A 72,089-nucleotide genomic window follows, 5' to 3' on the forward strand; every position below is an offset into this window, starting at 1 on the left:
CACTTACATTAGAAATACATTTGAGTTTCAGGTTTCTGATGAAGAACAAGAGTGATCAGACTTGCCACTCCAATGCAGCCTGATTAGTATTCATGGATAATGTTTACAGATACGTTTTTGTACATTTAGATATATCCTGAAACACGGACATACTGACTACATCTAAACCATAAATATAGTTAAGCACGTCTTAAAACATGTGATGAAAATCTACAATTATATCGATTAAATACAATAAAATCAACCTATTAACTCCATGAACGGGATATTCTATGAACCTACAAGGATTCTTAAGCATGTCTGTCCCTAAAGTTGCTTACATAAGATGTTTGCATGATTGAAGTGGTAAGTAAACAACATATTTGTGTTAGAACCACAATTCATGTGCAAATACCCACAATTTGCTTACAAATGTTTTTGCTTCAATCACACACAGACACTTACCATAGAAACATGCTAAAATATAATGGCACATTGAAGAAAGGTGCCCTGCACATAGCCTGACGTGCCTAAGGTAAATGTAGCAAATCTATTAAATTACATTCCAAATTATTTGTGGGATATTCCTAACATCTAGCTTCCTACCAGCCCGTGTTTTGTTGTCCGGTGCTTATAAAATGACATATGACGAAAGAAAATGGCAATGCAGCCATTTGTTTTGCAGGTGTACAACAGTCAACATAGATAGTGTAGATGAATGGAATAAGGGTATGATAGTTTAGTTTTGTCAGCTTTTTTCAGGCAATATAAACATTTCTCCAGTGGACAACAGTGAAAAAGTCCCAAGTTGATGTGTTGATGGTTTCACTGGGCATCGGTAATCAGTAGGGATTGAGCACATCACTGTATCCTCTCTCTAGCAATGAAGCTTAAAAAAAGTCACTACAGAAACCCTGTGAGCAAGCCCTCCCGCAGCCCCGGACATACCAGACATCACCCCTGCTGTTTTAGACCAAAAACAAAGTATACAGCCTAGCAGCAAGAGCAAACCACACAGACTCAGTTGCTAATGAGAGTCGAGTGTGCTAGAGCTACATGCTAAGTTTTCCCAAGGCATTTGGGAGTTCCTACTGCAATACTTCAGCATCCCCCTCCATCAAAAAAAAAATAATAAAAAATTACAGCATCGCCACCACCAAGCGACAAACCCACAAAACTAAATTTAATCATTGGCACAGTGCTTGTTTCCCAGCGTGAGCCCCGCGTCCAATTATGAATTCATTTATTTGCGATTTATTTTATGACAAACATGCGCAGTGCTCCGAATGTAATGGTGCACGAGTCTGTCGTGTGGCGAACGCCTTACTGAGTGACTGAAAAGAAGCAAAGCGTGATGGGATTGCTCCAACCTCTAATGGGAGTTTGGGGATGCTGGGTGAGTTAATGCTGCAGGCAAATCCTGGAAAAATCGCTAAAAAAAAGTCAAAAGAAACAAAAATGGCTTTACTGCAATGAGATTTCAAGGCTGAAAATAGACTGAATAACCATGACTAATAAGGGCCTGGTTAATGCTTCGTATAATCTCACCAAATTAATACGTTAGACACAATTGGCACGTAATTAATTCCTATGAGTACACCCAACAAGAAGATTTATTTTCAAATGTCAATCATGCTGTAAAACCCACCCCACCAGAGGGATTAGACTACAAGACAGCATAATTGTAATTATATGGTTATGTGGAATTACATGGTTATATTGACCATATACACTGTGTATGTATAAACAGCCATTTCCTGGGCAGTAAAGATCACAGCTGACAAGGGCCGATCATCAAAAGGAAGGTCATTCTAATAGATGAACAGTCTGCCCGTAGCGTTTGTTTTTATGACTTCATAAAGAACGTGTCTCAACGGGACACTTAAAGCATCCCGACTATCTCGAAGTAGTATCTTTCGCCCTCTTTCTCCAAAGTGCCAGGTCGTGTGTCAGTGGTGGCCCAGCGTCTGGCTTGGAGTCAAGAGTCAAGGTTGGAGAGAGGAGAGGGGCGAGGGGGGGGGGGCGACTGACCAGCTCTGAGGGGGGAGGGCTTTGATCAGGGAGCAGATTTAAGCTGGAGTGACAGTCCACCAGTGCACAGCTTTGTCCTGGCCCCAGCTCAAACGCCATCCGACTGCAAGCACAGGGCGCCAACACAGGGCATGTGTGTGCGTGTGTCTGTGTGTCAGTGTACCCAGATGACATGCTCCCACACGCTAACACTGACACACACACACACACACACACACACACACACACACACACACACACACACACACACACACAAACATCTGTTGGTAAACAAGCACAAACACATACACAGGCAAACAGAAACAGACGGAAAAATCTATGCATATAAATATGCAATATTTCTGCATACACCAGTGTTTGAGTGCCTACTTAGAAACTAAACCACAAGTCGGTTGTAGCTAGGCAAGATACAATGTAGTTAAGTACGGCCAAACTATTCTTTTGAAAAAGTAGTTAAATGCTACTAAAAAGGAGCTACATGGAACTCTTTAAAGTGATAGTTCAACCGAAAATACTGTTATCACCTCTATTACTTTCTTCTATTGCAGAACACAAAAGAAGCTATTTTGAAGCTTGTTTTCATGCTTTTGCCCATATAATCAAAGTCTGTGTTGTCCAATGTTGTTTTGGACCCCATTCATTTTCCTTATCAGATAAGATATGTTTATATTTATAGTCATAATATATCTGGCACAAAATCATAGGTTAAGACAAGGCTTAAACATATATAAATACAACTAACAAAATGAATAAAAGTGAATTTAGGTTGTAAAAATGACCTTGTTTAATAAACTCGATCTATAAAGTAAACAGAAGAATCTATCTAAATATTACTTTTAAAAACGGAAGGACCTTTTAGGAAAAGTGCACATTTTTCCATGTGTGCAATATTAAGTCACATAACAAACAGTAAATCTACCATTTTGCTTTCACTACAACAATAATTCACAACAAAAATAATGTAGCTGCTCCATTAACAAGTTATTTAAGCTGCTGAGTTACTGTCACCACATCTACCTTCCATATCAACATTAACAAGTTATTTAAGCTGCTGAGTTACTGTCACCACATCTACCTTCCATATCAACAATAGCGCTTTAAACAATAAAGACTGTGTCAAAGCAACTGAACAACATTAATTAGAATAATGGTGTGTGAATGTTGAAGGAAGTTCATCATTGAATTCAGTGATGTCATTCATCTCAGTTCAGTTTAAATAGTATCTGTGCAATCATTTGCAATCAAGTTAACGATATCGCTGTAAATGAAGTGTCCCCAACTAGCAAGCAACAAGCAAGCCAGAGGTGACAGTGGCAAGGAACCAAAACTCCATCGGTGACAGAATGGAGAAAAAACCTTGGAAGAAACCAGGCTCATTCGGGGGGCCAGTTCTCCTCTGGCCAGATGAAACCAGCAGTTCAATTCCAGGCTGCAGCAAAGTCAGATTGTGCAGAAGAATCATCTGTTTCCTGTGGTCTTGTCCTGATGGTCGTCTGAGACAAGGTCTTCACAGGGGATCTGTCTCTGCGGCTCATCTAGTTGTCCAGGCCTCCGCTGTCTTTCAGGGCTGTAGAGGTCCTTTCTATGTGCTGATCCACCATCTGGGCTGGATACGTACTGGATCCGGGTGACTGCAGTGACCCTCTGATCTGGATACAGACTGGATCTGGTGGCTACGGTGACATCGAAATAAGAGAGATACAGACTAATATTAGCATAGATGCCATTCTTCTAATGATGTAGCAAGTATATCGGGTTTTATGGGAAGTGTTCCCGGTTCTTGTTTACCTAATTAATGCAGCCTAAAAATCCTTTAACGGATTTGGATATTAGAAGTGTATTAGTGTGTTATGTGTAAGCCAGGTTAAAGAGATGGGTCTTTAATCTAGATTTAAACTGCAAGAGTGTGTCTGCCTCCCGAACGATGTTGGGTAGGTTATTCCAGAGTTTAAGCGCTAAATAGGAAAAGGATCTGCCACCCACAGTTGATTTTGATATTCTAGGTATTATCAAATTGCCTGAGTTTTGAGAGCGCAGTGGACGTGCAGTACTATAATGTAACAAGAGCTCGTTCAAATACTGAGGTGCTAAACAATTCAGGGCTTAATATGTAATAAGCAAGATTTTAAAATCTATACGATGTTTGATAGGGAGCCAGTGCAGTGTTGACAGAACTGGGCTAATATGGTCATACTTCCTGGTTCTAGTAAGAACTCTAGCTGCTGCAGTTTGGACTAGCTGGAGTTTGTTTATTAAGCGTGCAGAACAACCACCCAATAAAGCATTACAATAATCTAACCTTGAGGTCATAAACTCATGTATTTACATTTGTGCATTTGACATTGAGAGCATAGGCTGTAATTTAGATATATTTTTGAGATGGAAAAATGCAGTTTTACAAACGCTAGAAACGTGGCTTTCTAAGGAAAGATTGCTATCAAATAGCACACCTAGGTTCCTAACTGATGACGAAGAAATGACAGACCAGCCATCAAGTCTTAGACAGCGTTCTAGGTTATTATATGCAGAGTTTTTAAGTCCTATAATTAACACAGTAAGAAAAGTAAGAATTTGGCAGTAAGAAATTACTCGTCATCCAGTTTTTTATATTGACAGTGCATTCTGTTCAAATTGGTATGTTTCGCTGGGCCATGAAGAAATATAGAGCTGAGTATCATCAGCATAACAGTGAAAGCTAACACCGTTTTTCCTGATGATATCTCCCAAGGGTAACATGTAAAGCATGAAGAGTAACAGCCCTAGTACTGAGCCTTGAGGTACTCCATACTGCATTTGTGATCGATATGATACCACTTCATTCACTGCTACGAATTAATGTAATGTATCATTTGTAACTCTAAGGAGAGCAGTCTCAGTACTATGACACGGTCTAAATCCTAACTGGAAATCCTCACAGACACCATTTTTCTCTAAGAAGGAATTTAATTGTGAGGATACTACCTTTTCTAGTATTTTGGACAGAAAATGGAGATTCGAGTTCGGTCTATAATTAACTAGTTCTCTGGGATCAAGTTGTGGGTTTTTGTTGAGAGGCTTAATAACAGCCAGTTTGAAGGTTTTGGGGACATATCCTAATGACAATGAGGAATTAATAATAGTCAGAAGAGGATCTATGACTTCTGGAAGCCCCTCTTTTAGGAGCTTAGATGGAATAGGGTCTAACATACATGTGTTGGTTTAGATGATTTAAGTTTATACAATTCTTTCTCTCCTATAGTAGAGAATGTGTGGCACTGTTCCTCGGGGATCTATAGTGCACTGTCTGATGCGATACTGTAGCTGACGGCTGCATGTTTACAATTTTATCTCTAATAGTATCGATCTTAGAAGTAAAGTAGTCCATAACGTCATTACTACTGTGATTTTGGGAAATCTCAAAACTTGTTGATGCTTTATTTTTCGTTAATTTAGCCACTGTATTAAATAAATAAAGGTGGTTATGTTTGGTTTTCTTCTAAAAAAAAGATGAAAAGTAATCAGATCTAGCAGTTTTTAATGCTTTTCTGTAGGATAGGTTACTTTCACTCCATTTTCCAGGCTGCTCTCTTTAGGGTGCGAGTGTGCTCATTATACCACGGTGTCAGACTGTTTTCCTTAACCTTCCTTAAGCGTAAAGGAGCAACTGTATTTAAAATGCTAGAAAAGAGAGAGATGTACATAGTTTCTGTTACATCATCAAGTTGTTCTGAGGTTTTGGATATGCTAAGGAATTGGGATACATCAGGAAGATTACTTACAAAGCAGTCTACACAGAGGTACCTATTTTATGAGACCAGGTTCGTAACAAGAAGTAGAATTTATAGTTCCCTTTCAAGGGAACTTCGAACTGCGTCCTCTAGGGGTCGCTATGGGGAACACCTCGTCGTGACCCGTGTCTGAAGCATACAAATGAAAAACACCAACGAGTTGGCCGGCGACAGCCTCTGACGTCACTACCGGTGCGATTATAAAACAGGCACCGGGAAACACGTCATTTCATCTTCTTCGTCTTCACTGACTGTTTTGTTTGAAGCGTGCATCTGAAAGAACCGGTAAGAGCGCTCTTTCTCTGTCTATCATGGCGACTACTAGCAAGTGTTTAGACAATGTATGCATCCGTGTCGGCGTTATTTGACACCTGATGACACACACGATCTTTACGTGATTTGTTTGGGTAAAGAGCACGCACGCGATGTCTTTGAGGAGGCAATCTGCGTGCATTGCGAGCATTTTTTCAAGAAAAAAAGCTCCGCTCTCGTTCGTCTCTCTTTCCGAAAAAAAGGCAGCCATCTGCTTCCCGCGGTTCAGGACCCGCCGTTGCTGAGGCACGGAGGAGAATGAGCTCGTGAGAATTTCAGGTGGATCTGTCTGAATGGTTTTAAAGAGGGACTTTCCCTTTCGCGCTCAAAATGACGGCGGACGAGAGAGAGCCTCGGGAGGATGATGTTATATCTTTAACACTTTCTGATACTGAGGTTAGTGCTCTGCTGGGTTTTTTACCCAGGAAAAGCAGGAGATATTTGAGGATGGTGAAGAAGCTGAGGCTGAGCCTTCTCAATTCTCCTGACCCTGGGTATGTAGAGCTGTTGGAGTTTATGGATCGCACCTCGATGAGCGTTATCTTTCCGACCATAGACCTCCAGCTCAGGTGAGCCTTCCATTTCTGCCTGATCTCCATACAGAGATCGAAAGGAAATGAAAGAGGCCGTTTTCTTCTCGCATCCATCGGTTTCGGCATAAGAGTTTTTGCCGACATCGAGGCGATGCGCGAAAACGGCTATGAGAGGATGCCCCCTGCAGAAAGAGCTTTCATTCTGCGGGGGAGACATCCTCTCTTAATCTCCCTCCTTGCTATCTAAGCCCCTTCAAGCAATGAAAGTGATAGTTCAACCGAAAATACTGTTATCACCTCTATACTTTCTTCTATTTAGAACACAAAAGAAGCTATTTGAAGCTTGTTTTCATGCTTTTGCCCATATAATCAAAGTCTGTGTTGTCCAATGTTGTTTTGGACCCCATTCTTTCCTTATCAGATAAGATATGTTTATATTTATAGTCATAAATATCTGGCACAAAATCATAGGTTAAGACAAGGCTTAAACATATATAAATACAACTAACAAAATGAATAAAAGTGAATTTAGGTTGTAAAAATGACCTTGTTTAATAAACTCGATCTATAAAGTAAACAGAAGAATCTATCTAAATATTACTTTTAAAACGGAAGGACCTTTTAGGAAAAGTGCACATTTTCCATGTGTGCAACATTAAGTCACATAACAAACAGTAAATCTACCATTTTGCTTTCACTACAACAATAATTCACAAAAAAAAATAATGTAGCCTGCTCCATTAACAAGTTATTTAAGCTGCTGAGTTACTGTCACCACATCTACCCCCTTCCATTAAATCAAACAATTTAAACGCCCTTTAAAACAATAAGACTGTGTCAAAGCAACTGAACAACATTTAAATTTGAAAAACGTGTGCAAATGCAAAAAAGACAGTTAAAGGCATTCATCATTGAATTCAGTGATGTCATTCATCTCAGTTCGTTTAATAGTATCTGTGCAATCATTTCAATCAAGTTAAAGATATCGCTGAAAATGAAGTGTCCCCAACTAGCAAGCAACAAGAAAGCCAGAGGTGACAGTGGCAAGGAACCAAAACTCCATCGGGGAAAAGAATGGAGAAAAAACCTTGGGAGAAACCAGGCTCATTCGGGGGCCAGTTCTCCTCTGGCCAGATGAAACCAGCAGTTCAATTCCAGGCTGCAGCAAAGTCAGATTGTGCAGAAATCATCTGTTTCCTTTTGGTCTTGTCCTGATGGTCGTCTGAGACAGGTCTTCACAGGGGATTGTCCCCTGCGGCTCATCTAGTTGTCCGGCCTCCGCTGTCTTTCAGGGCTGTAGAAGTCCTTTCTAGGTGCTGATCCACCCATCTGGGCTGGGTACGTACTGGATCCGGGTGACTGCAGTGACCCTCTGATCTGGATACAGACTGGGTCTGGTGGCTAAAGTGACATCGAAATAAAGGGGATACAGACTAATATTAGCATAGATGCCATTCTTCTAATGATGTAGCAAATATATCGGGGTTTTATGGGAAGTGTTTCCCGGTTTTTGTTACCTAATTAATGCAGCCTAAAAATCCTTAACGGATTTGGATATTAGAAGTGTATTAGTGGTTATGTGTAACAGGTTAAGAGATGGGTCTTTAATCTAGATTTAAACTGCAAGAGTGTGTCTGCCTCCCAACGATGTTGGGTAGGTTATTCCAGAGTTTAAGCGCTAAATAGGAAAAGGATCTGCCACCCCAGTTTATTTGATATTCCCAGGTATTATCAAATTGCTGAGTTTTGAGACGCAGTGGACGGCAGTACTATATGTACAAGAGCTCTTCAAATACTGAGGTGCTAAACAATTCAGGGGTTTTAAAAGTAATAAGCAAGATTTTAAAATCTATACGATGTTTGATAGGGAGCCAGTGCAGGTGTTGACAGAACTGGGCTAATATGGTCATACTTCCTGGTTCTAGTAAGAACTCTAGCCCGTTGCATTTTGGACTAGCTGGAGTTTGTTTTATTAAGCGTGCAGAACAACCACCCAATAAAGCATTACATAATCTAACCTTGAGGTCATAAACTCATGTATTTACATTTTGCATTTGACATTGAGAGCATAGGCTGTAATTTAGATATATTTTTGAGATGGAAAAATGCATTTTTCAAACGCTAGAAACGTGGCTTTCTAAGGAAAGATTGCTATCAAAAAGCACACCTAGGTTCCTAACTGATGACGAAGAAATGACAGACAGCCATCAAGTCTTTGACAGCGTTCTGGTTTTTTATATGCAGAGTTTTAAGTCCTATAATTACACAGTAAAAAAAGTAAGAATTTGGCAGTAAGAAAATTTCTCGCATCCAGTTTTTTATATTGCAGTGCATTCTGTTCAAATTGGTATGTTTCGCCGGGCCAGAAGAAATATAGAGCTGAGTATCATCAGCTAACAGTGAAAGCTAACAAACCCTTTTTCCTGATGATATCTCCCCAAAGGGGAACATGTAAAGCATGAAGAGTACAGCCCTAGGGCTGAGCCTTGAGGTACTCCATACTGCATTTGTGATCGATATGATACCACTTATTCACTGCTACAATTAATGTAATGTTCATTTGTAACTCTAAGGAGAGCAAGTCTCAGTACTATGATACGGTCTAAATCCTGACTGGAAATCCCACAGACACCTTTTTCTCTAAGAAGGAATTTAATTGTAGGATACTACCTTTTCTAGTATTTTGGACAGAAAATGGAGATTCGGTTGGTCTATAATTAACTAGTTCCTGGGATCAGTTGTGGGTTTTTGTTGAGAGGCTTAATAACAGCCAGTTTGAAGGTTTTGGGACATATCCTAATGACAATGAGGAATTAATAATAGTCAGAAGAGGATCATGACTTCTGGAAGCCCTCTTTAGGAGCTTAGATGGAATAGGGTCTAACATACATGTGTTGGTTTAGATGATTTAAGTTTAACAATTCTTTCTCTCCTATAGTAGAGAATGTGTGGCACTGTTCCTCGGGGATCTATAGGCACGTCTGATGCGATACTGGAGTGACCGGCTGCATGTTTACCAAATTTATCTCTAATATATCGATCTTAGAAGTAAAGTAGTCCATAACGCCCTTACTACTGTGATTTTGGGAAATCTCCAAACTTGTTGATGCTTTATTTTTCTTAATTTAGCCCCTGTATTAAATAAATAAAGGTGGTTTTGTTTGTTTTCTCTAAAAAAAGATGAAAAGTAACAGATCTAGCAGTTTTTAATGCTTTTCTGTAGGGTAGGTTACTTTCACTTTCCCTTTTCCAGGCTGCTCTCTTTAGAGAGACTGATCAGGATAAAAGGTGTGAGATAGAAAGTGCGAGAAAGAAAAGAGGTGATAGACGGAGAGGATGGAGAAAGTATTTTGTTGAAGGGGTTTAAGTGAGGGAGAGATAAAAGTGAGATTAGATGCAAAAAAGAACAAATACCAAAAAAAAGCTACTAGATGAGCAGTCTAACCATCTGAACATGTGATTAAGGGCCTGATATAAAAGGAAAAGAAGAAGAGTGTTTGAGGGAACAGTGTGAGGGAGTTCTAAATGTGTCAAATGGATGGATGTGATGCCGGGTTGTGTGGCCCACTCTCCTCTCCCCCATAATGCCGTGAGCATGGCGAGCACTGCCGGGTCAGCCTTATAGCATACTAATGAGATTACAGCCCAGTGTGCCACATCAATAGAGCTGCACTGAATCCCCCTCACTCCATACATGCTAAACCAGAGATGATCCAGCGCACTCTCATGGCTTTGGAACCATTTGAAAGAATTCCAGACTGAATCTGTACGGTTCAATTTCCCTAGTAAAAGAAACGAAGACGGTGATGTTTAGCAGGAATGTTTGGCTAACAATTCAGGTAATGAAAAACAAGCTTCTGGAAGACATGATTTTTTTTAATAGTAAATGAAATTGCGCAATACCTCAAGGTTTCCTGGGCTCTCCCGCACACAGTCAGGATGAAAGCAAAAAGATAAATGTATTCCCTTTATCATCCAAAGTATTATTCCTTGTGCTAAATTAATCATTCTGTTCTCAAGGGGTCCGAATCTGAAAACCTTCTTTTCAAAGAGGACCTTTTTTTGTGCCATTGCAGAGCCCCTTCCAAAAACCCGATAATAATGGTGAAGGACGGCACCATGCTCTTCATTTCTCTTCTCCTACACTCGCTTCTTCCATCCAAAGCCACAAAAAGGTGTTCTCTCATGCAAGAGCAAAGGTGTTAGAGGTCAGGGTCATTTCAGTGCATGCGCCTAGACAAGAAAGAGAAGTGAGGCTGAATGAGGCAGAACAACACAGGCCAAGTGAAGGGGAATCTCGGCTCGTCTACAAGAGGGCCAGTCTAATGCAAGTGGACGTTTTCATCTCAGTGGCAGCGCTCCAGTCCAACCTAATTGGGACAATTCCCACTAGTGATATAATTTCATTCCTACCTCAGTGTGACTCCTATGATCTCATGCTGCAACCTCTTACTTCTCCTCTGATTCCCCTTCCCGCACTCTGCCACGTCGGCGACCGCTGCACTGCCAACTGGGGTTTGATCTATTACCAAAAGAAAGTCCAGAGTCTCATCTGAAATTGCTGATGACAAATTAATACACTCGTAAAACATTGCGCTGTGCATGAAATACAACTTCTGCTATGGTCTTATCGTGGTAAGCTTGTGTTGTCACAATTGAGCAAGCAGGATTCATCATAACTAAAAATGAGTCTGTGTTTGCCTTCCTGTTTCATCTCACTAACATTTATGTAATGCTGTGAGCGACTCCACTGCGTTGTGAGCTTGCAGCCGTAAGCGCCCACTGTGCAAGAACACTTAAAAGGATGTCAGAAAGTCGAGTGTGATCACAGGTCACAGATGAGAAGGCGGAGGACTGTGCTGAAAGTGCCGGAGGCTGGGGGCATGTCGTAGATGAGGGGTGTTGGGTGAAGAGCGCCCCGGGGTCGGCTGGTAGGGGTCGCTCTGGGAGTCAGATTGGCTGAACAGACAGGAGTGGCGCCAGGCTCTCCCTTGTGAGTGTGTGAAGCAGCAGGGTGCAGTAATGCTACAACCCTGTAGCTGCTAGGATCTGTGAGAATCCCAGTGACACGAGGGACCGCAGGGGAGGAGAGTCAGCCCCATGTGTTTATGCAAACAGATCAGTTGCCATGACTATCCAAGCAGAGGCAGATTCGCATGATGTCACCTTGGCAGCGAGGGAAAAACAATAACAGTGAAACACAGCTAATTTAGGACCATGCAAAGCAGGATTATCAACATAACACCCACAAACGTTGATGATGTCTTTATTAAACACACAGTTTACCTTAAAAATATAATTCTAGCATGGTTTCCATTTGTATTCCAAGAAAGTTCATGCTGCTCTTTTCCATACAACAAAAGCATACAGTCTAGCTACTAAAAAAAAAATACAAAAAACAAAACAAAACAAAAAAAATTCCAGCAAAGTAATCCATATGACTAGTGGGTTACATTCCAAATCTGCTGAAGCCATAAGATAGCTCTTAAATTATATAAGACTCGGCAATAACATTGTTTTCATCTTGTGCATCCAATTTTATGTCTTGCAACCTTAAACATTTGGTTTTATGTAATGTTTTCAACATTGTTGTTGCAGACGCTGCCAGCCAATTTGTCACAAAGACCATGTAATCTAGCTGGCCAGCATAAATGAGGTTTTGCCAAAATTGCAAAACTTACTTGGAATATCCTTGAAAGCATCAATACAAATGTGATGAAAAATACAAATAAATATGTGATGTTTTCCATCATATGACATTTTCCAGCAACAGAGTGTTTGTAAAATGATGCAGTTAAGATAATAATAGCTGTATAATTTCAGCTTGTTGCCATTTTGTTTTTGTTTTTTTGCAAAGAAAATATTTGTCAAGAAAAAAATTAAAAGAAAACAAAGAAATCTAATACAGCAAATATAACATTGCACTGCTAGATTTTATTAATTATTATATTACTATTTATTCATTCATTCATCCATTTTTTAATGGGGGCCAGTGAAAATGTTGGCATGGCAAGTCAAAATTGGAAAAATTGAATCCTCTCATACAAAAACATTTCCAGTGAAGAGACAGAGCGTGAGTATTCTTCATTTTTGTTCCACATAAGAAAGTCAAAACAAATGTGGAACAAGATGAGAATGAATAAAAAAGAATACAAAATAAAAAAGGTAAAAATTCTCATTTTGTGGGGAACTATCCCTTTTAATATGGGTGCATGAAGTCAAGAATAATTTCTTATGCTTAGACACAACTGCATGTAATATCATGCATCTTACATGTAGTTGTGTCTAGGCATAACAAATTATTCCCCTGTTGACGTCATACAGCCTTTAAAATTTAACGCTTCAGCCTCCAAGGTAAATGTGGGAGGTAGGAACTGCAGGGCACTCTGAGTGTGTTTTATTAAGTCCATGGCCCAGTTTGGAATGTGCAGGGTTTGCCCTGGTCAGGGCTAGGCTCAGTTGGAACCAGCTGTTTCAGACTTGGTGAGACAGAGGTTTAGCAATGGGAGGGAGCGATGAGCCAGTCATCAGGGCTTACACTGCCCAGCTGTGCCACTGTGCCTGGCAGACTCACACCTGCCCTTAACCCGCTGCGGAATAACACCAAAGCACACACCTGCTTCTTCTTTCCAGCATCCTTTGTGCCTCGGTAGAGCTCTCTGGCCAAAGAGGAAGAGGCAGGACTCAATCTTGTCCCCCGGCATCTGACCTGCTGCATGGATCTGTAGCAATGGAAATCGCATACTCTTCGACATTCAGCTGCAAATTGTTCAGTGTATATTTTTGATATAGACAGGCTAGCATGTCTTACAGAGCAGCCTCCACCCCTCCATTCAACCCCCACTCTGGCTAATTCTCTCTGGCAGGGAGACCTGTAAAAATCAATAGGGAAAATGTCCTGAAACTGCCAATCTAGCAACCATCTGCCCTGGTACTCCACTGAGACAAAGACCAATGTCCCATGGGAAAGTGACGGAAGAGACAGACAGCACAACACACATACAAACTCAATTACTCACTACAAAACACTCTTTCACATTGCAAAGTCAGGCTTTTTGACTGCCTGAAAGTAATTTTAACTGAAGTAGTATTTACATTTAAATAAACATTTTATTTGGTATGTGTGACACCAAGGTCATGGGGTGTTTTACTGTTTTTAAATTTCAAATAATCTTTCTTAAGAATAGCTAGCAAAAGCAGATTATGTTTATATACTCATTTTAAGAGTGAACAATAAACCTGTGTTGGCTGCTGTTGTGCTATTAGAACTTAAATAACTGAATGTAACATTTTCTTTGTTAATCAAACATGTAATTAAATTATTCTTTATCATGGCTTTTTCTCTCACCCAGTCCACAGATTACAGTAATATAATTGCCATATGTCACTAATTAATTGAAATGGAAACTATTTGATTTCCAAAGTAATGATAGCAGCTTCTAGTTATACGGAGCAAAGTCAGTTGAATTGTCATCTTCAAAACAGACCAAAAATACCAGAACCACAACATACTAAAAATATCTGGTTTATAGATGACAAATGAAAGAAAATTAGGTGAGTTCCCAGTGAGATGCATATATATATTTATATACAGAACATACAGTTGTGTATACTGTTACTGTTTATAAAGCTAAAAAAGATCTGACTTGTGAAGTGTCAACTTACACACTTCTTTTCTGACAGAATTAAAAGTAACATGTTTGTTCATATCAGTTATTATATTTTTAAGAAAATAATAATTTGGATTGCTTCAGTCAGCTTGGCAGGTGGCTGGTTTTTACAATAATCATTGATCTAGGATTGTCTTTTTAACAACAAAGGTGTAACTGGGACTTCAGTGGGGAAAATAGGTTTTATAAAACAAAAAAAGGAGAAATAAAACATTAAGATGAATAGAAGTGTATCCATATTTCACAATAAAGAAAATATAATTTACAGTCATTACAGTCATCATTTTAAGCCTGGTTGACTTGGACATTATCATAGTCATTGCATGACTTATCAAATAATTTAATATATGATTATTAAACACTGAAATTTCTTTATTAGCATGTAGACAGAATACAAGCACAGCTGTGCCATGGGCAAAAGTCATTATTCAGAAATATTATGCTGTTTTTTTTTTTTTTTTTTTTGGTTTCGGTTATATGGATTTCAGGAATTAACTGCTTTTAAAAGCGTTTCTGGCTTGCCCACAGGGATGAAAAACATCCTGATGACTCAATTACCCTTTACACAACAATAACCAGATCAGTACTGCAAATCAATGCCATCCGTTGCAGAAAGAGTTACAATTACACATGTTCTTTGAGGTAATTTGCGCCATCAGAAGAGCTAAAACTCTCATTTCTATGTCCTAAGCCTCTTATTTCAGATTTAAAATATTTAAAGTCGCCCTGTTCTTGTCTGTGAAGCACCTAATCCTAGTGCCTGTGGAATATCTGAGAGGATCTCCGCACTTTTTTCGGTATTTGCCTGTGCCAAACTATTACATCACAACGTCATTCTAATTTTCTAAACTACTGTTTCCAACTTTATCGGCAGCTCTGTGGTGTATGTTACCGTAATGTGTGATTTCCAACTGATATGACTTCATACAAGCGTAGAATTGCTTCACGTTACAAACTGCAACTTCTACTTCTGTTTGTTTCGTTCTCTCCGGCAGTATGAGCGACGCCAGAGCGCTGCCGCTGCTATATAGCTCTCTAAAAATAGCTCACACCTTTCACTGCCTTCTACGGCCAGATTGACAAGTGTCATGAGCCAATCGCGCTAGAATATTCAAATTATACTCCGCCTCTTTGGCCATTTAAACACCGCCTTACTAGACGCCAGTGAGATCATCAACCCTATTTACCGTATATGGTCACGCACGGAATTGATTGACAACATACCACGCCCCCTTAGTTCCCTTGGCTTCCTCTCGCTCGCGAGACAGCGAGCCCAGCAACTTGCCTTGGTGATCCACGGCATTCAAGAGAAAGGCTACCTGGAATTTATAGCGCAAAAGAGACAGAGGCAATGCGGAAATAGGTGGACAGTTCATGTCACCGAGTTTGCATCCCACTCCCAGGCTGAGGATCTGAGAGTTCGTGGGGATTGCAATTAAGTGACAAGAATTATTTTTATTTTCCTTCCTTTTCTCAGCGCTTAAAATTACCAGTTTTAAACTACACTTCGCGGAGGATTTGAAGCATTCTTTTGCGTTTGACATTGGGCTGAGAAGAAATCAGATTATATCTGAGGATCAAAGCAACACTTTTATTTTCTTGTGAACATCAACATGGACGTGTTGGCGAATTACAGTATTTTTCAGGAACTTCAGCTGGTGCACGACACGGGCTACTTCTCGGCGATGCCGTCGCTGGAGGAGAACTGGCAGCAGGTGAGAGTTTGCGCGTAACTACTTGCACTGTTAGTTCGCTTAAATAAGCCGTGCGTAAATGCGCACATGCATCTAATGGAAACATTCACAACTTCACAGTGCGCGCTCATGCCCAAACACGCTGTTTTCCATGTCCAAATTATTCCGCGTAGTGGTTTTTAGTGATGCAAATGCTGTTTTGCTTCTCTCACGTTAAAGCATGGCTAGAACTCCGGTCTTTTTAATTAACCGAGCGAAAGTGATTATTAGTTTGAAGAATAATATATAATATGCTTTAAGGAGTGAAATGCATATTTAGTACACTTCTTTACTGTACACTCAAGGCAAATTAGATGTCAATGACAGAATGATACACGAGATTATTCGTGCATTATAGGCTACTTCTAACTGGAACTGACTGAATGGCGTTTTGTTAAGGCAAACGAAATGTGGCCAGAAAAAAATAAAGGCTTGGCTAACAATAAGCGACTCGTTATTAAATAATGCATTTGCATCTGTCAGATTACTTCGTGTTTTTCTGCCCGACGATATCAAGAGCAGTTCCCGATCGTCATGTATTATGTATTACCTCCGCCGCGAGGGTGCGCGCGTGAGTGGATGTGAGGAGAATGCATCCCTCTGCCTCTGAGAGCTGGTGTGCATCTGTATGACAATTTGCAGACTCTTTTAGTGGTAGAGATAATCAATTATAATAGTAGTGTTTTACATTTTTATGACATCCCACTTAAGCCTTCTGGACGATTTGGAAGTGATGCACATATGTGCAAATTGGGAAATATCTGTCAGGGTCATGTTTTTAAGTGATGTGGTCTTTATATGATCAATGCAAATCAATTGCTTGGTGTTCTTGGGCAATAATTGCTTTAGTAGACAAATACAGCAATAATAGCAACAAGGTTTGGAAGTTCTGTAAATTAAACAGCAGCAATTTAATGCCAAGATTTATGGTTGGAGGTAAGAAGGACGTCTGGTAATCGATGTGACGACGGACGCCTCTGTACGCATGCACCGGCTGTCTTCAGCTCATTGCAATTCCATGTGCTCAACCGCAGGGAAATGCAGCGAATGGTTATTTATCGCTGGTGTGTGAACTTGAAACAGATCTACCCCCACTGGCAATTCAACTGGCACTTCTACACCAACAAAAATATTATCTGGTAGCAAATGCAAATACAGACATATTGGCCTGAGTATAGAAGGAAAATGCAGATCTGGCGATCTCATCTTGATGATTAGAACAGTAATATGTCATGCAGGAAGACAGACAGGTCTGGTTCATCAGCTAATTCTGGTATTAATTAACTTAAAGCATCATGGTCATATCAAGCAATGGCTCTTGTGTGCATGCGGCATTAATTCCCTGTGGTGTCGTGAACTGGCTGTCAAAGCACACATGGATCACAATTTTTACACTATAGTTTTACACCTCTTTGCTTCTAATATATATATATATATATATATATATATATATTATATATATATATATATATATATATATATATATATATATTATTATTTTTTTTTTTACTCCTACTGCTCTAAGAACTGAAACAAAGAGAGATACAATTACAATTAAGATTAGTTTACCAGCCTAATTATGACTAGAAAGAAAACAAGCTGTTGTGAGCTTGTACAACCTGCAGATATGTTCATATGCCAATGGCAAAGACAGTTTAGAGATAGCAGAGAGAGTATCAGCTCGCATTAGAAGAGGGGGGGGGACAACCACATGGAAATGGGAAAAAAAAAATAAAAGTTGAATTTATGACAAGAAAGTGAGCATGAAAAGAAAAAAAGTCCCATCTCTGCAGACAGGTAAATATAAAGGTTTTTTTTCTTTGAGTGACATCACAGTTAAAGTTTGATGCTTTTACAGGTTGGGATGGTTTTAAAGTGTAGCCCTAGATCTGCCAGTGCAAGGTAAACAGCACCCTTTGAGTGGGAGACAAGATGGATAGCTGTGCTTGGCCCCTTGCGAGCGGAGCATGAATCAGACCTTAATGGATGCGATATGGGTGAATTGAGTTTCAGAGCCCAGGCTGAGACCAGGAATGGGGCGCAGGAGCCATGGAGTGGAGGGTGACGGAGGTGATGTGCTCAGGGATGACGAGGGGTTGTCCGTCGAATGTGATGAAGTCCTCCCGGGCCTGACATGCACTGCATCCATTCCCCACAAGGGACGCCAGCTGCTGGCACCGTCTCCCCCAACTTAAACAAAGACGCTATCTCTCACTGTCAAGACGAGACCCAGAAGAGAAAGAAAAGAACACAGAGGGAAAAGACAGAGCGGGCGGCTCGCTGTAATCACAGCTCGCCAAACTTTCTTGGGGCAGAGAAGGGAGGGATTATTTCGGCGGTGACCCGCAAGTGAAGTTAATTCAAAGAGCGGCTGTTTGTGCAACAAGAGAGCCCCTGTTGGCTCTCACCCCCCTCCCTAAGCAGTGCCACCCAGTACGACTCTCAGAGCTCCACACTGGAGGTTGGAAGAGCAGGTGGAGTGGCCTGGGGAATGAGGCAGAGGCAGTAAACAACACCATTAGAGGCAGTCAAGGCAGCCTGCCCAATTAGTAAGGATCACCTAAGAGACGGGTTGGGGGGCTGAGTCTGTTTGTCTGCATCCATCCATCTGTCCTCCATCAGCTAGTGCACCACGTGGGCGCCTTTGTTGGTGTGTCGTCCTCTGACAAGCAGGCCTTTTTGTGGGTCACAGCGAAAATGGGTCACTCTCTGTCTCTTTGTCTACAAAGTCTGGCAGACCTGTCCTTACAGCACTCTTCTCCTCGTTGTCAAGTGTTTTGTTTGTAAAGTTTCCATCAGTATCAGTAATTCCAAATGACTTTGTTCTAATTTCAGAAGCAGGGTTTGTTTGTTTTGCACCTATCTCAAACCTTTTCTAGGACTACTACTGTAAGCATTGTGGTCCGAACCCATGAGACCTGCTTGTCCTGACAATCCCAGCAAAACTTTAAATCTACCCTTTTTCCGCATGTTCTATCAATAGCTTTTATGCTAAAAGGTTGAGAAAAAGAATCTGAGATGTGGTGAACTTCTCAATGCTCACTGGCAGCTGGAGGGCAGACGACTAACCCACAGAAACACATCACAGTCAGTAGAACTGGAACACGTCTGAGCAGGGTCATGTAAGCCCCAGAGACTAGCTGAAGGCAACAGCTATCTGAGGCGAAGGCAGTGCAAATGTTGAGCTCGGTCTGTCCCAGAGAAGCCCAGTTTGACAAGATAATGAATCGCACTGCTTGCATATTCTGTGCTGTGAGTTTTTGCATTTTATAGCCCAGTAACTTTTTGAAACAAAGGGCTGGATAGTTGGGTCAGTGGATGGGGGCTGGGAAAGAGGTGGTGTATCTACATAATACCGTTAAAAATGTATTTCCATTGAGCTGGGCTACCTCAATGCTTCTGTGGAGGTTCACTGGCTTGCCCCTATGCTTTCTTGCTAATTTTCCCCTGCAGCCTATGGTGCAGGCAGTTGGCCATCCATCCCTTTATCGCATTCCTTTGCTGTCCACATTGAGCTTGCTCCAGCTGAAGGCATTCAAGTTTTCTCTGGGCAGTGAACACTGAAAAGTGCATTATGTAATACCCTGAGGAACACAGCTGCTTTCTCACAGTATATCTTCTGACAGCACAGAGGATTCTCGAGCCCCTTTTCAGGTCTCTTTCTGCATTTGGTAAAGCTCCAGGACACCAAAGTAATGGGCAAACACATTACCTTGTTGACGGCGCCAAAGAAAACTCCCCTGAAGTTGTGGAGTGAGTGGTAATATTGGGATGTCTTCAGAGACCAAGATACTGTACTAAGCTCCTCCTTATCTCCTGGGAGACTTGCAGGTCCAGGCAAAGAAGGTTCCTTGTACTCCCTCAAAGCTTTGTGCTTTCTGCAACAACCTAAATTTTGTCAGTGGTAATGTTTTCACTTGCTGACCTTACTCTGAGGGAACCACCTTGGCATTCAATCTCAAACCTGTTCTACCAGTCCCACTTTGAAGTGTTAACAGGTCTATCAGTACATGCTGATGCGCATTTGTTGAAAAATAAGGACTCTCATGTCAAGATAAATAAGCCGCCAGAAAGTTATCTTAAGTAGATATGCAGTGCATCTGTGGATGCTTGACTACTTTGAAACCTCCCTTCCCAATCCTACAGCTTTGACCTCAGTGGCCCCTGCTGAACCAGTCAACAGGCTCCATTAGTCACTATGTTGGCTGTACATACTTTTGACCTACAATGGAAAGTACCTGTCAATCTTTATTATCCTATTACCGATCTGAACTTTTTAGAACTTAATTGATCCCGTCAGCTGTTTTGGTTTCCACTGAATTATCGAATGTCCCATATAATTGCAGGGATCAGTGAGCAGACAGACACTCATAAGTCACCACTGTGTTGTTATCAGTGTGACATCATAAACCAACCCATTGTTTTGGGCATTTCCTGTACGCTGCCCCTGCCAGTGACTAGACAGGTCAAAATCAAGCACTGTCTGCGTTTAGTATACACTTTGAATCACTGTCAAGTCATCGTCTGAGATTACAAAAGAGCTGACTATTTTTCTTCTTCCCACCTACCTATATCTCTCTTGTGATTTAGATTTTGTGATGTGCAGTCGTTGGAAGTAAGTGCATTTACATGCACTTTAAACATTTTGTTTCAGTCAGACTAAAGCAATAATTTGTCTTTTTAAAAAAGTTATGTCGATGTTTAGTCACTAAAGTTAGATATAAATCATATTAACATATTAGATTTTTGGACTAACAAACCTGGCTAACGTGATTGTATTTCAGTTTCGTTCCAGCATGTATACCCAGTAATCTACTACAATTTGCCTTGGCTTTGTGCAGTTGATGCAACGTGTATTTAATCCTTTAAAAATATTTGGTTACACGTTGTGTCATGTATACTTGCACAGACAGATAAAGCCAGATACATGACTACTATTTGAATACAAAAAAACAAAAAAACAACAATAAAACACTGCTCAAATACAACTATGCATATAAATATTCTTAGTGACTACAGCAAAAGCGGAGCCCCAGACACAGCAGATCACTCAGCCCCCAGACAGCTGACAGTAATTAGGCAGTAGTGGGGTGCAGCAAGGTCTTTCATGTATAGGGCTGAACCAGGTCTCACTTTGATGTGGGGACTTTTCAGTCACATTCTCCTGTTACGTTTGAGTAAAGTTCATACTAAGGCTTTAACACAGTTTCTGAAGCAACACATCAATTTAATGTTGAATTCCATCTCTTTGTTAAAATAAAGCTGTAACCACAAGCGTGCATGACAGGTCTAAGCAATCTAATAAACAACTAGCTGTGGAAATTATACAGAAAAAAGCAGTACCTGAACTAACCATTATTCTGTGATTTTGAGTTACTACATTAAAGTGAAACGCCTTTACAAGATCATTAGCATTTGAAGCGCAGCCCTAGCTCACCCTCATATACACTATGTGCTGTTTACCAAATATCGTACACCGTGAAATTTGGCAATTGCTCTATAATTTATGCTCCACGCTAGAGGTAGATCAAAGACGGCATCAAACTGGCAGTTGGTAGGTTTTTGAACAGTCAAACATAGGTTTGGTGAAATGAGAAACTGGGGGATAATTGGCATCTCCAGAGAACACAACCTACAACAAAGTCAAGGGCTGAAAAAAATATATAATAATGTCATATGTTTAAAAAAATCCCTAAATATCAAAAGGAAAAAAAAGTGATATTATGGGATGATTTTCCATTTTGACTTTAATATGTCACAAGAGAAGAAACTGCAGTATTCTTTGCAAACACACCATGGTATAGGACAGAAGTGTATAGAAGATGTGTCGCATGCAAACACAGTCAGGAACATTAAACAGGTGAGGAAATATGTGTGAAAAAAGGATTCAAAATGATAAAAAGGAAATATACCACTTTTATAAGCTATATATGGAAGTTGAATATTAAGCTTGTGACTACATTTCAAGGAAGCACTGTAGTTTGAGCCAAATATTTCACCTCAACAGCCAAAAGTAGTGCATTAATTATGAGATCATGAAAGTGAATGTTATGAGAAACACTGATTTGCTGAGCAATGTACTGATTATGTTAATGCCTATCCGTTTCCAGTAAGCACTGGAAGTGATCTCACTCTCGATCTGGCCATGCAAGCTTTGAGGCACTAATGGGCAATGCTTATCTTCACTGAGGATGTCTGTTGTTTGTCTAACAGTGTCTCACCTACAATAAGTAGCTGTGGGCACAAGAAAATGTGTGGTTGCATATGCTGCCTAAGGAACTGCAGAAGATTCACAGCATGCAGTTGATTCACAGAATTCCACAGATGCATTTCTACAGGAAACACTTGCATAGAACCAATTCTTTCTGTGGTAAAAGGTTGTGATTATTTGACCCAATGGTAGCACATGCTAAACTGAATATACCTACCCTCATCCATGCATTCAGTTTGCAGACAGGGGCTGATGTGCTAATTAAACCCCACGCCTGTGAGTGATTGCTGATGGAGGTGGTCTTTTTATGTAGGGATCAAGAGCTTTTCAGGGGCAATGATTGAGGAGCTGTTGGATGGTAAGGATGGTGAGGGTCATTTGTCTGCCGTCTTCTCGAGAGTCTATCAGCCCATGGAGATGAGAAGCAGTGCTAGGATGGACAGAGAGAGAAAAAGACATGAGTGTTTGGAATGCATCTTTATGCATGAGGCCTGTCGTCCCCCTTGGTCTCGATGGAGAGGCAGTTTAGCCACTCAAGGATTTGATTAACAGGCTGAGAGGAACCAGCCATTTTTCTCTAAGTGCAAGTGCACACACACGCATACAAACTCCGACTAACAGCCTGATGATATCTCTCACACCAGCCTGAAAAAAAAAACACGGCAGATTGGAAATCAATACTTCCTCATTGCAAATGGTACCTCAATGCTATTTGAGACTGCAGCACTGAGTATTCTGCAAATGTTAGAGCTACATAAACCAGAAGGGCATTTTATATGAATAATAAATATGGTATTTTGTGTATTCCTAACCAGCTATAAGTAGCCCTGCAGAATGTCAAGGTAAAAATAAAGAAATGGAGAGAGGAAAGAGCCGGAGAGGAAGGCAGAGGAGGGAAATTAAGAATGAGGGATGTGTTCTTGATGTGCGATGCGGTGCTGATGGTCCTGCACTCTTTCTATCCTCTTTTGGCCTCTGGAAATTCCCTGCACTGACACTGTCCAGATGGAAATGCGCATACGGCAAATCCAGGACTGCTGTTAGCCTGTCTAATGTTCATATTTTGTAGCTAGCCAATGACAAATTCAAGCCACGTCACCTTGTTTGGCATCACAGCACTAAAATGTACACAGCCCACTCACAGTTCTTTGTATCTAGATATCTTTCCATCAATAGGAAATTGTCATGTTTTGCATGCAGATGTTGTAGCAACATTACTGGCTAATCTGATTCGATGCATTTCCTCTAGAGGAATTCAGGTCTTTTTTTGTCTAGTGGAGATTGTGATTTCAGATTGGGTTTCAGAGTGGCAGAAAGCTCATGTCTGAATCACACAACACCTGCTGTCAAGCTGCCAAACAAGACTATTGAGCTCATTGTTTGTTTTGGTGTTGGTGATATACAATGAATAAGGACAGGTCACAAGGACCATTCAAACACAAAGACCAACAACAAGTACTTTTCCACCAGGTATAAATTGCCTTTAGGGTATATTTTGTGAACTTGAAACAACTTGAAGTAAAAAATTGTAAATGAATGAACATTGGCTGGGCTTGTTGATAATGAGCTGTTTGAATTAAAACTAAAGTAAAAGGGGACAAAATTGGGTTTTTATTAATATTATTTTGGTTAATATCAAAAATCCTGTATTCAGATTAATCATACTGTTGCAGTAAGCATATTTACCAGCTGAAGCATACTTGTTTGGCCCTTTGCAGATCTGTGGAAGCAGCATCTAAAACAACACATACACAATAGCAACACGTAGACGTTTTGCAATACTGATATCTATTAATAAAATATTATGAATTTGGAACAATGTGCTCCATGCTAAAACGTGTCTCATCTGTGTAGAAGCTTTAATTATTGATATGACTCTCCACTAAATCCAGTTTTTCTGTCTCAAATGGAGCCCATACTCACTATTAGGGCAAACAGAATAATAATCAGTTTTTGTCTGCTTTCTTTCATGCACATAAATAAAACTGTTGTAGACATATCAACTTGGCCGCTGTAAGATATGCAGAAGTCTTAAGTCAAAAAGACATTAAAGTTGCAATCAGGTATTTTTAATACAACATGGAAAATATACATTTGAATAAAATACTTTACAGGTTGAGAACCTTTCATACCCAGTTTGCCTTTTTAATTTGGACTGAACTATATTGTTTGTGTATTGTGTCATGACAATGACTAGATAAAATAAATAAAATATATTCGAGATTCTATGAGGGTAAAGTTATGGGAAAGAAAATCTTATTAGCACAATAGAAAAACAATAGCAGTCAATAGAAAGTTCCCACCATGATAGAAAAACAAACATTTGTGTGCATGTGCTTATTTACATATCGTCTCTCTCACATGACCTGGCGTCACTCCAGCCTCCAGTTTGACTGTTCTTGCTCATTTCCAGTAACTCATTCTTTTCCTCCTCTCGATCTTTCCTTCTTGCTCTCTCACCCAGTTTGACCCTGTTCGCATTGACCCTTTAGAGCACAGCCAATGATTACCATACAATTTGCATGATGTGGGCTGTTCCAATGCAAAAAAAACAAAACTAGATCCTACGCATATATAAATACATTGTGCACAACGAAATAGAAGTCTTATCATTACATTCATAGAACAATCATCATATTATGTACTTGAGATGTTTTATGCAAAATAATGAATATTATCAAAATAGTAAAGCAGTAAAACTGCATCTCTGTTCTGATGCTATCTATTCATGTAGAGGTCAAAGCAGGTGTATGGCACTTATGTTGAGAGGTGTGCAGGCAGGTTTGGTGTACATCACCCTCACAGAGCCCTCCACCTAACTAACAGCTCTGCTCAGTAATTACATGGGGAAAAAATAAAAAGGGCAGATGCCCCCCTGGCACCGGGCACAGGACCGGTGTGTGTCCAACCTGGCGGTGTGGAAGAGCATACAAGCCCGACTCTTTGCTCTAGTGAGCAGAGAAGCTTGACGCAAATACACTAGAGAGTTGAGTTTGAGCACAGTTCAGAAAGCAGGACCGCCCCATCAAGCACAAACAGAGAATGTTTGCGGTTCTTCTCCTAGAAAGCGAGTTTCTAAGTGCGTGTTACCACTTCCTCCCCATCCGCTGCCAATTCAGTGGAGGAAACCAAGCCCTTGTTTACCGACGGGATTCTCCACTATCACCCCCCATCCCCACCCCCAGCCCGCAGGCCCCCCTTTCCTACCCCATGCCCCAAAAGTCACTCCCTCCACATGGACAACTGCCAACATCCTCTCCATTCATCAACCCAACAGCCGTACTGTTACAGTTACGCTGGTTACAGCCCCTGGTGATGGTTGCTAAGCTGGTGCAAGCGCCATATTGTGTAAGCTTTATTTTAAGCCTTTTATTTTAGGCAGGCCAGACCCTCTGTAAATTGTGCCAGGTGCCATACTGTATACCTGATATAGCTCTGGCTAAGGATCTGCAGGCACTGCTGTCTCTCCTTGAGGCTGCTCTGAGCTGCTCTGCTGTGAGAACCACCTGTTCCCTATCGCTGGCACACTCCATTTTTCATCAAACTCAGATAAAGCTGATTCCAATGGAAGCGGAGTAAAAACTAAAATGGGTAGTTGTGCGATAAAGTTAACAAGAAAAAGTAAAATTATGAGATATAAAGTTATACTTGTGAAATGTAAAATCATATGTAAGAAAAAGTAGTATTGCAACATGTAAAGACAATTCAGAATCGCAATTAGGAAATATACACTACCATTCAAAAATCTGGGGAAAGCTTCTCTTTTCATTTTTTCCTTTTCTTTTCTTTTTTCTTTTTTAAAATTAAACCTTTAATTCAGCAAGGATTCATGAAATTGATCAAAACTAATAGTAAATACTCAAAAACATCAAACAACTGTTTTCAACATTGATAATAATGTTTCTTGAGCACCAAATCAGCATGACTTCTAAAGGATCATGTGACACTAATGACTGCAGTAATTCAGCTTTGCCATCACAGAAACAAATTAAGAAAACATAAAATATAAAGTAATTATTCAGTTATTCAGGATTAACTATATTTCACAATATTACTTTTTACAGCATTCAAATAGATGCAGCCTTGGTGAGCATAAAGGCCTAAAAAAACTTTACTTTTGAAGTTTTGGACAGGCAGAAATGGGTTTCGATAGAATCCATATATTCTGTATTCATTAAATACTTAATTTTACTACATCAATTTCTTGCAAAATATTTAGCTCAAAACAGATAAATAATGTCAGATGTTTAAATAAAAGTGGGTTAGTCTTAAAAAAAATGTTACAAAACTGCTTCTTAAATTAAAATCTTCCTCATCTTGAAAAGTGTGGTATGTTTTTAAGCAGCAGAAACTTTGCATCTCTTAATTTGGAGCTGCCCTACAAACACAATAACCTCCTCACCACGGCCACACTAAACTGTGTTCGTCCTGAAGGTTGTACAATGCAAGTCCTGCTGAGTGCTTTTGGGAAGGAGACAGAACAAATGTGCTGCTCTTAGTCCTTCCAGTTTGTTATGGCTCAGTTAAATAGGTCATGCGCTGAGGACCAGCGACCTTGGAGCATTTGTCCTGCTCGTTGAGACATTCAGCCTTCTTTGTTTTGCACAGAGACAGAGACCCACTTTCCACCATTTGCACCCGAGTCTTAATCATCTTGTTATAATTTATACAAAAATGGCTGTAATATCCATTTTTGTTAGTGTTTTTTCAGTGGTGTTACCGAGTTTTTTTAGCACCATTTTCTCAAAGCACCTGGATGCTATGACAGCGCTCTCACCATCTGGTGCGAACGCAGTGAAACAGGAGCGCAAAAATGACAGTGATTGTGAGGTGTTTGCAGTCAAGAACGTAAAAAGTCTGCCTTCTCCGAAGGGGAGGATGAGCCAGTGTACAGCTATGTGGGTCGGCTGCTATTTTAATCTGTAATGTTGCCGGGAATACCTGGGGGAACAGCCCGGCTCTGTTGGAATGGGGGCTTGTCTGTGTGCAAGAGCCGGTTTGCATGTGTATGCATAGGTATGGCGGGCTAGAGCGTGCAGATCGGAAAGCTTGTTTAAAGATTTGCTTTAGTATGAGAGATGCCTACTGGGCACCTCTCATACCCTCTTAGGTTCGGTGGAGCAGGAGGCGTATATGTGTGCTTTTAGGTATGGGCCACTGCACCAGGGCAAGCCCAGCAGAGACTAGCCAGCATCGCGCTGGCACTCTCGCTCCTACAGTACCCTCCCCCCTCAGGCAATCCTCAAACAGCCCAGCAGCTCAATTCTACATTTTGAGTGCCTGTGACTCATCTCGTGCGCTACAATATTCAGGATGAGATCACCCACTTTGTCAAATGCAAAGTGCTAAATGCGCTCAACTGCTCTGTAGATTCCAGTAAAATGATGAGGTAATGCCTGAGATCCATCTCAGAGTTTCTACCTCGTCCTAGCAATGATGCTGTCATTGCTTTTGTGACCTTGTGATAATCAGCAAAGGGTTGGGGAATTTTGGCAAGGTGTTGCTGGAGCTCCCGTATGGGGCTCCCTGTGGTGCAGACAGGTGTGACGGCAGCAGGGGCACCTGCCGTTCAGCCGTCCCACCCCGTCTGTGAGCCTGGTGGCTTCAAAAACCCCAACTCCTGGGTGAGTGTGCCAGTCCCGGAGAGGTGCAACTCCGAATGCTCACATACTCCATGCACACTTGGCCATGGTCTCCCTCTCCACAGTTTTCATTTTAGTCTGGAATTAATAGACTGCAAAGGCATTCATCAAGTCCCAGTTAGGTTTCCTTTTATGTCACTGTAGCAGTCTTGTCAGATGTTGGTAATTGGGTTCAAAGTGCCATCACAGTAAAAAGCTTTGTGGGAGTGAGTCAGAAGGGGCGGAACCTCGCCGTCTCAGGTGACCTCACTCTCGGCCCAGCTGCTCCAGAGTGCAGGGAGGAGGGAGGGAGGAGATGGGGGATGAGGTCATTCTTTTGCTGGGAGTGTGTGGGCTGGATTTGCGTAGGTGTCTTTGTGTGCGTGTCTGCATGCATGAACGATAGGTGCTGGAAGTGATAAGGCTGGTGATTTCTGAGCTTACTTTTTTGACACTGATAAAAAAAAAAGTAAGTAAAAAAAAAGAAAAAAAGAAATGCTAAACAAAAAGCTTAGGATTTGATATCGGTCAATAACATGTCCACAATAAAGAAAAGGAAGAATCTAGTTCGGAACACATAGAAATGTGCTCTTTGTATTCATGTTGGTTTCATATTTTTGGAAAACTTTTAGTTTTATAAAATTTTAAAGAAAGTTTAAATTTTAAAATGTCATGGTGTAGCCATCAAGTAAAAAGTGAAAAAATAAATAAATAAATAAATAAATTCATAACATATTTTGGAGGAGTCACACCACATGATATTTTAAAACCTGAACTTATTGTCTTTAATTATCTGACATTTTATTTCATTATTTATTTTTTTAACGTATTTGTTTAAAAAAAAAATCTAAATGAATTTTAATACAAAAATGATCAAAAAATGTACAACGAGTGTGATACCATTACGCCAGTCAGCTTACAAAGTACATTTTAAAAAAAGAAATAAATATAAAACCAGAAAAACTAGTTTCAACCACACTGAGGGTTTTCATCCAGACATTGTTTAATCATGGCAAAAAAAAAAATCTTGCCGTCCCCCTGCTTGCATTTTCCTTCTTCAGAAAAAAGCTTTTATGCATCAGTTCACGATCAAATGCTCCCTCCCACCTCACTCCATTTGTGGCTGACTGGCAGAGTGGCAAGGCTTTGTGTCTGTTGTTAGAGAGATGAGCTGGGCTGATAGCCACGTGGAGAAAACAGGACAGTCTGCGAGGATTGAGACGTCACAACGCAATGGCGGCTTTCCATTGAGTGTTCAGAGCACGTGCTGGAGCGGTATCAGATCATAGGAGGTATCGGTGAAGCAGACATCGAGGTGTCTATGATCGATGCCAGCGTTTTAAAAGATACACGAGGCTATTGTTTCATTGTAAATTCTCCCGTACGTGTCAGTAATGAGACATCTAGATGGAAAGGACAATTTCGCTGCTAGCATGAAACAAAGTCATAGTAGGCTCTCTGAGAGATTACTTTTGCGATTTTTACTGCAGTCGTCAAAGCTCTAACTCTCCGCTCATGACAGACGACATCCTCATCACTCCGGCTTACATACTTCGGAAGCATCCAGCAAATAGCAATACTGTGATTTTCGTAAACATCCCCAGAGATGGGCTTTCAAAGACAGGATTTATGTTTACCTTCCTGGTGCATGAAAGCGAGAGGAATAGAGACTAGAAAAGAGCAAAGGAGTTTGTTGTCCCATAAAATACCAGTTGTGCGAAGTCTGTGTAATTACCACACTGCAGGATAATTATAAAGAGGACAGATGCAGGGATGAAAAAGCCATTTACGTGCACTTAAGTGAGCGATGGCAATTAACTCGGATGCCTATCCCGGCAATGAGAAATTGGGCTGGAAATCCTTGCAGTCAGTTATCACACAAACTAGAAACGACCGGCCTTCTCGTATCTCTTGGAGGTGAGCCTCATGAACAGGCTCGAGCAAGTTGTTTAATTTTTTAAGCGGCTTTGCTAATCTGCATTCTTCATTTTGTTTTGAAGCCTTTCGTGCGTGAAAAATCCCCGCAGCACAAAGCCTGGTGGGGGCAGCTGCCAGGTTGGGAGGGGTCTTGAATTCCTGTTATCATAACTGCCTTTGTCAATCACTGCGGCCTGATCCATGGGCTAAGTTGAAGATTGGACAGGTTACCATATCCATTCCCCTCAGGGTAGCGTGCGCGCACTAGTCCGCACCGACTCCAGCCAGAAAATTAGTTTGTGCCGATCTTTTTATGTATGCTTATCGGCAGGATTGCAGCCAGAGGATGGAGGCCAAGTGGGGTTACGTAACTTCTCTCTGCTCCAGTCGTAGCATCTGCAGAAAGGCATGGGCCCCTGCATCCCATCTATGCAATTTCCTTTTCCATTTCCTTTCAACTGGCTGTCTGTGTCGTTGTGCGTGCTACTCGCATGGGACGGCAAGCTCAGATAGATGTAGTGTTTCCTCTCCACGAGGGCTCCTTGTCAATGCTGTGGCACTCTCCCTGCAGCTTACATCCTGTGGTTTATTACAAAGAATCACCCAGGGTTATATATAGCGTGAGGATACACTGACAGCGAAGCATGGTGAAGCATGTGGGTTTAACATCGTGATGCACCTAAACAAAAATTCTTGGCTGAAAATGAAAATTCTATATATATATATATCAATCAATGAGTAATAGCAGCTAAAAATTCAGCTTTGCCATTACAGGAAACTAATGACATTTTAAATTACTGACTCTTGGCTGATGGAAGCATATTAATATCCTACAATAATTGTACACAAATATTTTAAACTTGTGAGATTCCTTATATGTGACCCTGGACCACAAAACCTTAATTTGCTGGGGTATATCTGTAGCAATAGCCAAAAATACATTGTATGGGTCAAAATGATTGATTTTTCTTTTATGCCAAAAGTCATTAGGATATTAAGTAAAGTTCATGTTCCATGAAAATATTTTGTAAATTTCCTACTGTAAATATATTAAAACTGAATTTTTGATTAATAATATGCATTGCTAAGAACTTCATTTGGACAACTTTAAAGGCGATTTTCTCAATATTTTGATTTTTTTGCACCCTCAGATTACAGCTTTTTTATTAGTTTTTTGTTTTTATTTTATTTTATTTTCTTAATATTTTGATTTTATTTTATTTTTTTTTTCATTCAGCTTTCAGATGCTGTATAAATATCAATTTCAAAAAAATTGACACTTAAGGTTTTGTGGTCCAGGGTCACATATATCCTTTTTATCATGTAAAAGATTGTTATTAAATGTTTAAGTCACACTTCACAGCTTCTGATACCATTTTCTTTTTCTTTCTTTTTTTTTTTGTCAGAAAATTCATTTTACATTTATAGAAGGGTTTTGCAATGCAGCCTGTTTTTGGCAGCGCTGCAATTTTTTTTCTTACTTACCAAAGACATTTATCAGTCCATTTATCAGTCCCCACCACTGACTATGTGGTCAATGAATAAGACTGGCCTCTTCACTTCTCCCCTGCTGTTCCTTGTCTAGATGTGAATTTCCCATGGTTTTATGCCACACTGCAGAGCTTAGAAAGCAGGGAAGCCTGACTGATAGTCCCCACAGTGGGATAGGCGTAATGAGAGCACCTGCTGTGTCCCTGGCTGATGCCGCGTCCTGCAGAGAGAGACAGACAACATGACACAGTGAACCCAAGGTCCTCGCAATCTGAAGTCATGTGGACTATTGCTTTGCGATGACATAACTGAGAATGAGAGAACACAACCCTTTCACACCAGTGCCAGAGTCGTCACACCAGGGAAAGTTTAATCTTCTCTCCATGTGGCTTCCCACTCGTAATGCACAGCGCAGAAGTGCCGATGTGAGAGGTGGATCCGAAAGACAGATCTCTAACATGAATCATTATTCCACTCAAGTATGCATAATGATTATAACAAACACATAGACCAGGACAAGAATATATGAATGCAATAAGAGCCTTCAATCCAAACAGCTTCCCTCAAGAAGTTTTATGTTTAATATGAGGTCAGTAGGAGCTCATTTGCAGGGATTTGTGTGAAATATCATCAAGTTAATGGACATAATCATTTATAGTGCTTCAAATACGTTCCTGTGTTTGTCGCCACAACCAAGATAAGAGACTAACTTGGTGAAATAAAGAGCCCTCTTTATGTCTCCTAGGGGTATAGACCTTTACCGGTGCCTGATAATGGGACTGCAGCTGAAATTGACTCCCTTGGAGAACTTGGCCTATTAGTCATGTCTGTTGCCTGTTACAGTATGGTATGTAACCAGAGATCTCTATACAATACCCAGAGGGCCATGCATCTTATGAAACAAAACGCCCTCCAACTCAGCCCCCTCTTCCAACTCGCTCCTTGACGGCCAGTTCTCTTTTGTTTCCTCTTGTTCTCTTTTGTTTCCATGTGTTGTATCCCCCCACCCATGTGGCATTCTCTTTGCATTGAGTAATGAAGATTAGCCTGGCGTCCGTCACAATAGAGCCCTCCCCATCACTAGTATCCCTTACTTAGACTCCCCAATCTTATAACAAGCTGTTAACCCCATTTAAAAATGTCCTCTTTCAATCGGCTTGTGACGGGGAATAATCCAGCCCGAGCGATTTAATGAAAATCGCTGTATCCTGATTAGATTACCCCAGTGCCGCCAGCCAGTGGCCATTAGTCGACCCCGTACACAGATAAACAGCAGCCCCGCTCCGCAAATCCAGTTAAAGGAAGACAGAGAGAGGTTTTCTGAGGCTCAGCTTGCCTCTTACCAGCCTGCAGTCTTTGTCAGTGGGATTATCCCCCATTTGGCACATCTATGGTGAGGACCCATTCACGTCCTCCTGCACCCACTCTATACCCATTATTGCGCTTGTCTCATTGCTCTGTTGCTCTGTCATTCTGCTGAGCGTGATCATTTACGGCATATCTGGAAGCAAAATTTAAGATTTATTTGATTTGTAAAGCGCATGCATTCATTATGGTAAATCTTAGATGCACTGATATTGAAATTGTGATGAAGATAAGATTATTATTGTTTATATATTGTTATTTATGCTCAATAATTTCCAAATATTTAAATCTATACTAGAAGAAAAATGAAAACATTACATGTTGTGAATGATTATAGCTCCCAACAGATTGTACAGTATATCAATATTTGTATATGAAATGGGAAAGGGAAAGCGCACTTAAAGGAATAGTTCACCCCAAAATTTAAATTTTGTCATTATTTACTCACACTCATGTCGTTCCAAAACTGTATGTGTTTCACTCTTATGTTGAACACGAAAGATGATATTTTGAAGAACCAAACAGTTGCTGGTCCCCATTGACTTTCATAGTAAATTAATACTATGGAAGTCAATGGGGACCATCAACTGTTTGATTAGCATTCTTCAAAATATCTTTTGAACTTAAGAAAGAATCTTATACAGGTTTGGAAAATTTTCATTTTGGGGTGAACTATCCCTTTAAAGGGTTAAGTATTTGCTATAGTGCTCAAACTTAATCTAAAACTTAAAATTGACTTTTGCATAGTATATATTACTATTCAAAGATAATAATGTAAATTTTACTAATATTTCTGATAACCATAGCAATACATTTTTGTTCTAACTAAACATTTTTTATAGATTGTTATAATTTAAAAAACAACAACAACAACCAAATATCAGGGATAAATAACCAGATCACAACATACACTCAGGTTATAGTAAAACACGAATCCATAATTTTTAAAATACCAAGCTTGTTTAACCAAATCATACTTTGTTGCCTCGCAGACTTCACATTGTAACACACAGCACAACAGCAACTTCATCTGTGCAGCTCCCCCCACTACAAATCCATCAGGTGTTCTTCACTGAGTTCACAAAGAGTTAATAGTGACTTTGTTCATTTGGGAACAAGATCAAGGTCGCATTATGTCCTCTACAATCCTTTGCTGATGAAGTTATTGAGAGACGCCATAGTGCCTTTTCTGTTCCTTCACAGCTTCTTTGTACCTTTTGTGACCTCTGTTACTGAAGTCTCACAATACTTTAAAAGCAAAAGCACTGTTTGTGTACACAGAAATAGCTCTCAGCAGCCCCATACAAGCACACCCAAAGGCTGATTGGCACCCAAGCCGCCTCTTCCATCTTTAAATGGAGGTATTCATTAGCTGCAGCTGCACCATGTCAGACTTAAAGTCTCCTTGTGTGGCTGGATGCAGATGGAGAAGTCGGCAGAAACTGTCTTTCACTGTCAATCCTAAATTATTGAAAGTGTCCTATCAAGTAAAAGCTTTGATGGGACAAGGCACTAAAGTCTGGCATGAATGGATCTAGCCTAAAAGGATTGCAAAACAACTAAAGAAGAACAAGCAGACAACAACAGTCAAATTATTGTCTGATCTATTATTGGCCTGGCTTAGAATGCAGTATCATATGCAATATTTTAGTTAGCTGGTGTTCAAAGAGAGTTTTTACTGGACAAGACTTGAATATATAACTCTATAAACATGCAAGTCAATGCTAGCTCGCTGATCTTTGGTGCAAAGTGTGTCATAATTCTCACTTCTTTGCTTGTAGTAGCATCCATCTGTGAAGTAATCCTGCCTCTAAGGGTACAGTGCAGATAATGTTTGGTTGTTATCTTGCATGATTAGCATTGCTCTTTGTTTCGCATTACATGCATGCTCACTCAACGAATTGTGGAGAAATGGGCCATGTGTCTGTAGAGAATAGGCTCAGTGATAATGCCATTTGTATTAATGGAGTGGACAGCAACGGGTGCGTATTTCCTGTTCCTGACCTCACAAGTGTTCTTGTCATAATAAAGCTGTCTCAGTTATGTCATGAACCTGATCAGGGCCCTAATGTTCCGCCAAGAGCTGTCAACGGGGATAAATTCATCCACAACTAAAGCTAATGAATGTTGTTTTTATCCCTGCACTCCCCCACTAGACAACGAATCTGCCAAATATTTTTATTAGCTTGTATTTTCTCACCAAAGATGGTTAGGTGACTGCAGCAACAATTTGTGATGACTAAAAGCTCGCTATTCAGTGCAAAGAAGTCCAAGTCCAGTTTCAAGTGTTTTGTCTCAAGTCCAAGTTGATTCTCAACTGCAAGCATTACCATGGGATTTTGGAGGTGGAGAAAATGATAAATAAGATGTTTTTATTTTTAGACAAAATTACTTCAAAAAAATCTATTCAAAATAAATTCTCAACTTTTAATCTTTCTGTTCATCACTCTGAAGGATCATATGACACTGAAGAATGGACTAATGGCTGCAGAAAATTCAGCTTTGCCATGAGAGGAAGAATTACATTTTAAAATGTATTAAAATTATAATTAAAAAAGAGCATAAGAGACAACATTAAAAATATCTTACCAATTTCTGAATGGTAGTATATATAGCACAGCACACATTACAGCATACATAAAATAAAAAAATAATAAATAAATAAAATAATTAAATAATAATAATAATTAAAAATAATAATAATAATAATAATAAATAAGTAAATAATCCACCTGGTAATTGTTTCATGGTATAAATTATGCTTTTTTATTTTGTCTAAAATCCAGATCATTATGATTAAATAATAATAATAATAATAGTTTACTCATAAGTTTGCAACTGGGAAAACTGTAACACTTTATTTTAAGGTGTCCTTGTTGCACGTTACATGTACTTACTATTATAATAACAATAAATTATGCATAATTATATGCAAGTAACCCTAAACTAAACCCTAATCCAAACCCTTACCATATACTAAGTGCATGTAGTTAATTAATATTATTCAATACTTAAATGCATAATTACACTGTAACAAGGACATCTTAAAATAAAGTGTAACCAGACAAACATTTAAAATTAACTTGCATATATATATATATATATATATATATATATATATATATATATATATATATATATATATATATATATATATATCCCTGATTTGTGTTGTGTACATGTCTCTAATTTAAAGTTTAAGTTGAATCTCAAATAAATTTTTTGCCAACTTGTGTCTGAGTTGCCATTTCTGGTGTTCAGTTACTTGAACGTTCTACACTTCAGTGCTTCACCAGACTCTGGTCTCACTGTTCTGGCCCTCACTTGATAATGGAAACAGGAAAATGTGTCTTTCTGTTACAGGCTGTGCTCACAATAACTTCCCAAACCAGTGTCCTGCTGTCTTTTCAAATTTCAAAACCCAACAATGTGGCCGCTATGGAAACAGCTGCCAAGCCTGTTGTGCTCATCTCTGGCCGAGTTCCTGTCTGTCTGTTTCCTCTCATTTCCCAGAGGAGCTGGTCTGTGTTTACCAGCCAAAGAGAGACACAGGAGCAGGAACAGCACTGGAGAGGCCCTCTCTCACACAAGGTGCAGCTGCAAAAGCAAGAAGGAAGACTAGGAAGGAAAATGGAGGACAGGGAAAGGATGAGGATTTCAAAACAAACTTGCAAATCGCATTACACGGTCAACATGTAATTAGCTTTGTGTGCGAGTGTAAATATTGACACACAGTAATGAGTACATGGAGTTTACACTAATCTGAAACCCAAAGCCAAGCTTAGCCTAGAGAGTGCTCTGTACGACCATTATGCTCAACGGCATTATCCCTACATTGTATTTGCGTGGTGCTTTTTATGGTTTTCCCGAAGAGGGACAGTGCAAGCACTTAGAAGCAATCTTACGACAAGTATCTGATTTCTCAGTAGAGTCACGTAATATTGTTTCTGAACAGATGTGAACATGCTGATACAAGGAAAAAAATGACTCAACAGGAGCGACGAACAGAAGCCACATCAGGAAAACAGCTCCTGACATTACCTTCATCAATATATAATAATCCAAGATTGGAAACATGATAGATATGAGGCAGACAGATGAACAGAGCTTTAAGTAGCACAGATACCACATGTTTAGTTCTGGGTCAAAGAACTGTAATGAGAGGTAAAACGACAATCTCGATACATGCGATTCCAGATGACAGTATTAGTACAAGCGTGTTTGACTTCCTAAAATATGACTTTGTCCTGGCTGCTCCTGTCAAATTTGTTGTGAGTAAAATAATGGCGGATACAAAATATTCTGGGCACTGGGACCGGGCCAGTGATTCAATTACTCCAAGTACACATTTGAGCAAGGTCAAGTCCGGTACACAGATATTCAAGACATAATGATTTAAACTGCAGCCAACGTCTTCGTATTAGGCGATAACAGTCATTACATAACCGAGCACTCAGACACACACTCGTTCACAGGTTTGGCAGGCAGACAGGGCACTAGACATAAAGAAAAAAACAAAAAACTTGTGAATCTGTCTACAGCAGAGAACCTAGCAGCTAATGCATATACACTCTTTAAATAAGTTGGAGATGTCTTTAAAGGTCAGTCGAAATGTATAAATAAGGCAAGTGAGCATGTATTGACAGATGCAGATAAATTATTTATAAAAAAAAAACATTTTAAATGATATGACATGATATACTGATAAATCATGTATCCCTATGTTCTGACAATGTTTGCTAGTAACCGGTGACAGATGCCTTATGTCTGGAAGAAACATCCCAGCCAGTTCTGGGAGGTAATAGTCAATCATCTGACTTTGTTTTTTAATGCACATTTAAGCAGTTGTTCAGTAAATATGTACACAGCACTGTTTATGTGCATGTCCTCTCACAAAATACAAAATATATCTAGGCCTACCTCAATTGAGGGTATAAGAGTATTTATATATTTATCTTGGTGGTTCCATCCAGAATTTGTATAAACATTCGTGGATGGAGACCCGGCCTCTGAAGCCAGGTTTTACTCAGCATAACTACAGCATTGAAATGTTCTCTGTAAGATATAATTTCCAATTAGGATGTATAATTTGAGATGCCGTAATGAAGAACTACACTGCTGTTATACAAAAAGCACTTGTTTGTAATCAAGTTGTGTTGTTTCTAAAAGCACGACCCAGTGTAGTGCAGAGGTGGTTTTGAACAACTTGATGACAAGTCTGTGAAGATGCATTTGCAGCGTGAGCCTACCGAATCTGGCTTTTTGTTTGTGCAGAAAGGCTCCATGACAAGCCATGCAAGTTACATTTGCAGATGTACACAAGGGATTTAAATATCATCTGGTTCCCAGGCAACCACAACAATAATGAAACCTATATGTAAATGCAGGACACAAAACCAAGTCATTTTCTCCAGAGAAATCTGGGGCAGAGGTTCTTCCGCTAAAAGCTGCTCAGTAAATCTGGCCCTAAAAACGTTCAGGCAGTCCGGTTGCCAGAGCCTCTGGCTTATTTGCAGTGGCCCATTCGTCAACGAGTCTCCAGTTTTGCCAACACGCTAATAGGACACCATCCTCAGTGAGTAATTGGCTCTGTTTTTCAGAATTTTACTGTAGCTCTGAAGACGCACATTTTAATTTCGCCATGGCAAGAGCTGCTTATTTTCTCTTGGGGCTTTGGTGTCTCTTCTGGCAGAGGCAGGATATTAGAGATCTCTAAAATGGATAATTCTTAACATGTTACTAGCGTTCCCCTGATGACAGATAGTCAGCTCCAATGCACATAACCCATCTCAGCCTACTCTTCAGCTATGAAGCAGAAGCAGCAGTGGAGAAATCGTTGGCAGGTGGTCATTAACACGTCACTGAAGAATGACAAATGGTTTAGCCATGGTGTTCAAGCATCATACTTTTCACTAAAATTACACAGTTTTCAAGATCATTCTCTGCTGCTCAAACACACGGATAAGCTGAAAGCATCTGATCTTAAATGTGTAAATACACTCTCGAACTGCACATTCTCAGCCTTCTATAAGTAAAACATTTTCCTGGTATCCTCCATCTTACATTTTCCTCCTCAGCAAACAAATCCTGCACATCGGAAGACAGGGACCCTGACTTGACAAACGACCAGCAACGAGCCTCCATCCACTGCAACAGTGGCCAAGGGCCAAGGGAAACGGGATTAAATATCCACCCAAATTAAAAGAGCATATCTGTCTTGTTCCCGCTAACAGCTGTTAGCATTTATCTCCCACATGTGTCCATGCCATTCATTCATTTTATAATCTGTGTTTATCAGACTGACTAGGCCAAAGTGGGGCAGAGGGGACCAAGGAGTGGCGCCCGGGAGCTAATTGCCTCGCCATGCTCGAGAACGTCTGTGTGTGTATGTGTGTGTTCAGAGGAGCCCACCGTTTTGGCAAAAAAGGGGGAGGTGGAAGTGTAAGAGGGGGTAGGGAGGCATGACACAGGTGCAGAAACAGGGAAAAAGGAGGGCTATTACACAGCGGGAGAGTCTGCAAAAAGTCACTCCATCACAGACCACTGATTAAAATTTCATAGGAGGGGGCAAAGGGGCAAGTCTGCTGTAGGTAGTAGTAAAACAGTAGAAGTGGATGGAGGCCAGTGGAAATAGTTGGATTTCCTTTATTTGTGTAGGGTTATGGGTCAGTGACGTATAAGTGTCCGCAATAAAACACTGGAAAAAAACAACTGGTTTCTTAGAAATGTACTGTTTGTATTCATATGGTTGTCTTTTCAAGAAAAGTTTCAGTGAAATTTTTCGAAGAAAGCCATGTTGACAAAGTAAAAATGTTAAAGTGAAAACATATTTTGCTTATATTTGGAATACATGTGCATGTACAAATCTTAATTATTTTACAATATATATATTTTTTTTTTAATTTATGGCATCACCATTTTACAAACTGGGTAACAGTGCCTCATTAAAAAAGTCACATTTAAAATAAAAAACACTCATAATAAAAGAGGTCTATTCAAAATTTATTACATGAATAAATTGTATATTTAAATTAATAGATAGGACACAAAAAACAGGGTCACTTCATCGACATATATCCCAATGTTTTCTCTCCTTTTACTTATTGGTGAGTAGCACACAAATGCATTTCCGCAGGTGTCGGGTGCTATTGCTAGCCACACGGATTGTTTGTTGTCCAAATGTTGCAGTTTAGTGAGAGTGACGGGTTGTGGGAAGGCTAGGGCTACAATTTCAGATGCAATCGTGTCTCGGTAGACTCCTAACAAGTTGCTGACATCTCTTTTGTGAAAGTGAGGTTGCAATGGAAGCGGCCGTTTATTGACTGCGCTGGCTTTGATGGGGAGAATCACGAGCAAGATCAAAAGGAGGTGCGGTAGCCACTAAGGATCGTACCACACTGATGTTTGCTTTTCACATAAGAGCTCTTCTATTGGTTATTAACTGCTTTACTGAGGCTCTTTTTCATGCTTTTGTTGGGCCTTTTGTTAGGAGGTCTGCTTGTAAGAGATTGTAGTTCATTGGTTTTATGGCCACTTATCAATTGGCCATCCGCAACACACACACGCACACCGAGGTCTGCAGTAAATCACAAACTGTGCACAGCCCCATGCTGTAACTGTACTGTCTAAATGTCAGGAGTCCCAGAGCGGGGGTGCAGGGTGATGGGACGATGACAGTATATGAAGTGAAGAGATTCAAGCTTCACTCCAGTGTGTGTGTGTTTGACAGCTGTTTTCTTCCACACTCACTTCCCCCTCCCTGGACCCCTGTCAGCCTCCCCACCATTACTCACCCCAACACTCCAACACCAGGACAGCAGTGACAGCTCCCCTCCCTGAGCTCAGCCAGCGAGGTGCAGGAACCAAACAGAGAGAGCGGTTGAAAAGGCGAGCGAGATCCGTGAAATCCTATCCATGACGATGAGGGCCTCAGATGACTCTGATGTCCACCCTGCTGTGATGATGGTTTATATGTCATCGGGACAGATAGGATATGCCTCGGACTGCAAATTTGCAGGCGGCTCGGTATCTCTCTCGTTGCATGGATAGACAGATCCTGGAGGGAGGTCCTTATGGGTTATAGAGTTTCGAAACACTTCTTGAGGTTGATGGCGAGTGCGTTTCACTTGGCACAAGTCATCTCCGAGGGTTACAGGGTAATTGTTGTGTCATTACGGAGGTAATCGTGCAGGAGCCATGGCGGATCCCTAAAAAAAAATACTTGAAATTATATAGATAGATAAACATGGTATGCAAACAGGCCAAAAGCCCTTCGATACATGAAGGATGCATATTAAGTCTTACAAGGGGATGTTATGGTCATAAAAGAGCTAATGGCCATGGTAGAATCACAGCACCCTGGGAAATTGTTATGAACGCTGCAGGGTATGGAATGATGGCATATTATAGACAGATTTCATGGCCAGATCATTGGCAATGCCTGTGCAGTACTGAACAAAACATTGCCAGAGCTTAAAACAACTGGCCTGTTCATATTTTTGCATGACATACAATCTTTAACATACAACAAAGAACCATTTTTTTGGGTTCCTTTTGACTATGTATGGTTCTTGTGCTGACTAGGGTCACAAAAAAGTTACTGATGTTACATTATACGTCATTCTGGTCAGCATATTGGTGGAAAAGAAAAGAACTGAAGCTCTTTTGGGTTCTTTGAAGCATTAGTTTGTGTATAGAATGTACTACGGCTCAACTAGCCTATGTTGGTTTGCTGCTGTTAGCTTGGCCAGCATATTTGCTGGTTTTAAAGGAACACTTTTCAGTTGGTCAGCCTAGAGGACCAGCTTGGTGGCCAACTAGTGCAGTCTGGGAACTTGCTTGCTGGTTTTAAAAAAAAAAAATTTTTTTTTACAGCAGGGATGAAAAATAAAAAGGTTCTTCTATTACATTAGACTCTAAAAAACATTTTTGGAATGTTTAACAGCAGCACTTCCTACGGTCCTAAATTTTTTAAAATAAATATATAAATACAACACTTTTAACTCAAGTGTTGTTCTTAGTCACTACATCTTACACACATACAAGCACACAGACGCACACATACACACTTAGGCTTCCCATCAGCAAATTAACTGAATAAAGAGCCTCTCTTTGCTGGGTCGTTTGAGTGGCTAATTAGTCATCAGCGCATGCTGTGTAGGGAGAGAGAGAGAAAGAGAGAGAGACAGTGAGAGAGAGAGAGAGGAGCGCTGGAGAGATCGGTTTTGCATCAAGAGGTAGAACTTCAAACGACATCTGATGAAAGCCAAAATGCTTAATTAAAATCTATTTGTATGAGCGAAAAATCATCATAATTTCAACCCCAAAAATAGAGAGGGTGTGAAAAAAAGCTGTTTTGTTAGATGCGGGTGGAGATATAAACACATTAGTTTAGATAATGTGCCGACTTTATTATCCAAGCAGGGAGCGGAGACAGCGAGAGGAACTGACTCTGAGATTGGCGATAATTTCCCCTTTGTGTCTAACTTGGACTGCATCCACATGTGCTAATAACAGTTTTGCGATTCTCCCCCTCGCCTCTTCTGCCCGCTCTTTGTCTGACATTGCCTCTTAGCGCTGCCTGTGAACCCCCTGGCACTGCATTTATAATAGATGGAGCTCAGTGCGTACAATATAAGAAGGGTATGAAGGGGCTTTCTACACTAGCAGCCAGTCCAGAAGAGTTGATTCACCTCATTTACATTTCCTTTTCTGTTTTTTTTTTTTTTTTTATGTTGTTGCACAGATGCGTGTGAAAATATAGTGTGCTTATGCCAAGTTCTTTCAACCCTCTGTCATCTCTCAACGGCATGTTGCTTTAAGCTGCATGACATAGAGAATTTATGCTCTGTGCTTATCAGTGCAGGTTGGGTATGTCCTCAGAGCATCTATTAAAGTAATAAGGCCTACAAAATGCACAAGAATGGAATAATTCCAGAGGTGCATGATCTCTCTCGGTTGCTAAAATTCCTGCTTGCTAAAACATGGCTAAAAAAGCTTCAGTGTATGGATAATTCATGCACTTTCCAGGTAGTGCTCAGAATCATAAATAAACGCAGAGCTCACAGGGAGAGCTTGCAGTGGTAAATTGTAGCTGCTGCAGTGGACTGCATTTCAGTTATTTTAGTCTTTGTTGAAGGCTCTGCTATATTGCATAACATGAGTCAAATTGTAGCTACCGTATAGTATTAGTGCTGTTCTTTTGGTGTCACCAGTGAGGTCAGAGAAAGTGCACAGGAACCATTTGTTGAATGGTCAGTTTTTCAATGCAGCAGTAGCTGGAATTGCATTGCATTAGAATTCATCTGATACTATTTCTAACACTTCTGCATTAGGTTTTAAATAGCAACCTCTAAAAAAATAAGGCCTATATGCACAGGGATTTTCAAACTTTTTGATGCCAAGGACCCCAAGTATGATCCTATTGAGAGGGATTCCCTAAAATATAAAATGAATAGGTGACGTATATACATATTTTATGTCATGTAGAATTGTTTTTCTTACTGGTATTTCTCTTTTAGTAATAAGAAAATTTGCTAAAAATGATTTTTTTTTCTCTCAATTTTTTTACAGACCCCCTAGTGCCCCCCAGACTCCAGTTTGAAAACCTCATGCAAATGCATATTTCAATTCAGTAAAATAGAATAAAAAGTGCAGCTTATCAGCAGACAACAGATGCTAGGCAAAATCTTCTTTTTGAACGATTTATTTAGGTCTGAGGTAAAGGAGATGACAGAATAAGTTAAGATAGGGCATGTACAGCGACTGTAATTTACAGCTGACATGAAGTAAAGAGTTGGAAGGTTTACTCTACTGCTGTTTGACTGCTAAAGTGCTTTTACCGCAACACAGTGAACAGAAGTCTCTAATATCCAAACTGGCCACTGTGACTGGGGAACAATAATGTTAAACCACTGTAAAAGAAACTGCTGAGTGAGCAGTCAGTGAGCCATGATAGCGCTGTCTTTCTCTTCCGTCCTCCCTCTGTCTGCCAAAGTATTCATCAGAGGAAAACCAGGGTGAGGGGAAAGGTATCTTAAGTAATAAGATGGTAATTTCTCGCTCAATAAGCACCGTATGAAATGCGCTATGCTACATGGATAAATACTGTTCCCTCAACCGCAGCAAGTGAAATAATTCCACGGATGTTCAGTTTCTCTCCCAGAAAACCTTGCCCCCCAGCTGCACTCCGAAATTTTTCTGTCCAAAAGTGTCTATGTAGCAGATGTAGTCATTTACACCTTCCATGGTGCGACCAACTGAACCAGTCCCAAATGGAAATGTGTTGACGTGCCACGTGTTTCATTGTAGCACGTTAAGATGTAACCAGCAGTGTTTTTGCAGATGGTTTGCATTCCCTCTAAAACATCACTGGACTTAAAGAGTATTCTGAGGCCTTCTGTCTCATGTTTATGCATTTCTGTTTTTCCTGCAGACATGTCTGGAACTGGAGAGGTACCTACAGACGGAGCCCAAAAGGCTTTCAGAAATCTTCGACGAGGAGCTCGACTGCCTCCTAACGCCAGCCTTCATGAAGGGAGACAGCGATGAGGACCTGATGGACCCCCTGCTGCCCAGTTTATCCGATGAGCCCAGCCCGCCACCTCTGCTCGTATCCCTTCCCAAAAACCTTCATGCCCCAGCCAACACCAAGAATACAGAGGCAGGGCTGAAAGAAGCCAGCGGAGGGGTTAATCCCGCCCAGCTAAACGCAGTCACGTCCCTCACGCCGCCTTCCTCGCCGGAGTTGGGACGCCATCTTGTCAAGCCTACGCAAACTCTTACCGCCACAGCCGATGGCACGCTCACGCTGAAATTGGTGGCCAAGAAAGTTGGTCTTGGGGCGGCAAAGCTGGTGGCGACACATTCGCTACCATCACCACCAAATCGCGGCACACAGAGCGATGGAGAGGGAGGACTGGGAACGGTAGGCGGAGGGGACATTCCAGAGAACAAAAAGAGGGTCCATCGTTGCCAGTTTAATGGCTGTAGGAAGGTTTACACAAAAAGCTCCCACCTAAAGGCTCACCAGAGGACACATACAGGTGATTAACTGCACCAGTGACATGTGTTTTTTAGCATTTATCATCACATGTAGCATTTTTAGCTTTCCTAGAGAAAGGTTTCTGGTATATCAAATCTAACTCTGCGTGTAATGAGATGAAGTTTCAGAGTTTGGAAAATCTTCTTTGCCAAGCCTCTGATACTACAGAAGGGTCACAAGAGATCTTGTGAAGCTAACTCGATTTTTGCAGTACAACCCAGAAGCAAGATAGCTGGTTTTCTCTCTCCTGCACCTTAATCTCAGACTAAAATGAACCCAGCCACACCATTCAAAACCTGCCAGTGCAGTCAGTAATTGCAAGATGATTGATAGACCGACTGAGCTAAATCTCGTTTCCCAGCTAATTCGGGCTTGCACGCTCCGGTGCCGTCGTTTCTGCCCTCTCGCTGAACCTGAGAGCGTGTTGCACTCTACCGTGGCCCCGAAACCTACTGTGACAGTGGCCTCAATGCAGCGTATCTGGCCCCTGTGGCCAGCTGTTGACTCGGCAGGTTCCTGTGAGCGCTGGTGATGCTAATCGCTTTTGGGCTGACTCTAGCGTATAGACAGCACTTTCGCTTTTGAAAATGAGGGGAAATAGGCAATAGCAAGAAAAAAAGGGGAAAATAAAACCCTGAAGAGACATTTTGGCTTGCTGGCTCATCACATTATGTGTTTTTCAGAAGACAGATTTATTCTTTTAATTGGCTTAATCCTGTTTTATTTATTTATTTTGGTTATCATTTCTGTAGATTACTAAAACAGGGAGATTAAAATTACAACAAGATTTTTGTTTAGGAGCACTCTTGACCCTGAAAAGTGAATTAGAATGTTTCTAAATTCTGTAGAAATAAGACATACATAACTTTTTTCCAAACTGAATATTTTAAGATAACTTGAGAGGTGATATGGAGATATTGGATATAACAAATCCTAATAAGGTGAAAACTTTTCCCATGAATATTAATTACGTTATGTAATGTTACATTATGTTAGAGACAGATGTTGTTAAGCATGCATTAATCTGCTGGTGAAATAACAAATCCAACAAAAGCTAATGACAAGATTTGACTGGACGCTTCCAAAAGTTTGCCCAAGAACACACTGCATGTCCAAATCTTTTAAAACTTCACATTAAAATGGATTGTGTTCAAAAACATCTAGACAGTGAAAAACGGATGGGGCAGAATGCTGAAATCTTGACATGTATGAAATCTTTTTAGAACTATTTTTATCTTGATGCTGTCTTTACAAAAAAAAAAAAAAATCCACAACCCTCATGCCAAAGAATGCTGAAAAAATACAACCACGCTTTCTCGGAAAGAAAACAAAAGCACACTGAAGCATGTAAGGTTAGCTGCATCACAGAGTTTTATTTTGATTGTTTTTATATACAAATGCATTTGATCAGGTGTCAGAAGTCACTCAAGTAATTTTTCACATTCGCACTTGATCATTTATGCTCATAAATGTGTAGAGCAGCCATGGAGCCCAATGACATGGTACTACTTTGCTTCGTCAACAATGTTTGCTGAAGTTAATTGCACATCCCTGAATGGGATTTGGAGGGTAAAAGTGGGTTAGAATTAGAGAGCTCATTTTGAAATGCAACATGAGCCACTGGAGAAGACAAAATTAATGGATGATAATTGGACAGTACTTCTGAAATCTAAACTCTCAGTACCTCTGAAATCTAGACAATAATAGCTTAACGCCACTCTGTCCAGAGGAAATGTAATTAATCGCACCGTACACACCTAGGACACTGGTGCGAGGGAAGGAGCTTTCTGTTTTAGAGGGGGTTCGTTGCTAGGAGACTATATCAGAAGACTGTAATAGGTTGATTATTTGCAGCTGTAGATGCCAAATTGAAGCGCCAATATGCCAACTCAATCCCACCTTTCCCCTACCCTCTCTGGGTACAGTTGGTGTTGCCTGGCAACTATATCATGCATATCTAAAGCAAGCAATAATTGGTTGGTATTGCGGAGTGTCCATAGGTTGCATACCAACTGGATGGCTCTTTCTCTCTCTTCTCTCCTTTAACACTCTTTCTACCTCTCTCGGCTGGTTGCTAGGCGACTCCATCATGCATCCATGACTCTCCAAGTTATAATTGGCCTGTGTTATGGTTGCCTTGGTTGCAGGTCCAAGCCTGCATCGCTGCTGTCAGACGGCAAGAGAGGAAAGGAAATAAAAAGGGGGGAAGAAGGGGGCTACGGCATAAGGAGGGAGCCAGCGTGAGGGGGTCTTTGGCCAATTATTGTGAGTGTAGTGCGAAACGTTTGCCGTCTCACACCTGCGGCCCTGCTACTCTTCAAATGACACAGAGATGCTCTGCCTGTGCACTTGTAGCAGTCACAGACACGAGAGCAGACGTGGTGATATTTTCTCCAACTGATTTTATAAATTGAAGGAGCTCAAGGACAAGCAAACATAATAAAATAAACCTCAAGGCACTTTGACCTGCTGTTTGTCTGTGTGCGTGTTGCCTGGCAGAGAAAGATGAGAGATGTCAAAGAGGGCCCGCTGCTTGTTTGCAGTATTCCCAGAGGTGAACCACTGGAAAAAAGGCCAAGTACATTGTATTATATTTAAAAATCCTCTTCTCTTTGTCATCGAAATTCAAGATATATGTCTGTAGGGGATGGTCAGAGGAACCAGTCAGACATCTTACTTGGAGTCGTTTTCCTAGTCGCTGCTGCCTTGTCATTCTTTACTTTGTGTTGCATCATAAGAGACTTCCAGGACCAACCGAGCGATGTGGTGGTAAACCCGACATTATGTCATCCTTTACCTCATCTTGCATCATAAAGCTAAAAAACGAGACGGGATAAATAGATGAACGGACTTTGATTTCATTACAGCAATATGTATGTTCATATCAACTGTATACATTTTTGGGATATGACATATTGCGAAAGCAAATACCTTCCACTTTCTCCACGTCTTACTGGATCATATTTTCCTCACAAAAAAGGAAAAGGAGAAAGGAAAATAACAGCCTGTAATCATTTCCATTCCTCTCTATGATTTTCTCCGTCAGTATCCAGAGTCCGTCGTGGAGGTCCAGGCACCTCCTTGTTGAAAGACTAGCATAGAACAGCATGAGTTTCTATGCTAGTCCAGACTGGTTTAGACTGGTTATGATGATCTTAGATTGGTTGAGTAAGATAATTTGATTAATTACCAATAATCAAAAACCAAAAATCTGGCTATCTGTCTGCTTATCCCTCCATCTATGCATCCATCTATCTGTCTAGGCATATTTCAATCCATACATCTATATGTCTGGACTGCCTATTCAAGGCACATAGAAACACATAGATACAAACACAAAAGAAAAGAACCACTTGAAAATCTAAGCAACCACCTAGTAATGCTCGAACAACTGCTCATAATGCCCTAGCAAACAACCAACTTTGTCTGACTGATTGTAATAAATCTAACAATTGTTTTAAACTTTCAGACAAGGCTTTGACAAGCCAACATCATGTCTCGAAAAACTTAACCTAAACCTAACTAAATGATTAAAATGAGCCTACATGCCTAATATAATGCGTTTTTATTGAAGAAATAAAATTACCAACATGGTGGTCATCCTAGTTTAGATGCATGGTCAGCATCAATTTAGTGAACAACTATTTCCAATTGGGCAACTTCAAATTTAATGGAGCCTTACTCTAGTTAAGAAGATTGGTGCACACATTGTTTGCTGAAAAAAGCTGGCAGCTCTTGTGCTGTGAATATGGCATTGTTTCCAATTAAGCGTCATTAAGACCCCAATTATCATTACCACCTCCGGATCTGAATCAGTGCCATCGACACCCTTCCCATTCCCACCCAGGCCCCAGGCTGAAGCTCGTTCTGTTCCCCAGGAACACTGCAACTGTGCCGGGACCCTGTCTTCGGGTGCTGAAACCCCCCTTCCTCCCTCACTCAAGGCCATATTTTAAATCTGAGGCATAAAAGTATGGCATGTGGAACAATTGGTATCTCCTTTCCCATCTGTTTAACTTCATTTGAATTTCAGCTCACTGGGAGGGTGGAGAACATTTAGCACAAATGGCTTCATTTTGGATACTTGAGTTTGGGTTATGAATTCGTTCTGTTATGGTGACTGAGCACATTTAGGCAGCTCCTGTTCAATTTAAGAAATGATGGAAAATGACCCTTGATCGAATCAATTTCTGTGTCAGAAAACGATCGCCTCCATATATTGCCTGAGAAGACAGCATTTTTCACATTTCACCGACTCAGAATGCAGGAGATTTGGGCTACAGAGATACGATTGGTCGACCGGGAGAGAAAGTGAGCGTTCTGATTGGCTGGCTTGGATGTGTGATTGAGAGAAACAGTAATGAATGATGTAGATAATGGAACTGCTGATGTTGCTCACAGTGGCACAGCGGCTGCCTCGCTCCAGAGGTGCACCATCTGTGTACAGGTGTGTGTGAATAGTGAAGCAGGGATTAAATGATGTGTGTTTGTGCATGCAGGTGAGAAGCCTTACAAATGCTCCTGGGAAGGCTGTGAATGGCGTTTCGCACGAAGCGACGAACTGACGAGGCACTACCGCAAACACACTGGTGCCAAACCTTTCAAGTGCAACCACTGCGACAGGTAAGAGACACACTGCAAAAGCTGCAATGCTAGCTCACAATAATAGCATGCACATATTTAACCCTTTTTAGTTCTTTAACACCCCCCCCCACACACACACACACACACACACTCCAGCACACTAGTCCACAGTCCTCAAGCACAAATAAACAAATTCCTCAAGTTATGAGTCCACAAGACTAAACGCTCTCCCTTTAAAAGAACCAATCGCCCCTCCCTTCACTCTTGTTTTCTTGAATTCTCTCTGATGGCATGCACATAGCCGTACTGCATCGGGCTCATTGGAAGTTAGTGCAGGCTCAGTTCCCTGCTGAATAACTCATTCACAGTCTGGTCCTGTGATACCCATTACCGAATTACTGCAAATATCTCATTCTCACATTCTGTTCCACTTTCCTCCGTCCTCCCATCAGTTCAGCGTATGCCCACACTGTGGCTTGAGTGCAGGGAGAAAGAGAAGTTACAGGCATGGGTGTGCATTCCAAGGTAAGAGAGTTATATAACAGTAATATAAAAGAGCTGAGGAGAGCCACAGGATGAAATGGATGCACGTAGGGCTCTAGAGGAAAGACACAGCATATTTGATGAGGTTTTTTTTGACTGAATACTGAAACATCAGCACACAGTAAGTATTTTTTGTAGGACTTTATGTAGAGTAACTAATCGCTATTTGCAAACTATTAGAAATGCACTGATATTCAAATTCTGGTCAATACAGCAAGCCAACAATTATTCTGATGTTATTGTTGACAACTGATAAATGAAATGCGTTTTGTCTAAAGAAATTAAATGAAACTGTAAAGGCCCTTTCACACCAAGAACGATAACTATAAAGATAACTATATTACAATTTTTGAACTATATCTTTATAGTTATCGTCCTTGGTGTCTAATGAAAGTACTCCAACCAACAAATTACTTTACTTTGAGTGCATAGAAGTATGCAAATTTGGATTCATACTTCTCAATAATTTTTTTAACTATGTTCCCACACCTTTTGACCACTGAATTGTTCATGACTACTAGGTAAGGAAATTTTAAAAAATTGCTTAAATCATAACAATTGCACTCCCAAAGAGTAAATTTCTTTTTAACAAAATATTTCATAGCTGAACATATAGTAAATACATTTATACATTCTACATAATACAGGGTTTTCAGGGAAAAAGGGAAACAGAAAAATCACGTTAAAAATTCCCTTATATTTCATATGTCTAGGTTTTCCGTGACTGTGGGATCCCGTTTAAATCTTAAGGGCTATTTTAGGGCAGACACACGATGCAAAGGCAGTGTGGTGAACATGTGTTTGTGTGTGTGTTGGTGATAAAGAGGTCAAGAGACACAGGAACAGCAGAGAAAAAGAGAGATTTGCATTAGCATGGGGAGAAAGAGTGATAGCCTGTCAGGTGACAGTATTAGGAAGCTGTCACTCGGGCCTGGCATGCGGGCAGCAATTACACAGTGGAGGCCGCATGCCCACTGAGCCAGCTCCAGGTGGAAGCACAATTAGACACGGCTCCCTGTCTCGCCGTCGGCATCAAACCAACCTCACTGCAGCCTTTTGAAAGTTGTCCATTGAACATTTCTCTGCTCCACCGATCCCAGCGGACAAGACGCGGCTGGGATGGCCTCTGTTCTGCAGACTGCTGCTGACACCTGAACAGCGCCGCTTTCCCTCGGGCGCAGCCGAGCACGTGAACTCTCTGGGGGAAGGCATGGGGAAATCTGTGTCCCTACACTCATTACTCAGTGTTTGGCAGCTATTGCATGACAAAAGGAGGAGGAGCCGGCTTGGATAAGCAAATCTACATTGGCAATTCTTTCTCCCTCATGTCAGATATAAACAAGGGCATCTTCTGAATTTGGAGTTTATCCATGGCAATTTAGCTCCGCTGTAGAATCCGCACAGCATTTATAAGTTGAGCCCTCCTGTTAATTGCTTTTAATACTAAACCTTGAAGAATCTCTTTGGGGAGCACATCCATTTTTAGTTGTGCATTGCATTATGGGTGTTGTATATTGAGTGGAAAAAGTATTACAAGTGTGAACAGCGATGCTGCTGGGATGTGAAAGTGACCTTGTGCAGCATTATTTCTCTTCACTGGGACAACAATCAAGAGTAATTTGTAGGAATGACATGAGGAGGCGGTACTGTACAGTCTGGTGGCAGGAAGGATGCCCAGTTGAATCTGGATGGAATAAGCCAGCGGCTAAAGGTGATTCAGAGTGCACTCTGTTGAAAACGTGCAAAATTACCCATTATGGTCTTCAGTTTTGCAACTGTCCTCTTCTTTGGCACTGCCTCCAGTCAGAGCTGAACTTCCTGATCAGTACAATACAATTGCAACTGTCTTAAGTTACATAGATGGTCCCTCTGGGGCAACCTGAGGTTAAAAGTCTTGCTCAAGACCATAACACTGATTGTTGAACCTACAACCTTTTAGTTCAGCTTAAATAACCTATGCTCGTTAAAGAGACAGTTTACCCAAAATTACATGTTCTGTCATCATTTACTAACCTTTATATTGTTCCAAACCTATACAACTAAGTTCATGTACTAAAATGACTAAAATTGAAAGAAAGATAAATGAAAGTTAAATATACAAATATAAAAATAAAAGCTTGTTGACTGATTAATAAATACTGTAATAGTATATAAATACTAAAATGATATTGTCTCCAAAATTACTCCATACATCTTAACTACATCACTATGTAAAGTCTTCTGAAGGCATACAAGTTTGAATAAGGAAAAAAGTTCTCAATGTAATTATTTGGTGAAATCTTTTCTTCTAAATATCATTCTTCATTCTTAATCCATATTTTCAAATGTGGTATGTCAAAACGATGTAGACTGAAACTAAAAGAAGGTAACTACAAATAGGTTACCTGCATAAAGAAAATAAATACATAAAATAAGGTTTTAACATTTATATAAAAGGAAAGGCATACAAGTTTGGAACAGCATGAGTTGTATTGTTTCTCTCTTCTAGGTGTAATTACTGACTGCATGTGTGTTTGTGTTATCTTCACAATGGGTTATAAGGAGCAACAGTCATGGGCAGTCTAACAGTAAATACAGTCAGCCAACACATACACAGTCATACTGTCTCACAGTCACACACACCAGTGTATTGGGCATCATTAATCCTGCCTAATCAAGCACAGCCCCCTGTCGGGTGTTGAGAGGGGTTGAGTGAGAGGTGGGGGGAGGGGGATGAGATCTAAGGGTGTGCCAGCTGGTGTAGCAGCCACTTACAGTGAGTCACAGGACCATCTGTCCAGTCGCTCTGCCCTGCCTCCACACACACACCTAAAAGACTAGTCACACCAAGATTGATGCAAATCACAAACGAAAATTTAACCGAATGTAATATACAATGTCATCAGGCTCAGCCAAAAAATCACATACCTGAATGAAAAGAAAATGTACAGCTGTCATTCACATAAAACAAATCCACTGCCAGATGCTGATTGGTCAAAACTGCAATCCAGCTGTGTTAAAGTTGAATAATATAAGAAATAATAGAAAGAAACTGTCATAGAAGCACTGGTAATGGTTGGGGATATGGGCTTAATTGCCGAGAAAATTATATCAACAATGTCACAGTAACCACCCACTTTTTAGTGGCTTTGGTTCTGGAAATATTTTTCACATTAGAACTTAGAAAACATTAGAACATTAACATTAGTAACTCAAAACTTAATAATGGATATAATATGGCTTTAATGAGGGAAGAACTGTGAATGCCAAAACAATGGTACAATATAAAATTATTGATTTGTAGAAATTTGTGATTTGTAAAAATAATTACAAAATATTCATAAATCTTTTTCAGAATTCATGAGTAGTGAACTGCGCTTTTTCACTTGGACAATGTTAATTAAATACCATTTTTAGCTCTTTTTTTCATAACCTCAGAGCTCATGGTAGGTCTGTCTTGAAAGGTTTCTATGGAAAAAAAAGAAAGGAAGGAAAAAAAAGAAAACAGTTCCCATAGAGAAATTGAATGGGATTGTAACTTCTAAAACCTGGCTTTTGCACTCCATTGAACTTAAGCCTTCATTGAGCATACAAGTATGACTGATCATTGCAAATATAATCAAGGGAATTTTCTTGAAGGGCCATACAGAGAAAGAAGGAAAATACTGAAAAAAAATTTTTTCAGCGTTCAAAACATAATTTTGCAAAACAACTGGGGAAAACCAGAAACCATCTGACTGATATATATAATAGAAAATCATCAAGAGGACTCATTTGAAAACCAACTGTGTATACCTGTAGATGTACTCTATCCTCCTTCCACCCCAATTTCTATCTTGGCTGCTTCCCATCCAAAAAGCAACAGAGGAGTTAACACTGTGGCTCTTGACTAATTAATAATGGATACAGCCAGAGGCAAACTGAAATTATAATTCACCACTCCTTTCCAACTCTCTACACTCTGAGTTTCTATTCATTCCAGTTAAGATTCACTTTCAAAACTATAGCTGTAATATTGGAATCCTCATAGCTGCATAAATGTAACAGACATGGCATCGCAACACAGTATATTCCAAGCACATTTATGCATTGCTCCTACCAGCAGTGGCTACTTGTGAGCTTAACTGATGATGACACAAAAAAACCCACGGCCCACAACAAGAAACCAACCGCCATGACTCAAGTGCTACATAACTAATGCAGCCACACAGTTTAAACAATACCATTTCACCTCCAGCATCGAAATAATTTCTTAATTCAAACAGGCTCGGCGTGATTTGTGGTCGCACTCCCAAAAAATGATTTCTTTCGCAAGGCTCGGCACAGACTTCCCTGCTAACTGCATTGGCAAGATATGCCTTTGAAACGATCTGTCACCAGTTTTAGAGCAAAAAGCTGGCTATGCTTAAAAATTCATTTTTTTCCCAAACGCCAAATGTTGTTTTCTCTGTTCCATCTGCAAAGCCGCCACACGTCTTCCAAGAAACTCAGACTGTGTCCCTCTTTAGAGCGATGATAACTGTGTTTCCTTAAGTGAATCCAAGCTAACTCTCTCTCTTTCTCTCTTCACAGATGTTTTTCCCGGTCTGATCACTTGGCTTTGCACATGAAGCGACATATCTAAGGCCGAGGGAGACGGGAGAGAGAGAGTGAGAGAAAACGAGTGAGAACGAAGAGGAGAACAGGTGTGCACCGCCCAGACGAGAACATTCACAACAGACTTTGGGTGCACATGAGGGGTCTGGCCGCAAACGTCACCAGGAGGAACATGTGAGGCAGCGTGGGCAAACGTTGTTGGATTCTAAATAGTCTAAAAGCCTTTTCATCAGCGATTAGCCATGCCTTACCGAGTGCTAGCTTGGAGGTCAGACACTGCCAAACACCACCGTTTTTTTTTCCGTCATTCTCTTTGTGTACAGTAAATCAACCATTAGCATGGAACAGATACTCAACACTACATGTATAAAACCGAAACGCACATGCCATTCATCACGTAACATAATGGTTCTACTAGAGAATCATGTTCATTGTACATTCTGGAACTTCCTTTTTCTTTTTCCAAGGACACATCACAATAACCAACCTGCAGCTATGTCGTATACAGCAAACAACCAAACATGGAAAACAACATTGCCAATACGTTCTGAGGAGTGACCAATGGAACAAGCGGCCAAACGCAACGCCCGGCCCCCGAAGTAGGCTCTGCGTGGGAAAAAAATGAAAAACTAAAAAATACGGCAACGCTCAGGATGTGTGCTGACTTCTCGTACTCTTCGCTCAGGAGCGAACTCTTCTCTGCTCTTCACGCCCGTCACCTCACGGGCAAACGAAATGATGCGCAGCGACACTTTCTTGCCTTTGTTTTTTGTTTTTTTAAAGACAGTGTTAAAAAGATGGTTTGTTTTCCTTCTGAGCTGAAATGTCTTAAACTTCTGAAAAGTAAAAACTTGCTTTGTGAACAAGCATAAATGTTCACATATGGGCAATGGGAGGGAACTGTGAGCGGTTCTCAGTATGCACAAGGTTCAGTGACTGCTATCTGGCACTGAAAGGAAACGTTTGAAGCATAAGACGGAAACAGAACCCCCCCAAAAAGATCAGGATTGCTGGCTTGGTATGAAAGGACAGAAGTCTTCTGTTTTTCATTTTGCTTTGCTCTGATTTGATCCGGGAAAAACAAACCAGAGCATGTCGGCACGGACCTTGTGTGTCACTCTTGACACTGAAAAAAAGTTATTTTGCTTTGTGTTGATACTGGCACCCATGTAAGAACGTAGTAGTCCGGTGCCCCGGAGGAAGCCAATGGAGGAGGTGTTATGGGGGGAGGGACAGCTGGCAGGACATTTGACTCTCAGATTGGAGCACCTGCTGGGATCAGGATCCAAAAGAACTTGGTGGCATCAGCCCAGACAAACTTTGCCTGTTTCGTATCCATTGTCTGCACTGATTTTTTCAATGTTCTCTGTGCTTTTTTTCATACAGTCAAAAAAAAAGCTCAAAAACTAAATAAAAAAGCATAAAAACAAAAAACTACTCAAAGGGAAAAAAGCAGAAAACAAAAAATGCATTAAAAAAAAACTTCACACACACACACCACAATACAGAACGGTTTCTTTGCTCTTGCAAAAGTAGAAAAATAATTACCAAGTTAATGAACAGCATTAAAACGAAACACTGCATGGCAGCCTTTTTCAGACAGATACACACACTCGCACACATACATGCACAGCTTGCCTCTCAGCATTATTTGTTTTGCACAGAAATCTTCACAGCAGGGTTTTAGCAATTGTTGTTTTGTAGGATTGCATTCCATCCAGACGTCAGACGTTAAATCGAGAGCTTGTTGATACACTTGAGTAATTTTTTTTGCTAAACCGGGCCTAGGTCTAGCTCCGTTAACAATCAGCTTCTAAATCGTGGGGACAGAATATATATCATCGTTCCCAAGGTTGTGAAAGCCTGTCGTGGCGTCGCAATCAGGGCGTTTCCCTGCTGACCCTCTTCTTCTGCATTGATTTAATGGCTGCAAGGGTGGAAGGGAGATTGAAAGCCATTACAGTTCAGCGGTAACATGTTTCGGAGTCATCGCAGACTCTACTAAACAATCCCAGAGTACCTCTCGGAGGCCGCCAGAGCTTAACGATCGATGGCGAAACTCTCAGTGCAGCACTGCCTAAGAGTCAAGGGTTGGTGCCTTTCTCTTAGTTTAAGGCCTGCTGAAGGCAGCTCTTCACACGTACACACCAAGACTCACACACGTCACTTCTGTTTGACCACAACTACACGTTAGATTTCAGTTGCCATTATTAGTTTATTTCTTTTTATTTCCATGTCATTTTCTCCATTGAAATGCAAAGTCATGCCAAAATTGACGAAACAGGAGGTGAATCGGTTCATCTCCACTAATGTACAATCAGTTGTGGTTTGTGGCACTTTTTTCCGCAAGAAGCGGCCTGTTTATGTGACGACTGTATGTATGAGTTTCTGTAAAGCAAGCAAGCAGGATGTAATGATACAGTGTCATGATGTTCTCTAATTCCACAAATGGGGCAATTATTGACAGTGTACAGCATTCTACATGTGTCACATCAACTTTAAAGCTTTGAAAGGGTTACATTTCCGTTTTGCTTGTAAGTAGCAGTGATGAGAAGCTACGTTTGTTTCACACTGCTCTACTTTACTCTACAAAATGACGATTCTGCTTATTCTTTCAGTCACCATATGGGATAGAACAGCAGGAATGCAAGAACCTAAAAAAATGCTTCATATCATTTTGACACCGACAAACAATGAAGCCAATCTTCAAATCAGCACTGAAGATATACGTATAAATATTGTCTGTTTAAATACAGTGCAAAGCATTGTTAAATGCAAAACTACAAACAATACTCCTTTTTGCTCCAGACGTTACCAAATAAATACGGAATAGGCCAATCAGATTCATTAGCAGGAAGCATGATATATATATATATATATATATATATATATATATATATATATATATATATATATATATATATATATATATATATATATATATATATATATATATATATATTACCTTACATATCAATGCCATTTGAAACCCCTAATATCTCACTCTAAGAACGACAGCAGCGGTCCAGGCAATCGCACAGGTGTCTGATGCATACTTTGCCCAAAGATTTACACATTTGCAAATAAACTGCTGGGTGATGAAAGAGAGACATTTGTGTTTAACTTTATTCTCACAGTATCTCTTCTGCCCTACACCAGCTTCCTATGTTTCGTTCTTGAACGTCTAGGTGACCATTGACATGGTCTCGAGTATGTGAGCTTGTAAAATACAGTTTGAATGCAAAGTTGAGGATGAGTTTAGAGCCTAACGTGAAGTTCAAACAGCGAATTAGTCGCATCGGTTCTAGCGCTTCTACAGTCAGGAATGTCTTTAGGATTTTAATGCGATCATTCACACAATCCTAACACAATTCTGATTTAGCTGTACAGAAGACCACTTTATCTACCGCGAGTTTCCATATGACTTTGAAACTGAGATAATTCTGTGGCGGAGCATTCTACATGACAGTAAGAATGTTTGAAAACATTCTAAGGGAACAGTTTTAAGTGTACTACATCTGGGCACTCTTCCAGTGAAGCTCCCTTCCCAAGCCGTTTGCTTTTTTCAGCTTCAAAGAGGCTTTTGGCAGCTTAAATTTTATATAAAAAGATGATTGAAACATCACAAGGGGATTTTATGACAAAAGGTCAGAGGTGACAACTTTTTCATTTTTTATTGTCCGTATTGGAACAACATTTCACTGCATAACACTCTTCATTGTTACAACTAGCTTAGTCTGTTTAAATGACACTGCTGTCGATTGTCTACATAACATTTAGTGGCATTTCAAGATGCACTTATCACAAGAACATGGGAACAATTCATTCTTCTGCTTAATAGATAAAGCTTGTAGGTTCATGGCATAACATAAATGGTTGTTTTAGTCAACAGTGCATCAAAATAAAGTCTGCTATTCTGCTCATATACTCAAATACTCATCCATAGGGTTCCCAGTCACTCACAAACAGAGGTGAGCACTTTTTTGTCTTGAGATATACTGCATCTTGAAGTGCGTCTGTATCCGTGTTTGTCCAAACTTGATATGTCAGTACATAAGGTTTTCACCAGGTCTTTCCCTTTGGCTTTTTGCTTTCCTCACCTCCCATCCCCATCTATCCCACCCTGCACCTGCAGAACCACGGTCGCTTCCTGAAAACTCTATCACTTCAGCTTCATCCCGCAGTTATGCGTTAGCAGCTGTCAGCGATCTTTTACCTATGAATGTCCCTAGACATCATTAACCAGGGAGCAACCGGCCAACAACAGACCTCAATGCTTTCACAGGTGCTCTCTCTCTCTCTCTCGCTCTCTTATCCAAACATGGATCTCGCAGACAGCCGCCAGTTGGTAGAGCAGGTACAAATCTGAAAAAAGAAAGGAAGGAAAAAATAGAACAGTTATGTGCCATCTTGATTTATCTGTATGGAAGTAGGACGACATTTTGCCATATGTAGGCTGAAGCATGTAGTTTCTCGCTAGAGCAGGGACCCTCATATTCACTGTCCTCTCTTTCCCTCGCCACATCACTAACACTCCACCCCCTCACTTCCTGTAATCTTCACACTCTTCCTCTCCGTTTTTTTCTATTCTGTTCTTTCCTTGTGTGTTTTTCTTTATTGGTTCTTTTGCTGTACAAAGTGTTTAAAATATTATTATTTGTATGATATAATGTTAGTATGGTAATGTTCTTTATTAAGGAAGAAGATGAAATTTATTTTTGTTACTGGTCTGTTTCATAATTCTTTTTTAAATTGGTATTGTAAGATATCTATGCAAGAACTGTTCAGTGGAGCATTTTTATTTAAGAATGTAATAAGTGTAATAAATGGTAGAATCTGAATGCCTCAGACTGACATTTGCTGTGACCAGAAAGAAGAAATATTACTTTGACAGCGAGTGAGAGAAACGCAGTCTTGTCAAATCTTTTATAACCTTTGGTGGAGTTCTTTCAAATAGCCAAGACTCATTACTAGACCGTTTTTGTCACAGAAATCACCACATTGTGACAATGGCTCTGTGTACATTGGCTCAAAATGACTTTTTTTGTGTGTGGCCACGGTTCAATGGAATTGGAAAGCTGAACACAATCACTAACAACAGCCCTGTGAAGGTCAAAGACTATCACATCTTGTTTGCAGATAGATATTGTTGTATTTGAATTGATTTTACCAGTGTTCACAGTAACAATCAATTATTCATAAAATCCAATAATAATAATAATCCAGTTACCAATAAATAAGTAAACAAATTTTAAAAATCCATAAATTCCAAGTATTTTAGTTCATTAGCCTAGTTTTAGGCAATTTCTGGTCGCTGCGTTAATAATATAATTACTGCATTCAGTATATTGTAAGAAGCCCTGTTGTCCCTACCCTTCAAAGTAGTTGGCCCAAAAAAAATCCTCTATACTACAGCTAACTCGCCCATAAAAAAATTCTCCCGGGATACTAGTATTTAGGGCTGTCATGATTGTGAAATTTAGAATAGTCCTGGTTATTGTGATTAATTGTCAGTTTTAGGGCTTTGGCGATTATAACGATTATGCCGTTTATCACAATTAATTATCTTTTAATCTTTTTTGAGTTATTATTTTGCAGTGTAAGATTACATAGAGTATTCCAATTCCAATTGGCCGATACTGATTTTAACACCACTACAGTACTTCAATACTGGTCACCCTTTTTTAAACCCTTGGTAAACCATTCCATTTAAACCCTTACAGAGAAAAACTACATTTGAATAAAAATACATAAGATATGAAATTAAACTAGCTGTCTGCATAATTTAGCAGCAAAAACAATATCTTTAAAAAAAAAATCTTTGGTGCACATTATACAATTTAAACATGTTTATTCTGTGAATTATTACAAAATACATTCATGAAAATAAGATAGAAATCATGAGAAAAATAAAAGGTTCAAATAATCTTTCTGTGTGCTAAACTTTGATAATGTGAAACGCTTCAAACACTGCAGCACAAAGCCCTTATGCACGTCCAGGGTGCAGAATGATGTGCTTGGAGCAACATAAGTCACAGCATGCTGTACTCCACATGGTACAAACAAAGAGAAGAGAAATAAGAGAGCAATGAACTCCAGCAGGATGTCATTTTATGCGAATCCCCAGACCTTTATCTACACATCAAGTATTCTAATGGGAATCATCTTGGAGAGAGAGTTTTACCGTGCTCACTGTCATAACTGAACGTTACGTGCTGTTTGAAGGCTGAGCGGAGAATGACTGACAGCTTCAGCAGAAGGAAGATCAATATCTGTAAACTTCTGTAAACTAAATATAATTCTGTCCCTCACATTAAGATATGGCATGGCTTAAGATGATATAGGCTATACAGTGCATGAAAACCAAACTGGTGCTCTTCTGTTTCTTTTGATGTATGACTCCCCCTTGTGCCGTATAAAAAGCACAATAATTTAACGGTTAGATCAAATAATCACGCTTAGACAATTATTTAATTATTGCGACAGGCCTACTACCATCAGCCCTGCAGGTGTGTGAATGTCGGCCATTTTACAACTACTCATCCAATCAGATTTTCGAGCCAGAACTGTCCGTTTTATAATTAAATTTTTATTACAAATTAATGACCCTCCCCCTCCTCAAACTTCTCTGTGCTGGCCATTTTGTGCATCACATCCTTTAATTAGTCGTCACAGGACTGCCAATGACTAAGCCACCATTTAGAAACTCGTACCCATGACTCAAGGATTAAAAGGGCTAATCGAATAACTAATGGTTAATTAGAGAGTAATTATGTGAAAGAAAAGGTACTTCTAGCGCACATCCTCACAGCCTTGTAAATGTCTTCCAGTGAGATTTCCTCCATCAGCTTCGCTCTATTATAGCTGATGCTGGTAATTGAAATTCACATTGTCATCGCCTCAAACCAAAAGCAAATGTGAGATTTATGCGTCATCCACCTCCTGATGCAAGCCTTACTCCTGACAGACACTCGAACGCCAGGACGTTTCATCTCAACAGCGGCAACCTGATACACAGCACATCTGGTGTCAAATGCGTAGAGTAAATCCAATTAATTGCATTGTTAATTTGTAGGAATAGACGTGTCAGTGACTGCTGAATAATCTCACCTAGGCTAATCAGGGAAAAAAAGGGAATTCTGCAGGCTGCAAATATCCAATTCGGTCTCTCGGGATGCGTGTCAGTAGCTTAATGTGCATATCCAGCCCCCTCCATTCACCAGCCCACTTCACCCCCTCTGCTCTTGGCACAGGGGTCGAATCGTCTGGGTGGCGGAGAAGACATTCATCCATGCCAAGTTTTTATTAATGTAATACGTCCCCGTGCCCTTGTGCGCTGAGACAATGGTACTAAAATTAGTGTGTTGATTAAATGGAAATTATGCCACTGATGTGATTATTGCTTTAATAGGGCTAAACCCCTGTAACTGATGCTAACTAACAAAAGGTCACTTAATTAAGGAAGTGATAGCAGAAGATAATCAGGAATTTACAGGACTCTCGAGGTGGCTGGGGACAGCAAAACAATGTTTTGTTGCGCACAACATGTTCTCATGAACCCCTTAGTTGTGCTCTAGTAAACAATCTTGGATTTTCCCTTAAGACTGCATTCTGGGATAAAAGAAGGCATGAGCACAAGGAATTTCCCATGATTCCACTCTCTACGCTTACACAAATTGTATCAGATTATAATATTACTATACTTTGATATGCCATGGTATTGAATAATTAAATATTAGTTTCCTATGATATTCATATGAGCCATATAAAAAAGAAATGAATACTTTTATTCAGCAAGTAGGCATTAAATTGATCAAATGACAGTAAAGACATTTATAATGTTAGAAAAATTACATTTCAAATAAATGCTGTTCTTTTGAACCTTATATGCATCAAAGAAATCTGAAGAAAAAAAAAGCATCAGTTTCCACAAAAATATTAAGCAGCATAGGGCTGCTGAAAATTCAGATTTGCCATCACAGGAATAAAATATACTTTAAAACATAATAAAATAGAAAACTGTTGTTTTACACTGTAGTATTATTTCATAATAGTGCTGTATTTTTGATCTATATACACAAACATATATAACTGTAGATGTATATACATGTGCATAAGCAGACAGGAGGACTGAATTAAAGGGATATTAAATGGGAGTCTTGTTTCAAATTTATAAACATTAAAGAGGTCAAAATATGATTCCTTTCATTAATAGCCATGAATTTTAGCTTTATCACTCACCAGCAATTTCACGAAAGAAAAAAAATTGCTGCCACCTCAATGAAATATCCAATTGATTGAAAATGGTGAAAATGTCAGGATTCATAAAAAAACTTCTTAAAAGCCCTTTAAAAAAAAATCTTTGTATTAGGCTATAATTTAATGTCTGCTTTGCTGTCTGAAGAGGGATGATCACATTTTGTTAAACCTTTAATCTTAAGATGGCAATAAATATGCTTTTGTTTCATTAGCTCACATATAAAATATCTGCTGTTAGGGTGCAATGAGCGCTTTCCCATAAAAGCCAGCAATTTATTCCTAACCATGGAGGAGGGGAATTATATTAACTGCCAGAGGAGATGGTATTTGGAGTGGGATATGGCATAAATTGAAGGGTTTCATGGTTGTCCCAGCACAGGAAATACTTGTATCCTGACAGGCTGGAAGCAGGAAATGATGGCAAACATGGTAGTTTAACTAACAATACCGCCTCCGTGTAGACGGATACCACTTCATTCAGCACAAGCTTGTTTATGGGTACACGCACTGGGAATGTTCGAAAAGTATGTTTTATGGATTGCATTTGATGGTAAATTGTTGAAACATAGTCAGCTTAATATTTTTAATGAATAAAGAAACAGGAAAGCAACATACTTGGTGGCTCAGACAAAGAGAGCGAGAGAAATCCCTGTAAAATGACTTCCGCCTTCCAAGAATAGAGGGAAGGAAAACTATGATCTCACAAGCAGCCGTGGAAACACAACACAGTAAACACTTCCCCACCGGATTGTCAAGCACACACACACACCCAAACACATTTCTAGTACCCTCTCCAAATATCTGTTGTGATTGTTTCTGAAGTGACTGTGCTAGATCTGTCTGTCCTTTGCCACTGCTTTGCTGTAAATAGTATTCATCACCCTTCTGCCAACCACGTGTCTACAACTCAAAGAAGGAAGAAAAAAAATCTAGTCTGGAAAATTTAAATCTGAAGGTGGACTGTCTGAGGATTAAAACACAATTAGCGGTGCTTGCTAAGGCAAGGATTACTATTATTAGAATTAAACTTTGGCTCATGTTAATATGAATGAATACCACAAACCATAAAACCCAAGTCTAAGGACACTCAGGCTAGTAGGAAACCACCTAGCAACCACTCAAAACACCCTAGCAACCACAAATCAATAAAAGTGCATTAGTACCTGCCCACTTTTTCAGCTCTGTTGGTTTGGGAAGTGTTGTTTTTTTTTTTTTTTTTCATTCATTTTCTTACAGGGATTTTTTTTTAAAGTCTTTATTAAAGTATGATAGGCCGTGAAACAAACCAACTAGAAACCAGAGACAAAGTGAATCACAGTATTACATAATTTTATTTGAAACAAAAATATTAGAAAATTAGAAGAAAAGAAAAAGATAAAGATAATTATTATCAAATTAAATAAAATTATTTTATTAAGCTTTATTAATGTATTGTTTATTGCTTTGCTGTGAGTCTAATTTTCTGTCCAGCTTTATGTGTAATGAAGTTTTGTACCATTAACAACCTTGGAACTTAGTTGATCTGTCTTTAAGTTATTGTTAAAAATCATTTTCTCAATAGAGACCATGAATGGAGTTTTTACTTTCGGAACCCACTGCTATACACTTTGAACAACCAGTCACAACACTTTAGCAACTGGCAGCTAGGGCAGGGCTTCCATACAGATTTCACAGTTCGATTCTGATTCGCTTCAGATTCAGTTCCAATTAATTAAATTAACCATGTATTTTTCAGTTATAATGCCCATTTTGTTGATGTGTACATAATGATATTTACTCTGCTAATGTGGTAAATTATATATTTAAATCATGTGTTTGATTCATTAAAAAGAACCACCTTATAAGAGCCATTTGCTCGTGAATTGAACTACCCTGGTTGCTTTTCGTCTTTGTTTTTGATTGTAGGCTGTATGGAAACCTCAACAGAAAGATTATTTATTGCATGCACTTTTTAATCAAAACACATTCTGCGAATTCACGTTCACAACATACAATTCAACAGAACGCAGTGACCCCTGCAGGACAGGATGGACTGTACAAACATTCATTGATTATTTTTTAATCTTGGGATTTTAAAAATAGATAAAATAAGGAATGTTCAAAAGAAGATTGTGATTAAATCATGAAATCTATATTTTTAAGTAAGTCCTATTGACAGCTAAACATCTTTCTTCAAAAAAAAAAGTAAAAATCTAGTTCAAATTTTGTAAATGTATATGCGATCGCACAAGAATTTTACTAGGAACAAAATATACAAGTTTGTTGTGAATAACAATATGCAGTCTGCTTGTTTTCTTCTGGGAAACAGCAGCCGTATCTTCACAGTGCAGACACCTTTGATTGCCCTCCAGAAATGCCACTGTTTACTTCAGGGTCAAAAGGTCAAGATTCAGCAGGGTCAGGGGTCAGAGAGGGAGGTCACATATGCACAGCGTTTTAGCCAGATCTTACCATTAATCCAGATAAAGTGCTCAGGGTAAGAGAAGTAATTACAAAAGGTGTATAAGGATTCAAGTCAATTCAAATTTATCTCAGGATGACAGTAACGCAAGAGCAGATTTAGACTGTCCTCTTTTAGCCTGGTTTTCAAACTCATTCAGCAACTCACTTACTGACTTATACACACACACAGTATTTCCTGCCTGTTTTCCTGCACATGCTTTCTCTCTGTTTCCTCAAGGAAAGTCTTAAAAGCAGCTGAGTCCAGTCCAATGACTCACGCTCAGGGTCGCACTGGGTCAGAACCACTCCTATTCAAAATTCCCCCATAGTTCAGACCAAACATCTGCAGATTCCAATGAGCATCAGTTCTGAGCAACAAACTTCCTGGATGGAGTGTGTGGGTTTTTTTTTTTTTTTTTTTTTTTTTTTTTTTTTTCTTCTATTTTTCATATGTAGCAGTGCTTCCTGCACCACTGCAAAATCTGCAGTACAACAGAAAAAAAATAATAATAATAACTTATTGACAACAATGGTGTTGTATAAAAATCTAACCAAATCCATTTAAAAAAATAAACTGATTGATTAATTAAAAATTAAACAGGCCTGATAAATTGAAATCAATTTCTCGATTTACTTAAAAAAAAAATAATAATAAAAAAAAAAAATTTGGAAGGATCATTTAAATTTGTCAGCAAAATGTGGCTTCAAATGGTTGCCCAGACTAGGTAAAGAAATGGAAGAAAAAAATCAACTACAAATTGACCACATCATGTTTCTGTTCTCTCTGCTTGATTTCAGATATGTATCAGAGTCTTTCAGTAAATCTGCTGAGATCCACCATTATGGCCTATTTCTTGCTCTGCTGAGTAGTCACATCAACAAGCTTCAAATAGCCAATACCAGCACTTCAACTGCTATCTACTGACTGCTCAGACTCATTAATGTCATACGCAGTCTTTATCAGACAGTTGCTGGAGTGTACTGCTTAAATTATTCAGGGTAAACACATGCACATCTGAAGAGGACTGAGGAGGCTTATCTCAGAGAGCAGCCTGTTGTTCTTCCACGTTCCCTTCTCAGTGCATATCAATTTGGCCCGTGTCGGGAGGAATCATCCTGATCATCCTGTGTCTCTGAACAAACTGTGGACCACTATATCTGCAGCTTGCTCTCTGTCGCAGCAAATCCACACTGATTTTAATGCTATCTTTATAGCGGTCTTGTCTATCAGGGGATTACATTAGGTGCTTTTCTGCACATTCAGTCCTTAGCTTTCAATTGCATCATTTTCATTTTGAAAAGAGCGATCTTTGCGCTACTCAAACTTTTGTTGGCTTCGCTTCAGTCATCGCCATAATGCAAGAAATGCATTTAAAATGTCCAGTAAAGCATTTGCATTTAAAATCTGCCTGCCACTTTTCTCTAATTTGCATAACGTTAAAAATGTCTCCACTTTAAGCTCTCACTTTTTTGATGCATTATATTTATACGACAGATTATTATCTAACCTCAATATAACAAATGATATAGCAAAATGAGTTTCAGACTGTCACTCAGAACACGGCTCATATTTTCTACAGAAAATGTAAAATCTTTTGCAGAATTTGCCAATGAAATGGACACCCCCATCTTCCCAGGCTTCAAAAAGAAAGTGGGGCCATTAATTTCCCTTGAATCAGGTTTCAACTATTAGATGAGCCTTTGAACATGAACTTAAAAGGAACTTGTCCCACTCACAAGTACGCCTCAAAAAAAAAAAGATCTTAAAACCCCAGACCTGGTTCCTCTAGCGGGAAAAACAGCACTGCGCATACATACAGCCTCACAGAGCATGAGGTGAACAATGTTCCTTTGTCACCAACCTCACCTCAGAACTAATCCCCTTGGCAGAAAAAGTGTAAAAAGAAAAAGCCCCACTGCTGTTCGTCTTGTCTTTCATCCTGTTTTCCCCCTCTCTTATCAAGCAAGCCTGAGAGGGCAGAGGAAAAGGAAGTACACACACAGAGAAAAGGGTCTGCTGACAGTCACACATGTTTCCTTTTTCTCAAGGCCTGTGTGTATTGTTGTGGCCACAGGTGCGAGGCAATTTCTTTCCCTTACTAGCTACTAGTATCTACAGTAGGTCAAATACCATTCACAGTGCTGGACCTGGTGAGAAACGCTGCATCTGAGTCTCAGTCTCACACAATCTGTGCTGTCACACTTTTAGTAGATGAAATGCACAATGTCTCCACACTTCTCCAGCTCTGGTCTATCAGTAACTATGCTTCCATCACCATGCTTTAATGTGCATTTTGAAGTATTGCATGAAAAACAAGTGATGGAAATGCCAAATTTAAAAAAATCCCTTAATTAAATTAAATTAAATTAATTAAAAGTTTTTAGGCTCGCTTGATGTGTTTTTTGTCTTGTGCGAAAAAGTGTTAATGCGAATAATGGGAGATGGAAATGCATTTTCTGAATAAATTTCTCCATGCGCATCAAAAAAGTCATAACCTTATCATAAGCGTAACCTGTCTTACCAGTGGACCGATCTTGTTGCACAGCATCTGAAATGTTGTTACGGTCATTCTGAAATCCCCAAGCAAAGTTTGTCATCAAAGTATGACTGCATTCATTGTGTTTCGTCTGCTCGCTTTGAGGCACAAGTCATTTATTATATATTAAAATGATCACATCCAGTGGCTTCTTCCACTTTTCTTTGTGATATATAGTGCCAGTTTATCAGGAAGTGACGATTTTGTTCTCTTTGACTCTTCGGATGGAAACGGTGCTTATTCACAAATGTTTTATGCTGCATTCTAATTATGCACACAAGTTAAATTCACATCTTTGGATGGAAACCCGGCTTGTGTGTCATTTAAAAAGGAGTTGGATTAATTTAAATAAATGATTTAGTGAATTAGTCAGTAATTAGGACCCAACACACACAAACTCACACTCACCATAACTGAAAGATATAAGTAATGGTGATAAATATTTAATATATGGATATTCAGAGATTTACATCAATACCAATTACATATCGTAAAACAATTAAATAAAAATTAAATGTTATGCATTTTCTCAAAATATGCATATTATACAAATTGAAATAAAATATATTGTTTTTATTTATATATAAATGTTATATACAATTATATACAAATAATATAATTCAGTTTTCAAATGTTTATAAAAGTCTGCATTGCAACTGAAAACTAAATTAGGCCGACCAATAACAAACGGCACCCTAAAATCTACTGGCTTACATTCTGCACATTCCACTCTCCACTGGCTGAGTCTACAGTGACAAGACCAGAGCGATATGAAGAGAGAAAGGAAAACGTCCTTTGAAGAAGTATAATGAAGGCTCTGGCCAAAATGGATGTCTTTTTATATGACTTAAAGGGGTCATCATGGGAAATAAAACTTTTCCTTGATCTCTGGAGATAAAAAGAGTTCATTGAACTATGAAAAACATACTATAACTTTTATAATTCAAAACTTTTGTCCAGTGGGGGAAAAAAGACCATTTATCAACCACCAACACATTCACCATTCAGAAACTTTGTCTGCCCAGTGAAGATGAAGAAATGGCAAGAAAGCTAGATAGATAGTAGGGGTGTCACAGTATACCAGCATTGACAACAACAGCAATATTTAAATATTAAATATCAATATTATGTTAAAACATATGATAATGCCATAAATAATCCAGCATCGGTAAATGGTTGAAACTTCAGCATAGTAGGTGGCAGTATTGCACCTTAATGCTGGTTGCCATCCATCATAAAAAGGACAAAAGGCAGTGACACAGTGTGGAGTTACTACTGCAGCTCAAAATTATGTTTGAGGAGATGACAAAAAAGCAAGTCACTTCATCAGTGTGCGAGTAGTTTGGATCCTGTTAAAGGGGTCATTGGATGCAAAATTAATTTTTTACATGTTGTGTGAACAAATGTGTGTTGGCAGTGTATGTACACATCCACCCTATAATGATAAAAATTCACCCAGTTTTTTTTTTTTTTTTTTTTTTAATCCCCCAAAATAATAACCCCTTTCTCAAATCAAGCCATTCTCAGACGCTTGGCTGCGTGAAGTCAAACAGACCCAGGCTGCTCCCACAATTGTTGATTGACACTGGTGTTTTACCTTAGACTCACTATGTTATGTAGTGAGTTATGTTAGACTCCTCTGAGTGATCTGTCATCAGTCCGCCGTTGTTTCACTGCCGGAGCAGATGTAGACAAGAATGTCTCCTAAGCGACTGAGGTGTTCTGTTGTTGGATTTAATAATGAACATAGCAGTCATCATTTACTCCCAGCATATGAGCCATTGAAGTCGCAGTGTCGTACTTTTGTTTTTGAAGGGAATGTGATCTACCTAAATGCATCTATGTTCATGTGAATCATTCGTGATCCAGCTTCACCTACAGAAGGAGTGAGTATAAAGGTTTTTTATGAATCTTTGCAAATCGCCTTTCCTAATAATGTGCTAGTAAGCAAGTTCCGCGGCTGAAGTAAACAGTATCTTGAGAATGGCTTGTCACCCCATGGAAGAGAGGGACAGGGTGAGCAGAGCTCATTAGGATTTAAAGGAACATGCACTAAACGAGTTGCTGAAAACAGAGCTGTTTTTTGTAAAAAGGGTGTTGTTTTACACTACCATTGAGAAATTTTAACCAAAGTATGTTGTAGACTTCATTAAGACCCTAAAGAATCATATCATCGAGTGCATAAGGGGGCAATGCCACCAGTCGTTATGACTTTTTGTCACATAACATTGGTTAAATGGAAATGTTGTTGGCTGCAATTTTCTTAATCCACATTTATAAAATATTGCACAAATCTGTAATGGAAATGCAGCTTTTAAGAACAAGTTCAGCAAATACCTGTATCTGATTTCACATATGAAGAGGACGTTTAAGTACAGAGAGGCTCATTAAAAAAAAAAAAAAAAAAAAACACAATTACAGCTGTTTTTATAAACTATTTTAGGATGTCAGCAAAACAATAGGGCATAAAAAAACAGTTCATTAAGAAAATATTCCATGCTGCCAGTGGCTAGGGCAGAGGAGAGTCAGTCTGAGGATGTAATTATTCTATTATCTAATTGTCAGGGCACATATGACTATCTAATTTCATCTTCCAACACAAAATGACGCCATGGGCAGAGAAGTGGTGGCGATATGTGATACAAAATTCAATGCACATTTTCGCCCACTTGGGTAACGCTAAAAGTCCAAAAAGCCGCAAGAAATGACTAGCTTTCCAAGAAGTTAAAAACCTATTTATGTTGTTTTTGTCAGCGAGCTAATCACATTTTAATTCCTTTTTTTTTCCTCTAGTATTTTGTGTTTCTGCAGAGACAATGATCCAATTAAGCTCAGGCTTAGAGCTTATCTCTGTGCCCATAGCCTGCAGAAGTGAATGGGCTCTAATTGTCTCTCTTAATTGCCACGCTGATTCACCTGCAGCTGAGAACGGTTAGATGGCACTCACACCACCCTGACAGACCTGGAATGGAAATGATGCTCCTAATGAAGATACAGGGCGGAACTATTCCTCACACTGACAGGAAGGAAATACACATCCAGGAAGACTTACAGGTTCCAATAGGGATTAGAAGGCTCTGGGGTTTCTCTCTATTGGGTCCATGTTCTCATGGGCTTTGGCTGCATCTCAGCAACATTATCACAAACTCTAAGCCTGAACTATTCACAGATTAGTGCTGGAGGGCAGCTGACTCCCAAATCACACACACATGCTGCTCTGAATGTCGCCTTCCAAGCTGAGTATTGATTTCAGTTAATATGTGCATTGTATCAAAATGAGACGAGATCAATATGAAAGTGCACACCATTTCAAAGCTTTATTAATATCAGTTTAGATGAAAGTCCATGATTTTATTTATTTATTTATTTATTTTTTTTGATCATGACGTAGGCAAAATATGTAGATCAGTTGACCCCAAATTAGTGTAGGTACTGTACAGTACACTGGTGTTGTCAAACAAATACAGTTTAACACAAGGAAAAATTTTCTTGCCAAGCAGTCATTGCATTAATTGCACATTTCAAAGGCTCAGCATGACTTCTACAACAACTTTTTGTAACATCATTGTAACATTTTTTATTCTTTAATTGGGAAGGAAATATTGGCATAATTTATCAGCATATGTAATTAGATCCAAACTGACAGCCTTAAAAAAATATCCTACCATTCAAAAGTTTGGAATCCGTTTAATAAATAAATAAATAAATAAAATAACTTTTTTTGCAATTCAGCAAGAGTGCATTCACCGAAAATTAAAATTATCTTTTACTCAAAGAAACTGATACAGGTTTGGAACAACTTGAGGGTGAGTAGCTAAATGACATAATTTTCATTTTGGGGTAAACTATCCCTTTAAATTGATCAGAAATAACAGTAAAGACTGTTAAAAATGTCTCAAAGTTTCCACAAAAATATGAAGCAACACAACATTGTCAAGATTGATAAATTCCTTAACAACAAATCAGCATATCAGAATGATTTCTGAAGGATCATGTGCCACAGAAAACTAGAGTACAGTAATTAGTGCTAAAAACTCTTTGCCATCACAGAAATAAAACTTTAAAATGTATTAATAAAGAGAACAGTTAGATTAAATTGTAATAATATTTCACAATATTACAGTTTTCACTGTATTTTCAAACAAATAAATGCAGCTTTTGTGAGCATAATAGGCTTTAAAAAAAATAAATAAATCTTACCAATCCCAAACTCTTGAATGGTACAGTATGTTTTAATGTGCTCTCCACATTAAAGTTTACCCAAGACTAGCTACATAACCAGGGGGCCTGTTTAATAAAACGAGTTCACCAGATAAGCCAGGCTTATTTCAGATAGTCTGACTTGTGACTAACTGAATCAAACCTGGCTTATTTGGTAAACTTGTTTTATAAAACAGGCCCCTGGTACAGCAGGTTAGCATGAAACTTTCTGATCATCCTCTGTGTCCTCTACTACACCCTTGAACTGATGCATGG

At 39.6% G+C, this 72,089-nt stretch overlaps 1 protein-coding gene and 1 long non-coding RNA gene across 3 annotated transcripts; one reads left to right on the plus strand and one right to left on the minus strand.

The window, feature by feature from the left end:
• Positions 1 to 9,997: 9,997 nt before the first annotated feature.
• Positions 9,998 to 15,512, minus strand: LOC122138473. 2 transcript variants are annotated; one of them, XR_006155599.1, is made up of 6 exons: positions 15,185 to 15,512; positions 13,434 to 13,494; positions 13,239 to 13,344; positions 11,036 to 11,144; positions 10,526 to 10,855; positions 9,998 to 10,404 (listed from the first exon to the last, which is right to left on the minus strand). It is a non-coding gene; the product is annotated as an uncharacterized LOC122138473 (long non-coding RNA). The 2 variants fall into 2 exon arrangements; XR_006155598.1 differs by having other exon boundaries at positions 10,526 to 11,144.
• A 74-nt stretch (positions 15,513 to 15,586) lies between these two features.
• klf7b (Kruppel-like factor 7b) lies at positions 15,587 to 59,216 on the plus strand. The gene is made up of 4 exons (XM_019110296.2): positions 15,587 to 16,007; positions 44,065 to 44,674; positions 49,173 to 49,296; positions 54,352 to 59,216. The coding sequence occupies exons 1-4, from the start codon at positions 15,906 to 15,908 to the stop codon at positions 54,401 to 54,403; spliced, it is 888 nt and encodes a 295-aa protein (XP_018965841.2). The 5' UTR covers positions 15,587 to 15,905; the 3' UTR covers positions 54,404 to 59,216.
• Positions 59,217 to 72,089: the final 12,873 nt, after the last annotated feature.

The sequence above is a fragment of the Cyprinus carpio genome, chromosome B9 (assembly GCF_018340385.1).
Source record: "Cyprinus carpio isolate SPL01 chromosome B9, ASM1834038v1, whole genome shotgun sequence".
In the NCBI taxonomy this organism is placed as follows: Eukaryota; Metazoa; Chordata; class Actinopteri; order Cypriniformes; family Cyprinidae; genus Cyprinus; species Cyprinus carpio.

Bases quoted from the DNA above. Each gene is read 5' to 3' on its own strand.
- klf7b (XM_019110296.2), top strand. From the start codon at position 15,906: ATGGACGTGTTGGCGAATTACAGTATTTTTCAGGAACTTCAGCTGGTG. The intron at 16,008-44,064 runs GTGAGAGTTTGC...TTTTTCCTGCAG, and splicing joins TGGAGGAGAACTGGCAGCAG to ACATGTCTGGAACTGGAGAG. The intron at 49,297-54,351 runs GTAAGAGACACA...CTCTCTTCACAG, and splicing joins AAGTGCAACCACTGCGACAG to ATGTTTTTCCCGGTCTGATC.